This window comes from Neomonachus schauinslandi, chromosome 10 (assembly GCF_002201575.2).
Source record: "Neomonachus schauinslandi chromosome 10, ASM220157v2, whole genome shotgun sequence".
In the NCBI taxonomy this organism is placed as follows: Eukaryota; Metazoa; Chordata; class Mammalia; order Carnivora; family Phocidae; genus Neomonachus; species Neomonachus schauinslandi.
This window is the reverse complement of record NC_058412.1, coordinates 12,319,570-12,391,658: the sequence shown is the minus strand read 5'-3', so window position 1 is coordinate 12,391,658 and position 72,089 is coordinate 12,319,570. Positions and strand designations below refer to the sequence as shown.

The window sequence follows — 72,089 nt, the reverse complement described above, 5'->3', positions numbered from 1 at the left end:
CACTTCCCAGAAGGATTTCTTCCAATAGCACCTCCCTGTGCATCAACCTGCTAGGTCATATTTTACCACCTGACAGTGAACTATGGAGGCAAAGAAACTTCAAGCACAAATGTGTGATGCAGCTGCCCATGGAATGAAAACCAGGCAGAGACGAGGGGAAATCTTTTTTTTTTTTTTTTAATGTTATATTGTAATATAACAGAAATGGAAGAGATTTAATCCTCCAGCAATCGTTTTGCACATGACGTTTCCTGTGACATGCTCCGGAGACTAGTACGTGATCTGAGGTGCTTGGAGTATCTGGTGTTGCATTAGTGGGGGTGGGAGGGTTGGGGAGAGTGACTCAGGCGATAAGGAGATACTGCGGCGAAGGGGAGGCACGGAGAAGGGTGGGTCTCGGGGAGATGAGAAAGTTAAGTGGATAGTTTGGGGAAGAAAATGGATCTGTGGAGTATAGTAGGTGCAGAAATCTCAGATGACACTCGGGTTTCTGGCTCATACAATTAGTTGAATGATGATGCTTTTCACTGAACAATGGAGGGGAGGGATATTTGCAGAGGATATTAAAACCCAAACCCAAATTGCTGTGCTTTCAGGAAATTCACTTAGGTTTGCAGGCCTGGAGTTGAGGAGGAAGGTCCAGTTTGGGGCTAGGGATTGAGAAGTCTTCAGCATATGGGCAAAAATTGGGAGTCGGAGGGTGTCACCTGAGAGGGCGGGAAAGGAATGAAGAGAGACAACTGGAGACCGACATTTAAAGGTTCGATGGAGGGAAGTGGAAACGTGAGAAGGAACACTCAGGGAGAGGAGGGAGGAGCAGAGATCAGGGAGCAGAGTCAGGGAGGCGGGTTTGACCCAGAGCACATGCGCCAGGACTCAGCTCCTCCCTCAGAGGAGGGGGTGCCGTGTGCTTGTTGAGCTACTTACCTGAGAAGGAATTCTGGAAAAAGGAGATTTGTAATCCAAGAGAATGGACAGTGTTTAATCTAAATCATTGATGGTCTGGACAGCCCAAATTTTAAGTAACTTCTTGGTGTTTCCTTTCAGTTTCTAGACTGAACTGAGGCCATCCCAGAAAAGTTGAGGAACTACCCCACGAAAGGCTTTTCCAAGACTAATGCTTAGGTCCCCAGGCTGCTGGCTCTGCAAGGGGTCACTTCCCCTTTGAAATTAAGCAGAACTGGCCTGGGTGGGCTGAGACTGTCAGCCCTCCTTCTCGGTCAGGGGCAGACTGATCAACCTGTTTGCTCAGAACCATGTTCTTGATTTCACAAGTGAAAGGGGACAAATTCACTAATGACTTCCCAGCGGCGGGCTGGTCCAGAGCAAAGCCCCAGCTTGATTGTTTCCATATTCACGAACATTTGAAACTGGGCGGGGCGGGGGGGGGGGCATGTTGACTTCCGTTCCCTAAAAAAGAATCGGATTTTGCCCTCATTTCTTGGAGGCTTTTTGCTGCTTTAATATTGATGTTTATGGGGAAATTAGCTATGATGAGGTAATAGTCTATTTTAGAAAACTGAACTCAGATACTGAAAGGGCTCTTTTAAACCTGCATTTAATCGTTGCGTTCCATAATGGTCTCTTGGTTTTTTGTTGTTTTGTTGTTGTTCTTGTTGTTGTTGTTTTGAGAATTCCCACGGATTGTCTTATGACTGGACTCTAGTAGTTTGTATTCCACGGGAACCGCCAAGCCCTTTTGAGGGACATCGTGGTATTAATGATCGATGAGAATATTCAAGGCATTTTCCCAGTCGAATGCCATCACTTGTGGTGTTGAAACGTTTTGAAAACACATTTTAGCCATTAACTCATTTTTATTGTCAGATGAAAGTGCTTTAACAGACTCACTCTACTTCAGTTTTCCTCCTTCATCTCAGAATGAAATCATCTGTTGGATTCTTGGCAACCCGTTCGGCAACACAGTGGAGAACCTTACGGCTTCGTTACCGAAGTGGCAGATGGGGAAGGGCATTCCAGCCCAGCCCAGCTATCTGAAATCGCTAACCTGGCTTAGCAGATTCCGGCTCCTGGAATTTATAAGCTGAGCTACTTCATTCCGTTGGTGCATTTTGTTCCCCCGCCCCAAGCAAAACAGGTGCTTATCTTGTTTAGGCAAGGCACCTTTATTTCAGTTGAGAGGTATTTTTTTTTAAGCCACCTATTTTGTATCTAATGAATTACAGGCTGATGGTTAACTGGTTTTGCTTTTAATTCAAAGCAGTCAGGTCGTGTAAATGGTGTACCGGGGGGTTCTGCGGTGACCAGAGAAAGTGTCTGGGAGCCCTGTGAATAGCAGACTATCACAGCACAGACTATCTTTCCTCCTGGGACATCTCCGTGAAAGCTGCTGATGGTTCATGGGCGGCAAGCCAGAGGGGTTGTTTTGCTTTGCAGGGCAGTGTGGGGAGCCCACAAGCCTCTGGAGTCATGGGCAGCCCCTGCCATCCTGGTCCTTGTCATGATTTCTCCAGCTTTGAACCTTGTTGATCAGGTTGAAAGGTAGATTATCTTACTAGCCCTCCTAAATTCACAGACAGCCCCTAAAGCTGGAGCTGGTCTGCTTTTCTCTATTCTGCTGGGGGACATCTCGGGGTGCTGTTGTAGTTAGTAGGTCAGACTTCAGATAAAACTACGTAAGGCCCATAGCAGGATCCAGCTGGAGGCCCTGGCCTGAGAGCCGAGACCAGGCTCCCCTTGGAGCTCTGCTCCCGAGTCCAGGCAAGTAACTGACCAGGTTAGCAGTTCTGAGATTTTTTTAATTTCAATAAACCAGTAAAATTTCAAAACAAACTTTGGGGATTTAGGATGCAACTGTCACCTTTGCTTTGTAAAATAAATAAAAAACGCTGCTGCATAAACATGTTTGAATAGCTTTAGCTTTCTGCAAGCCTCATGACATAGCCTTTATTTTTCATGTTTTGCCCTAGACCAATGATGCTTTGGAACCACAGGGCAGAGCAGTTAAGGATTGCTTATTTTTTTTAGTGTTAACTGGGTGCTAGGCCCTGTGCTAAGTGCTGGGCATACAGTAAGGTATAAAAACAGCCCTGCCCAAGAAGACCAGACCTTGAGAGAGCTAAGGGAGAAAGCGTGTAATCACTCGCGGTCCAGGCTGATAGGCACCATGACATAGTCAACACAGCATGTTGGATGAACGGAGAGAGGTAGAGCTCACTCGAGGGACGGGATTTTGTTTTACCTGAGGTGGGGTCAAAGAGTAGGGAGGAGTCAGGGGGCTCCTTCTGAAGGCCCTGGTTTCCAAACTCATACTTCAAAGGGAATTCCAGGGAGGCACTTGCCAAAACTAGTGCTTAGAGGTCACATGGAATTGGATTCCAGACCCTGCTCTGCCACCTGTGGGCTTGAGAAGGTTTCTAAATCTTGAAGATTATTTCTTTATCTCTAAAATTGAGATAATAACTGTTCCTACCTCATATGGTTGTTGTAAAAATTAAAATGTGCTAATAAACGAGAAGCTCTCATCACTATGGCCTGCAAAGCATTAAAAAATGTTAGTTGTTATAATAATTGGAAGCAGAAGGAGAAGCATGTGCAAGGGCCCTGAGGCAATAAAGTGCAGGGCTCCTTTAGAGAAACACAGGGTGTGGGGGAAATGTAAGGTCCCTGGATAGGGAGGAAGACAGGGGACAGAGGAGATGAGCAGAGGCCAGAGGTCAGGTTCTGTGCTCAGTGCATGTATCTGAATGCATTCTATCCTGCAGGCACTGGGAAGCAGTGGAAGCCTATTAAGCAAGGAAGTAACATAATCAGATTTGTGCTTAGAGAGAGGGTGCTGCCAGTCGTATGGAGATGAATGGCAGGGTAACAAGACGAGTCAGGAAGATCGGTCTGGGGGTATTTGCTGGATGCAGGCAAGTTCTGCTGAGTGTGTCAGAATTAGGATAATCAAGGGAGGGGCAGAGAGAAGTGTGCGCAATTGTATGAACCATCCATGGGGATGTCCCTGTTAGGTTGCCGATTAGCACATTCTGGTGAGATCTTACGGACTTGGAGCAGAAACCCTCCAGTGGCAACAACACACTGCACTGTACTTTTTATGTCTTAAAGAATGGATTGGATGTCCCATTTACTTTTTGTGTTGGTGGAGGGAGCATGAGATCGAGAGGCAGGCTATCTCCATTCTGGTCCCTTCTTTGGCCCTAATGTGTTTTGGGTCCTTGAGCAAGTGCTTTTTTGTAAAAATAGAAGCTATAAAAAGATGATCCCAGTTCTAATATAGGATATATTGTGATGACATTTGGGACTCTGGATCAGGAAGTCCAGAATCCATCTGGAAGACTTAGGGAAAGACACTACACCTGACCTGTGAGTTCTGGTCTGTAAAATGGGTCCAATAATATCTTTTCTACATTTGACACATGCTGATGTTGAGGGTGAATGTGGCCAGACACCTTTCTGACAAAGGTGTGATATTATATGAATATATGTCATTGTTGTGTTTGTGATTGGTCTGTGGCTTGTCTGCTGTGCCGCAGAAGAATGTTAGGATCAACCAGGACTTCTTATGTCGCAAAATATTGATTTCTTTAAAAAAAAAGATTTTATTTATTTATTTGATAAATAAATAAAAGAGAGAGAGAGAGCAGCAGCAGAGGGAGAGGGAGAAGCAGGCTCCTCGCTGAGCAGTGAGTCTGATGTGGGGCTCAATCCCAGGACCCTGAGATCATGACCCGAGCCGAAGGCAGATGCTTAACCTACTGAGCCACCAGGTGCCACCAGTCACCCACGAAGTCTTTGATTTCTTAAAATCTTTGCACCAGGGGCAGGGATGTTAAGTATTTTAGATTCTGGAAGGTATTGGCTCATTCCAAGTGCTAACAAAACCCATCCCTTCTGATGGAGGCATTGGGCATTTGTCATCTTAGACCTTAAGGAAAAAAATATTAGAAGGTAAAACCCTGCAGGGCTACTGTTTTATCTATTTTTTTCCTCACCTTCTGTTCTTATTGATAAAGGTGATCTTGGCTTTGGAATTCTCCTTTCAAATAGTCTTAGCTACTAAAGAAATCTTCTGAGGGCCTATTCTCTAATCAAGAAAATTGGCGTTGGAATTCTGGTGGATGCAGGAAAAGGTCAGCATTCACAATAATGTCTGCACCCTGGGCCTGAGTCCTTTGTTATGTCTTACTTACAGTAAACAGATTAATTTCCTCACAAACTATGACCACATTTTTTAAAAGCAAGCTCAGATTGGTTTTATTTGGTTTTACACTCTGGGAATACAGCTAATGCTATTATTCAGTTTTTCCTTTCAAACAAAAACAGAGTTACAAATTATACACACACACACAGACACACACATACACACATGTGTATACACGTGTATGTGTGTGTCTGTGTGTGTGTGTCCTTTAATTTTCTCCTCTCTTTTGGAACTGGAAATGTTAGCAGAGAAATATTTTTTAAGAGTCTTTGTTTTCTACTGAGGAAGCTTAGAGCTAACTCCCATGGAAATCATTTTGCGCCCAGAGCCAAGAAAGTAGTCATAGAAAATACCACATGCACATCCCAAATTGTCGCCCATGGGAGATGAGGGCCTCCCTTGGCAGGGACATGTGGGCCTGTCTCTACAGTCATTGTTAACACTCCTACAGTGACTAGAGAAACGCCTTCATTCTAGACTACTTGGGAAAAAAATGAGAAAGGACCCATTTCAAAATTACATAGCAGTAAAAGAACCTTGAGGAATAAGCCCTCTGTATTTGGAAGACTTGACAAGTCACCCAGCTTGTGCCTTTTGCTCTCCTCTCATCCCTAAATCCCACCCCCTCCACCCCCCAGCTGGGGGGCTTCTCTTGGCCAGTCCAGATCCATAGGGTGCTTCATGCTCTCAGGATAGCTCATTTCTATTAAGCCAGCTTTTCTGGGACACTCCACCTGCCATGGTTTTCACGTCCCTCCCTATCTATGGCACTGAGCAGGGCTCATGTGAAACAGGCCACTTTGGAATGGAACAGAAACTGTGGACCCTCTTCAAAGAAGAGAGAGTGCATCCGTGTGATAGCAGGTTAGCCTGCATGCAGTTTCCACAGCTCATGGACTCCCAAAGTCCCCAGACAGAGGCCACCTAAGGGTCTGGAGCTCCAGGTCTCCTCCTGTGGGGAAGAGAGCATAGACTTCGGGGTCCCAGACTCTCAAAGTCAAAGATGATTTTATCTTTTATTCTCCTGCAGGGCTCAGAAAGATGCTTTCACCACCTGAACCTCTTTTTCTTCCAATAAACATGAAGATAATTATAGTGAACTCAAGGGTTGCTATGAGTTTTGAGTGAACTAAAATGTGTGAAAGCTCAAGCATAGCACCACGCACACAGTAGGCACTCAATAAACTGTGGATGTTCTTGTCCCTCTCGTGTATAGTAGTAATATAATAATAAGCTATAGGGGCGCCTGGGTGGCTCAGTCATTAAGCGTCTACCTCCGGCTCAGTTCATGATCCTGGGGTCCTGGCATCGAGCCCCACATCGGGCTCCCTGCTGGCAGGAAGCCTGCTTCTCGCTCTCCCACCCCCCCGCTTGTGTTCCCTCTCTTGCTGTCTCTCTCTCTGTCAAATAAATAAAATCTTTAAAAATAATAATAATAAGCTATAATTCTTCTGATTGGTTATTAATATGTACCAAGTACATACTGTTATTTTTACATTCAGTTAACATTTTTGGGCACTTACCATTTATCAGAAATGTGTTATATGCTTCCTGGGTGGATCACATTCTTAAGCCTGTTGCTATCTCCCTAAATAGAATATGCATCCCCTGAGTGCTGAGGCCATGCCTTCTGTCATTGCATACCCCACCCCCATGTGCCTTGTATAGTCAGGGTGTTCAATGAGTAATTGACTAAATCCCTCCAGTGGTTATTACAGGTGTCTTTTTTTTTTATTTTAAAAACAAAGTTGGGGGGGGAGGAAGGGGAGAAAGTTTCCACCAAACTGCTATCAGATTCCCTTGTCTTGGGATAGGAGTTTCCTTTTTCCTTTTATTTAGATAGGTCACTGTCATCAAGAGAATCAGTGTTGAGGAAGGCCAACACTGGAAGGAACCAAGTCTCCTGGGACTGAGTGGGCAATAATCCTAACTTCCTCTTCTTTAGATTGCTGGCAAATCTATACGTTACCCCTTTGTCTTTTGGCACTTCATTCTTTTTCTTTTTCTTTTTTTTTTAAGTTGACATTTTTTTTTACCTTTTTATTTATTTATTTATTTTTATTATTATGTTATGTTAATCACCATACATTACATCATTAGTTTTTGATGTAGTGTTCCATGATTCATTATTTGTGTATAACACCCAGTGCTCCATGCAGAACGTGCCCTCTTTAATACCCATCACCAGGCTAACCCATCCTCACTTCATTCTTTTTCAATGGAGATGTTTCATGAGTCACTTTGGCAGGGTTTTCTTCATTAGATATTTATGTTTTTCTTGGACTTTATGCTATATTTATGAAATCGGACACAATCATAGACACAATCATTTGGTTAAAATTTGCAGTTTTCAATGATTTTTCTAACATTTACTAAAAGAGTGACCTAGTTGTTCCTATTTTCAGAAGCATTTGTATATGCTTGGAATTTTTGTGTTAGAAATGGCTAATAATGTATACAGATTTATCTGAAGACCCCAACCTCTAATTATTACAAACTTGCATAAATATTGTTTTTCTGAAAATTTTGGTTTTTTATAAGGATTTATATTTTTTCAATCAGCTTCTATATTTAATTTTAATAATCCTAAATTTTCTGATCCTTAGAAAATGTATCTTTCTCCTAGGTATATTTTGAAGATAAAATAAGAAAAATATATCTAAAATACAGTATTTGGCACATAGAAAAATATCTTGCGGTGTTAACTATTAATGCCTTTAAATATTGACCTAGTGATAGTGAAAGTGATTTGCATAAAGAAACATGAATCTCACGAGACCAAGCATGAAAGATGAAGAGAAATGGAATTTATATAAGTCAGGGGATATTATACTTCTTTGATTCTCTGAATATCTTAAACCATAAAATGACTTGTAATGTTGAATAATTGTAGCTGATATTCGCATGGCATTTTACAGTATACACAATCTTTTCACGCCCATTTCATTTAGTCCTTGCAAGAACATCATGCAGAAGATATTATTATATGACCATTATGTAAGATGAGGAACCCAGGACTCACAGCTGAAATGAATTGCTCTAGAATAATGGGAGAATTGGATGGTGCTTTATATTTGTGCAGCTCTTTCAAATTTTCCTGGGTGATCTCCTTCATCTACTACTTACGGTGTACATCTTTTGAGAACACCAGTTGGCCATATTGTTATTTTGAGCTACTCTGTGCTTCAAATCCTCAAGACTATGTCTTAATCTTTTTCCATGAATCCTAGCTTACAATGCCATGGGAAAACAGGTCCAGCCAATAGCTAAGGCCAACGTGCCAAGAACCCAGTAGACCTTCGCTTTGGTAGAGAAGGGGTAGTCCTGGAAAATCCAGCCATGGAAGAAGACTGGTGCCTCTAAGAGCAAAGGGCCATCCAGAGTGGTAATTGATGAGAGCCACCTTCCAATGCTATCCTCTAAAAGCAAGAGACCTCCCAAGTAAAAGAGTCAAAGAGTGTATTTGCAGGGCCCACCCCTTAATAAGGTCTTACCCAACTTGATACACCTTTCCTTTCTCTTCATCCGATAGCCAAGACCTTGTTCTCTTCCCTTGCTGCACCTCTACCAGACTCTCCTCGCAGAAATAAATTCAGATCTCGCAACACTCAGGTGCACACTGTAGCTATAGCAAGTCCCAGGAAGGCTTCACTTCAAGATGATCTCCGAAGATGTCAAAGGAGTTGTGTGTGTGTGTGTGTTTAAAGTAAGCCTACACCTCACAATATAGACAACATACCCTTTGAGTAATAAACATGCTCTATACATTATTACTTGACCTCTTTTATGCCTGGAATCCCTCTTACCATCCTCTTTTGTGACTTCTATTTCTAGTATTTTAGTACTTCAGCATCTACATTTTTGGCTATACTTCTCTCCTTCAAAATGGTTCTCCTCCCCCTGTTGCATTACCGGGGAGAATTTTCCTGTCCCTGGAACTTATATAAACAACTTCTTTCCTTATAGAAACTGCCAAGAATCATCATCAGAATCACCATCATTTTAAGGGACTCAGGTTAAGGTCCTCCTAGGAGATGCAGAGCTCCTGCTGAGTTTCTGTATTTGTTCTGATAGAAGTTCCCACACCATAGGGGAGAATGGCAGGTAGCTGGCATCCCTTGGGACAGACCCAAATACAACGTGGAAACCAGAATTCCCGCTTTCTCAAGCACAGCCCCGGACTGCCTGCCAAGCTGTTCTGCCACTCATTCAGCTGCGAAACCACTTCTGTGCCCGTGGGAGCTGGGAGCCTTGGCTCCTCCTCAGATATGAATGACTTCCTCTGTCTACTCTTAGCCAGAGGAGATTTCTCTTTGTCTCAGCTGCCTCTTAGCTATGATCAATTTTTCCTTTTTCTTTTTAATCCAAAAAAACAAAAAACCCTCTACTTCTTCATCATAACCCATTTGTTTTTATTTTCTGGACACCAAATCTTGAAAGAGACCATTTTTTCTCCTTTGCTTTGGCCGGCAAAAGCTTAGGTCAAAATTGAACACTCATCTGCAGTAAACGTGAAGACCTTGAGGCCCAGATGTCCTATAATTCACGTGTTCCTTGCCTCTCTATCTTAATCTTCCTGTTCTACTTTTTTTTTTCTCTTCTCCCCGCTTTTGCTATGTAAGTATTTGCATTCTCTAATAGCGTATAATAACTTATCTTACGTTCTTTTATTGAACAAGATAAAATATTTTTTAAAAATCTTCATATGAATGAATTAAACCATCTCACTCGTAATGTGCTGCATAGAGATGTATTTTCTATGCAGTGAGGAGTTATTTGCAAAGACTGCAGAGTCACTGCCAGGAGGATATGGCTGGGGCGGTGGTGGAAACCCCACAGATGAAGGTCCCTTCCAAGTGGACTCTGGGGTCTCTTCTCAGTGACCGTCTGTGTGATGTTAACTCACTTTGAAGACCTGAAATCAGAATACACTTCCATGAATTCTTGGTGACCTTGAAGAGGAGCAAGAAGTATCAAATCTTTCTGTACTTATTCAAAGAGTGTATATGGAAATGCAGGTTCCACGGGATTGGACTTCACCCCTAATACTACATAATGTCCCAAAGTCATCATTCCAGACAGTTCCTTTTGGGTATATGAAACATCTAGAATACTGGGAGTTCCTTAATTGACCGCAGTTGATGTTAGAGTCATGTTGCAATGTTTGACCAGATCAGCCAGCCAGCTGAAATGACCTTTTGAACAGAGAGAATTCTGTAGCTGGCTGATATTTGAGTGTGTCTATCATTAATTTTAAAGGCTTGACATACTTTCTGCCCAGGTAGTCTGACAGTAAAATCACGTACAAGACAAAGTTTTAGGAAGGAGCTAAATCCATTCACGTCTCTTGTGACACATTAATAGCACAAAACAAGGAAAATCAAGAATATTTAACTTCCATTAAGGCATTTTATGTGAAAGTTGGGACTGCTACTAAACAGTGGAATCATCTTCCTACCAGAAACGTCTCTGGGTCTGAATTGGAATTGTTCATTAAGCTGGATACAGATTCTTTCCAAGAGACCCAGGAGGGTTTGTGAATATTGCCCAGTGGCAGGGATGGACTACACCAGTTCTAAGCTTTAATTTGGCAAATCTACCTCATACAGGGCTTTGCTCAAAAATATCTTAAATAGAAATGTGCATAAAGGCACAGGAAGAAGAGAAAAATGACAGAAAGAATAGGGAAGATTCTTTTGGAAGAGAGAAGCATGCTGTTTGCTGCCCAGTGCACGTGTGCGGGTGTGTATCTGTGTACACACCACACACACACACACACACACGTGTACGCACATGCCCAGATACATGTCCCAAGATGGCAGAAGTCTAAGATGTATCTTGTCCAACCTTCTGCCCAACACATAATTCATTTCTATAATATTTTTACAGGCTGATAGAGAACATTTCTACTTCAACACTGCCAGTTACAGGAAGCTCACTATTTCACAAAGCAAATCCCTCAATATTCAGACAACTGGAATGGTTAAATTTTTTTTTTCATGACATTGAATGAAGATCTTCTTCAGTTATTTCTTCAGTGACCCCAGCTCTCTTCCCTAGAGCTGCATACAACCTATTAACCCATCTTTCATAGGATAATCCTAAATAAGTATTTGAAGGCTGTTATAATCATGATAATGATGATGGTGGTAATTGTCATCATCATTATCCATACCAGTAGTACATAACATTTCTTGAGTACTTCCTGTAAGTGATTTGCAAAGCATTTCATATTTTGATCTCATTAATCCTCAGGACTCAATGAAATAGATACATTTCAAAAATACATTTTACAGATGAGAAGACTGAGGTTGGAGAGATTAAACAGCTTGTCCTGGCTAACAGAGGTAGCAGGACGCAAAACTAGGATTGAAATCAGGCTTCCCCAGGCTCTTTTCTAGCTTCACATTAGTGGTCTATTCCATGGATGATGTGTGCAGGTGTTTTCTCAGGGGAGGATTATGAGGACTAAAATATCACGTTCTGCATCCAGGGGAACTGCTGGCTACATACTGTCTCACACAAAGCACTCTCCGCTCCTCACATCTTTCATATAGTGGTATATTTTTAGGAATTCCTGTATCAGCATAAACACTGTCTGAAGCCCCATGCACAGAAAACTGCAGACCTGCGGTTTTCTTTTACTGGTCCAATGATTTTTCAAGTTGATCCTTTACAAACTGAGGTGTCTGAGTCACGAGGTAGAGAAATGCCTTCCAAAGAGCACAGCACCCAGCATCAAACTGTGGCTCCATGAATATGTGCCAAATGAATGAATGGACCAGTGGCCTCCTGAAAAAGATAGTTTAATGTCTAGAGCTGAGAGCAGTAGAAATTTTGCTGATTACCTAGTAAAACTATGTTTTCCCTATTCTTTTTTGTTAAGTTGGGATTGCAAATATATATCACATCTGTATTTCTCTGTTGGTTTGATCCCCTCATGCAATTACACTGTCATTTCTTTGAAAATAACTTTTTGGATTAATATCAATACTTTTTCATGTTTGCACTTCATGAAGTAGCCAATCTTGTTACCACTGAAATGTCAAATTACAAGAGTTTCTGACTTGCCAGGAAGTTGCACTTCTGGGAAATCTGGATTCCTGTATAGGCCATGAGGGGTCCCTTGGGCTCTAAGTCTGTGTTTTCTAAACTCTTTTCCTCAGAAATTTTAAGAAACTTTCCTTTCTGGACAGATATTTTAATAATATCCTCATTGTGCTTGTCCATTAACATGGTATGTTCCTACTATCAGTAGAAAGGAAACAAAGCAATGCTGAAGTATTAACTGTAAAGATTCAGGGAATTTGTGAAGGGGAGAAGGAAACAATGCAGAATATACCTAAGCTCTGCCTCCTATAACTAAAATACCTGACTTTTAGAATACCATCTTCTTTGGTTAATTGTCATTATAGTGAATGAGACACAAAACACAAGTGTATTTTCCAGAGACAGCTTGTGACATTCTTCTCACTGTCATACATTATATGGTTTAGACCAGATATCCCTAACTTTTAGAGAGCCAGAACCTCAGAGATATTTATCTGTCCCTGATTTAGGAAGAAGTTGCTAAGTTATTAGTCATCACCTGGTAGGGAGATGCTTTATATCTGCTCTTCAGATGCAATTAATGGGGGTCCAGTGTGATTTATGCAAGTTAGTAAAATAGGTCCAGCCCTTTAAGAAGTCTATTTTTTTTTCTTAGAAGAAGAAGAAGAAGCCGAAGTCTATTTTTCATCCTGTTAATTGTGTTTGGTTTTATGTTGCCTCTCCTAGGTTTGCTGGGATGGGAAACCTGCTCAAAGTCCTTACAAGGGAAATTGAAAACTATCCACACTTTTTCCTGGATTTTGAAAGTAAGTTCCAAAAATTAAAAGATAATGATGGGAACTTTTTTGCTTTCTTTATAGCTTGTTGATAGAGAAGTTATAAAGATTTTTTTTAATTTTATTATGTGATACTTAAATCCACATGTCACTATGCATTTCTTTCTGAGTCTTCAAAGATTATTTCATTTCTTTCTTTTCTATTATTTTTTTTAAAAATCTAATAGAAAATCTTTTTAATGTGTCCATGGTTTTCTTTGATTTTAGAACCACTTTCATCAATCATGATCATGTATTTTTCTTAATAAATTTTATGAAACACTATATCATATTCTAAAGAAAAATAGCACATGTAGTAAACATAGATTAACATAAAACAAATATCACTAGACATGAAAAAAATATCAAAACTAGAAAATAGGCTTATAGATTATTTTTAAGTCATCTCTGTCTGTTGTTTATGTTTTTGATTATATAAAACTATGTAAAACTTTTGAGATATACCCCTTTTATCTGAAGGTTATGTTTCTTTTATCAAAAACCTAATTTTTTTTTTCCTAAGGTAAAATGGCTTGTGAATTATGACTGAAAAAGTATTGGGTTTTTTTTCTTATCTTGTTTATTTTCTTGATTGAATATATTTGCAGATGAGTGACACATCTACAAATTTATCAACTAAGCTCATATTTCCACCTTTACTATTATGTTTCCCTTTTCCTAAATTACAATTCCACAAAAGCAAGCACATTAAATGTACTTTTTCCCCAGTATTTACCATTTGTTGCAAACTTTAACCTGTGTTAAACTTTAATTTTTCAAGTGTTTATGTATATTAAAAAATAAGTCAGAATTTCCTTACATATAGATTAAACTTGCTAACAGAGATTTTCTAGGTAAAGGCTAGAAGTCCCTTCAAAGATACAGTAAAGCAAAAGGTGACTGCTCGCTAGATATATATGTCTTTTCAGAATCTTCGGTAGGTCTCAGGTAGTTGCATAAAAAGGAAAAGTGACCCCAAAGCTCATTTTGCTGCTGCTGTTTGGATGGATTTGGTTGGGTAGGTTTGGGTTGGATTTGGTTGGGTAGGTTTGGTTGGATTTGGTTGGGTAGGTTTGGGTTGGATTTGGCTGGGTTTGGTAAGTGGTATAGGTGGGATCAATACCAGCTTGATATGACACATCAAAAAAATGTTGTTGTTTTTTTTTCCCGGTGTAACTTTTACAACTCCAATACACATATCTTTGTTGTGGCTGCTCTTGTTGTTAAAATGAAGATTTATTAATAACTTTTAAGAATTTTACAAGATAAATGACCTAATATCCCATCCCCCTAATCTTACTACTTGCATGTTTAGTTGATTCCTTCCACTTCTTGTCACGTGCATTTTACACTGTTGCATCCAGCATGTACAAAGTCCAAGACAGTGGTGAAGGTAAAATACTCCATTCACTCAAAACTTGTGTGTGTGTTGGGGGGGGCATATAAACACCTAGGGGAGTTAAATGCCTGCATTTAATTTTGAAGCTCTAAATTCCACATGCACCTGCACATCCTGCTCATAAATGCCTACCAGGTTCAGTGGCCCCATTTGTCCATTTAGCTGTTCTTGCATTCTTGGTTTTCCATGCTTTTACAAAGAGTAGTATTGAGTTCTTTGTCAAGACTAATTTGAAAAGCCTTCCAAGTGAGAAAATTACAATCTGCAGGGATTTAAAGCAGTGGTTTTCAACGGGTGTTCTCTGGAGTACCAGGCTTGGGGTTATGCCTCAGGGGGTCCCCGGCCCACTGCTGCAGAAGGACTGTCGCTCTTCCTCTCTCCTAAGACCCAGCACTCAAGTCTGCTCAATCTTGTACTTTGGGTAATTTCTTAATTTTTTTTTTTATTTTTAAAAAGGTCATGGTGGCTAAAAAGAACATTTAAATATCTTGAATTTTGATGGTTTATGGTACCAAAAACTCCATTTGTAGATATGCTATAGTATCTTCAACAAGGTTCCTTGTGGACTGGATTTTCATGCCTTGGGGCTCATTAGGTTTAGAGCACTAGTATGTAAGGAAAACATAAAACTATAAATTTACCCAAAAAATATGTGAACTGTTTATTTCCCCATCAACCCCTAGGAGAAGGTTAACATTATTTCAGTGAGACTCTGAAAAGATAAATAGCTGGGCTGACGTCACATAGGGAATGAGTGAGGACCTGAGATGGAGCACAAGTCTCTGGCTCTCCTCCTCAAGAGCCCATCACAAGCAGCTCTGAGGAGTGCGACAGCCATCATCCTATTCCTGACTAGAGAGCATCTTTGTTATCTGTGAACTAACACATCTCATGGAAAAAATGTTTTTTTCTTGATCCTGAAAATCCTCTTTCCTAAAGATGGTTTTCAAAAAAGAGTGGTGATGGACCAGAGGGTAGCAAAGGTAGGCTGTGGCCATGATTTCTCTGTGAGTCTGTAGATCTCAGCTCAGCACAATAGCAGTATGTGCATTATGGTTATGAACATCCACGTAAGCCAGGCAACATCAGGGAGACAGAGCTAAACAAGCACAGTCATTGGAGTCTCAGACTGCTGTGCAGGGTAATATAGGCACATTTTTCGAGACAAGATAAAAATAAGGGGCTTAAGACCACACTGTGGTCGGGGAGTAAAGAGGAAGAAAGAACATGCATCTAGTTTCAGGAAATGGAAGACAACAGAAGGAATTGGAGAGGTCTTCTAGCCAAAGGTGGCCTTTAGAGTGGGCTTTAAAGAATGGGTGATTTTTCTATAAGCATATAGGGAGAGGAGTTTTCCAACAGTGGAAATAGGGATAGGAATAGGAAGGGCGTGTTTGAAGACTAGCAAGAGCCCCAGTTTAGACAGAGCATCACGTTCTTGGTGAAAGGAAATGCGGGCAGAAATGGAAGGCTGGTTTGAGTTAGACCACAGCGGTTGCAGAAGCTCAGGGCTAGCGGTCCACAATTGCGGTTTGCCTTCAAAAAGAATAGCTGAACTCTCTGAGGGAAAACTCGAGAGCAGGCAAAAGCTTGGCATGTGGGAACCTTAGGTATGCTCATGCTTAACGGGAGGTTGATGAGTCAGAGGATCAGGAAAAGACACTACATTGTAGAGGAAAGAGAACATCTTACTAAACCCAGACTCCTGATGGCAGGGTCTGGGCCCCACTCAGGTTTGTAACCCAGCACTTCAACCCATGTTGAGCATGGAGCATGGATCACCAAACGAGCTTTAGTAACAGATGCTGGCCATGTGAAGGAATGGAATAGAACAGGCTGGATGGAGGCAGTCAGGAGAGCACAGACAGTAAAGAAGGAGGGACTGTAAATGGATTCACGTGCTGCAGAACGCTCCAGAGGGATAAGGCTTGGGAGGGGATGGGCGGAGTGGGCTGTGAGCTGCCCAACTACTGTAGCCAACTGGCAGAACAGATTCAAGACATATTTCTTTGCATATAGAGTCTGGACTGCAAAGAGTTAAGGAGAAAACAACGGAGGGAGGAAGGAAGGCCAAACAGCATGTAGCAACAGCTTAAATGAATTTGGCACCTCTACTTTGAGTGTTGAATATTCTTTTTGAAGTCGGTGATGGAATATAATTGAACTGGGTCAAATAGATATAATTAAGCTGGGTCAAAATATAAGACAAAATTAGATACATCTGTCCTAAGGTTTTCCAGTTGTGTAGATTTAATTTAAATTCTTGTCTGACCTTTGCAGGGAGTTCTACACTCTGTGCTCACATTTTTACACAACAGTTTAACATCTTTTTTATTGTTGTTGGGTTTTTCTTTTTTTATCCCACTACTTTTTTTTTCTTTTTCTGTCTCTATCTCCTTGTCATATTTCCATTTCCTTTTTGAAGGCTGGGAGACAGAGGGGGAATAAAATGCAACCTAATCTTGCCTGAGTGATGGTTTTGGGGACAGTGTACAGGAAGATGGATGCCTGAAGGTCTGTTGATGATTGTTTAATTGAATCTACCTGTTATGGCACCCAAAGTGGGCAGCATGCATTAGCCCTCCAGCAAAATAACTCCAGTGATTCCCAGACTGAAATGATCATTAGAAACATCTGGTGGATATAGTTTTTACATAGTTGTCTCAGCTTCTCCCCAAATTCTGATTCCGTGGCCTAGTTCCAGGAATCTGTTTTTGCCCACATTTCCCAGGTGGTTCTGATGATCAGCCAGTTTGGGAACCACATTTAACTAATGCATCCAAGTGAAGCATTAACCCACCCTAGGGTTTGGGACAGTGGAGCTGACCAAGCAAACTTTCGAGTTCCCAGATCCAGAGCTGAAGTCTCCGGAATTGGTCACAGAAGACTCCTTTTAGTTTTTGGTTCCCTATTTTTCCCTTGCCAGACAGGTGGTATAGAGTTAGCCATAAATCAGAACTCTGAGTCTATTATAGAGTGACATACGTCCTCAATCCTTCATACAGTATCCACTTTGGAGTAGAAGGTCTCCAAGACAGGCAGAAGTTCCAGTAGATTAAAATCTATGCAAGGGCACCTGGCTTCAGAGAAACTCTGTCTCAGCAAACAACTCCATCTATCAAAATGTTCCTCTGGGGTCTGAGTAGATATTTCTCCAAAGATAAACAAATGACCAGTAAGCACAGAAAAAAACATTCACTGTCATTAGCGAAGAGGGAAATGCAAGTCAAAACCACCATGAGATAGCACTTCACAATAAAAATAATAAAATGTGTTGATGAGGATGTGAAGAAATTGGAACCTTCCTACACTGCCAGTGGGAATGTAAAATGGTGCAGATGCTTTGGAAAACAGTTTGGCAGTTCCTCAGATGTTAAACATAAAGTTACCCTGTGACCCAATGATTCCACTCCTGGGTACATCCCAGGAGAAATGAAAACAAAGGTCCACACATAAACTGGTACATAAATATTCACAGTAGCATTATTCATAATAGCCAAAAGGAGGGAACAACACAAATGCCCATCAAGTCATGAATGGACACATAAAGTATGGTATATCCATTCACTTAAATATTATTGAGTGGTAAAAAGTCAAGTATTGATGGAGGGGTAACTTGAAATCATTCTGCTAAGTGAAAAAAAGCCAGCCACAAAAGAGCACATATTGTATAATTCCGTTTATGGGGAATGTCTAGATTAGGCAAATCTACAGAGATAGAAAGTTCATTAGTGGTCGTCTGGGCCTGAGGGTGTTGGGAAGAAATGGGGAGCAACTGCTAATGGGTACAAATTTTTTTGAGGGATAAGAAAATGTTTAAAAATTGATGATGGTGATGATTATACAACAATGGCAATATACTACATATCATTGAATACTTGGGATGGGTGAATTGTGTGGCATGTGAATTATATCACAATAAAGCCGTTACAAAAAAAAAAAAAGCTTCTTTTAGAAAATCTGATTTCTTGCTGCTGGTTAATTCTGAAGCCATTCCATCTACTCAAAATAGATAATTTTTCTTCTTTGCCTGACTAGTCCACTTTTTAAAATTTATTTTTATTGAGGCATAATTTACATGTGCTGAAATGGACAGGGCTTGAGTGTGTATTTCAATCAATTTTGACCAATGCCACACTCTGTCAAGACAGGATATTTCACTCCAGAGTTCCAGCATGCCTCTTCTCTGTCAATCCCCTGTCCCTGACCAACACCCAGAAACAACCTACTGGTCAGATCTGATTTGTATCTCAAAGATTAATTTAGCTAATCTATAGTCTTGAACTTCATATAAATGGAGTTATACAGTATATGTTTTTTTATCTTTTTCTCATTCAACATAATGTTTTTTGGATCCAGCCATGTTATTGCATGTATCATAGTGTGTTCCCTTTTTTGCTGAATACTTTTTTTTTTTAAAGATTTTATTTATTTATTTGACAGAGAGAGATACAGCGAGAGAGGGAACACAAGCGGGAGGGGAGGGAGAGGGAGAAGCAGGCTTCCCGTGGAGCAGTTCCCGCATGAACTTCCCTGCAGAGAGGACTTGGATGGCATCTTATGCTTCTAGCATTGCATCTCCAGTGTCCAGCATAGAGCTAGGCATGAAATATAGCTTAGGAACTCTGATTTTTTTTTGTACTGATGCTAATTCAGTAATTATATGCTCGATCCCAGCACTCCGGGATCATGACCTGAGCCAAAGGCAGATGCTTAACGACTGAGCCACCCAGGTGCCCCTTTGCTGAATACTCTTACTGTGGGACAGTTTTTGTATCCATTCTCCTGTTGATGATCACCTAGGCTACTTCCAGTTTTTGGCTACTATGAGTAAACATGCTGTGAACATTCTTGTAGAATCTTTTCGTGCATCCCTTCTCTTTTCTAAACACCAAAGAGTAGACTTGCTGAGTCAGTTATATGCAGCTTTTCAAGAAACTGTCAAATAGTTTTCCAAATGGGATGTACTATTTTCCATTTCTACCAGCAGTCTAGAGTGCTCAGGTGTAACACATCTTTTCCAAAACTTAACATTGTCAGTCTTTTTCCTTTCAGCTATTCTAGTGACTATGGGATGTTTTCTCCTTGTGGCTTTAATTTGCATTTCCATGATAACTGATAATGCTGGATGCTTTTGCACGTGCTTATTGAATATTCCCTTAGCATTTTTAGAATATATTATCCACTCAAGTCTTTTATGCATTCTTACTTGTAGGAGTTCCTTGTAGGTGTTCTGGATACCTGTCATTCACGAGATAATAGCTTGCAAATGTTTTGACTCACTCAGTGCCTTGCCTCTTTATTCCTTGTTTTTGCATGAACAGAAGTTTTAAATTTTGGTGAAGTGCAATTTATTATTGTTTTTCTTTTGTACTAAGTGCATGCTATCTCCTCTTTAAGAAATTATGGCCCACCCCAAGGTCCTGAAGACATTATACCGTTGCCTTCTGGAAGTTCTAGAAATTTAAGCTTCACATTAGACCAGTGACCAATCCTGAACTAATTTTTATTTATTTTATGAGCAATGTTTTTTTTTTTTTTATGCGCTATCAACTTGTTCTAGCACAGGTAGATTGCTTGAATGCCATTATCAGAAATCAGCTCAGTGTTATATGTTTGGGCTTCCTATTCTCCCCCATTGATTTATTGATCCTTTTCACCAAGTAATACCAAACTATGACAAATAATAAATCTTAAAGTCAAGAAGAGTAAGTCCTTCAAATTTTGTTTTTCTTTTTCAAGATTTTGTTGACTACTCCAGTTCCTTTACTTTTCAAATTAATTTTGTAATCTGCTTTCAATTGCTACAAAATCGCCTTGCTGGGATATTGATTATAATGATATAAAATCCAGAGTTCAGTTTGAGAATTGATATCTAAACAATATTGATTCTTCCTACCTATGAGTGTGGTATATCTTTCCATTTGTTTAGATATTCTTTGATTTCACTCAGCAGTGTTGTATAGTTTTTAGGGGTCTTGCACATCTTTTGCTAAATATATCATTAAGCATTTTATATTTTGACCATAACAGCTTTTTTATGCTTATTGTTTGAATGGCATATGTTTCCCCATCCTGTCTGTGCCTTTATCTTTACAGGGTATTTCTTGTAAACAACATGTAGTTGGCCCCAGCTTTTCCATCCAAGCTGATAATATCTACCTTTTAATTGGAGTCGTTAGCCCATTTACATTTAATTAATGTTTGTATCTGAGCCTATCTTGATGTTGATTTCTACTTGTTGTATTTGCCCTTTGTTTTTCTCTTAATGTCTTCATGCCTTTTGATTAAATATAATAATTTTGGTATTCTCTTTGATCTTTTCTGTCGGCTTTTTAGTTCTGCCTCTTCATGCTTATTGTAGAGATTACAGGATACATCTTCAACTTATTAGAATCGATCTTCAACATGTATTCTTCATTTCATGAAGAATTAAAGACTCTTGTCACAGATCCTTCCACTCTTGTGCTCTTGTATATTTTGCTTCTACATCTGCTAGAAACTCCCCATTGCAATGTGTGGTGGCCTTTTCCTTTACTTTAAACTCTCAGTGTGTGTGTGTGTGTGTAATTTAAATAGATATTTTCTATTTGTGGACATATTTGCTGGCTCTGGTGTCCCCCGTTGCTTCTTCACAACTAGGTGTCTTTGGTATCATTTCACTTCTGCATGAACTTCCCTGCAGAGAGGACTTGGATGGCATCTTATGCTTCTAGCATTGCATCTCCAGTGTCCAGCGCAGAGCTGGGCATGAAATATCAGCTTAGGAACTTTGATTTTTTTTTTTTTTTGTACTGATGCTAATTCAGTAATTATATGCAGTGCATCTCCTGCATTGTAGCATCAGGCAGGAGCAGCAGGAATGGGGATGGGGTCTTAGGGGGCAGAGAGGCACAGAGGGATGACATAGGGCACATCAATATTGGGGGGACATTAGGAGAACATGTTCTCTTCTTCCAAGAGTATATAACTGTATTGGGGAGAGACGCAAGCACGTTGAGCAGAGACAATAGTACACATAGTACAGAAGCCTAGAAGAGAATGGAGAGCAAGTGGCAGACTAGCCAGAAGAGAAAGTGCAGCTTCTAGAGTTAGGTCGAAGAAATGTTTCTTGACAGATAGTAACTGAGAAATGTTCTTCTTATAAGACAAATCCACCTTTATGAGCATGATAGGAATACCAAGAACAATAATAGTGGTCATGGGGTGGGGGTGGGGGCTAGTTAGGAAGGAAATTCTAAAGCCTCCAAGCCACTCATTATACTCCCAGAAAGGCTCTGGATATTGTGACCTATTAGGACTACAGCTTCCTACTTCTTGAAACGAGGAGGAGTGTCAGATGAGCCCCTCAGCTGGGATGATTTTCATGACACAGGCTACGTCCTGTCACTACTGAGCTTTTCTTTCTTTCCTTTTTTTTTTAAAATTAAGTTTTTTATTTTAATCCCAGTGTAGTTAACATACAGTGTTACGTTAGTTTCAGGTGTACAATATAGTGATACAACTCAGCTTTTCTTTCATCTCTCCCTTCTCTGGTACCCTCACTTCTGCTAAGGTTGTTCAGAGGAGGCTAGATAATCTTGGGAGAGGAAAGGGGGAAAATAAGAGATGTTTTCTGGTCACTTTACAGATGAAGCAAACAAACAAAAAAACAACAGAACAGAACATACCTGGAAAGCAATTAATACTTATGCCAACACGGAGATTCAGTCACAGCGAGTCATTAAATTTCCAGCACTTTCTCTCTCTCTCTCTCTTTTTTTTTTTTTTTTTAGATTTTATTTATTTATTTGACAGAGAGAAACACAGTGAGAGAGGAAACACAAGCAGGGGGAGTGGGAGAGGGAGAGGGAGAAGCAGGCTTCCCACTGAGCAGGGAGCCCGATGTGGGACTTGATCCCGGGACCCTGAGATCATGACCTGAGCGAAGGCAGACACTTAACCATCTGAGCCACCCAGGTGCCCCAAAGTCTATTTGGTGGCAGTGGGACCCGAGGCTCAAAACTCTCCGTCCTTGAAGTTCCCTCTTTCTCCCATAGCATCACCGGGATCCCACAGCATGGGGTTGAAATGGATGAGCCTTCCAGCAACCTCAGCCCTCCCTACTTTTTGCAGGCCCTCATTCACTCTTCCATAGGAAAGGGCTCTGGTGCTGGACGACTAATGTCCCTGTGCAAATAAATATGTCAGCCCAGTCACACATTTTCCAATGGACCTTTGCAATTTTATGTGGTTTCTGCAAGCAGCTAGTATTCTGCTATAAATCATTGCCAACTTTATATCCCCAAATGTTAATTACAGATAATTAGTTATGTTTCTTAGTCTTTCCTGAAGGGGGGGGGTAAGGAAGTGGTGGGGCAGAAGAGCTAGGGATTTAATTTATGGCTGTGGCAAATCCTCTTCAGTGTTTATACAACAGCTGCTGGGGTGTGAGAGAGCAGTATATCCTATTGGTGAAATGCCACGGCTTCCTTCAAAGCCAAACACATCTCCACATAAATGGTGTCTTCTGCTCACATTATCTTCCATTAATTTGTTTGATTCTCTGTCAGATTTTCCATACAGTTCTGAATAGGTTGTGAGGAGAAGGTATGTGTGTTCCCCGGCCCTTGTGAAGACACAGTGTGTCCTTGGCTGATTTACAAAGATAAGAACCCTTTGATTTGACAGCCCTACTCTGGTTTGAGCCCCGCTGCCTCTGCCCTGGGGTATGTTCACCAAAGATGTTCCTTCCTGACAAACAAAGCACTCAGCCACCTTCCTCTCCATCCGCCCGCCCGGTGGAATGCACGGCATTCTGCTTTCAGTAAACATCACAGGCCTCCACAGCAAAGCCTCCACCTGACCCCAGTGACACCAGAATCCTGACAGTTAATATCCACAGTCACTAGCAAGTTGAGCCAAAGGAGGGTAAATAGGGCCCCTGTAAACAAAATGAATACGGCCTCACTATCTTCCTTGATAAGAGGGTTATTTTTCCATTAAAAAATTCTAGGCACTTAGAATTCAGTGAGTTCTTGACAATGTATTCAAGGTCACAGTGCACATGATACATTTTCATACTTCGCACAACAGCAAATCCAGAACAGGGTTTTAAATCATCGCCTGGGGAATGGCCCTGAATAGGCTTGTTCCGGGGCCCCTTGGAGGATTGGTTTCTAAATTGCCTGTGTAAATCACAGGTGGGTTGTTTGCTTGTTGTTTTTTTTTTTAACAGCTTCATTGTTAGACAAGAGCAGCCCAGCTTGATGTAACCATTCTTCTCAATGGAGATAAAATCATTGACAATGATTACAATTTTAGAATGTGATTCTTAGAGGAAACATCACCGAGGGATTCACTGGCTACAACTGAAATAAGGCCTCATGTCCATCAGTAATACATCAGTAGTATTATTGGTGGGCATATGTATGTGTGTGTACCTTTGACTAAAGGTCAATCTTTGTGTGAAAAGTAGAAAAACAAAACCCATAATTCCGAGTTCCTGTTCCCTCAGCAGGTGCTTTAGAAGGTTGCCGATCAGTTAAATATCAGCGTACCTTTTCAGTCACTAATTTTTCAAGATGTTTCTCTTTGACATCTGAAGACACAATATATTTTTAAAAACATGGCTACCAACTGAATCTAAATACAGAGAAAACCAGAAGTAAAGACCCCAAAGCCTCTCAAAGAGATAGTCCAGAAAACAAATGATAACAGCCTTAGGATTGGGATAGTCAACATAGTTGGTGCAGTTTTTCACTCAACAAATATCCTAATAGTGTGTTAACCATAACGAAGAGACATTGAGGCTGTAGATGAATAATGGATGATTTAAAAACACAAGTATTAATGAAAGGGTGAATAGCCAATTTGATGGTAGATAAATATACATATATAAAAACAATAATAGTGAGAGAGGTTAACAGTATAGAAACTATTTGGAAGAGCCAGAGGAGAGGATCCAGAAGTAATAGGATCTTCATTTCTTTCACTGCTTCCCAACACCCACATCCTCTACCACCTGGTCAATGTCCTCATATGTTCATTGAGTCATGACATATTTATTGAGTGTCTCCAATGGGTAGGACATATGGAGGCACTGAGGATAAGAATATAGACTCTGTCTCCAAAAATCTTCCAATTCAAAGACAAGCAGAAAAATCATCATTAAGACGTAGTGTGAGAAGTAAATCATTCATCCAGGTATTTTATTCAGCAAATCTTTCCTGAGCATATACTATGTGCCAGGCATCATGGAGATTTAAGGTCACATGAAATAAAGCCAGAGTCCTGTGGCCTAATGGGTCAGATTCTCATTAATTAGTCTTGGCTGTCTGGTCACATGGCTGGGGGATCAAAGTAGAATGAATCATGAACTTCCATAGGGATATGAGCCAATGCCAAATTAGGATTACAGAGTCCTTTTTCTATTTGAAAAAAAACAAAGACAGATAGATTAGAGCTTCTCCCCAGTCAGCACTCTCCACCTTGCAAGTTGACCCCACATGTGACTTGAGTCCCTAGAAGGCAGGGACCATGCTGCCACCATCAAGGGCCTAGTCGATAGCTAGATGAAGAAGTGACTTCTGTTCCATGACAGGGGAAGAAGAAAAAAAAAAAAATAGGGCATCCAAGAAGACTAACAAATTATGGAAGAAAATGAGCCAACACGTTTCTAGTCGGGATGAAGAAGGAATGATGAATTGGACTTCTCCGACCCGATCCCACCCCTGCTAAATGGGGCCATATAAAAAACGTTTTTAATAAGACACCAGGACAACTGCCAAAAGAAACATTTTCTCAGAGAGGAAGGCTGGGACTGGGGGGTCCTGTTTCACAGATCACTGCAGTGCTGTGAGAGGGTTCCTGTAAGACGGAAGGGCTTCTCCACAGCCCCAACTCTGCCACCCCTGAGAGAGATGTGACACCACCCCCATGTCACTCATCCAGCTCTTTGTGGCCACATCAGTGTTGGGGTTGAGTCGTATCAGAGAGCGAAGCTTGCCCGTCTATGGCCAGTATCACTTTTAGGCCACTCTCTTGGAGATGATCTTCTTTTTGAAGCACTTAAGAAAGGGCTTTCGTTTTTAAAAACTGACTGAAACTTTTCTTCTTCTGTGTTAATCACTAGAAGAATGGGTTTTTGTGTTTGTCTGGTCCTCGTCTTCTAGCCACTTCATTTTAATTCTGTTTTGTCTAAAACTTCAAGTGGCAACTCGCTCAGATGGAGCCATTGTGACAGCCACCATCAGAAGGCTCCCTTTCCTGGTCTCTAAGTGTCTTCTTTACATACTACTTTATAATTACACTCAAAGAAGCTTACCCCCACACCCCCCAGAATTTGGTCACAGTCTGTTTGTCTTTTCTTCCTCTTCAAATAGCTCTCTCTCTAGGAAATGGCCTTTTTTAGCTTCCGATTTTTCAGTGCATTCGTCAAAGGAGGGAAAGGATTTGAGGGAATGAGCTTTTTCTTTTTCTTTGTTTTCTAGGACCTTCATGCTGCATTTTTGTCACACGTTCTCTTCCCGGACTTTCTTCTTATTCAGAAATTGCCCTGGAATTCTGTTCACTGAAATACCCTCCTCAGTTACAGGCTTCCTAACTTATGAGGTTTTAAAGGTTTCTGTTTAAGACACCCATATCACTTTGAGAGAAGTTTGGGGAACAGGAAAGGATAGGCTGTGAAGTCATTAATATCATGCGTAACAATGTACCTGAGAATTTTCCAGAAGCAGTGGGATAGTAGAAAAGGATAAAGGAGTAATCTAGCTTCCCAGGCTAGGTTCTGTACCATAACCTAGTAGGTCTCTGTCATGTTCCTCATGATGCACTCATGAGTGTTATACCCGACATAACTCTATCCTACCTTTTCATGAGTGGGGTCTGCTGAGAGAATTCACTATCTTAGGACTTGGATTTTTGAAAATGAATTTTTAGGAGGTGACATCTATCCCCCTTCTCCATTAGCAGTGCCTTGGTTTGGGATGGAGATTAATTTCCTTATTAGCCCAGGCATGTAACCTATTTTATAGGTACTGGGAGATAAAACCTAATCTTTACCACCATTTGACTTCCACCCACCAACTTCCACAAAATACTCATGGGGACAAGAATATATATTGGCTATAGGAATGCAATGTAAAAGTGGGAATTAAGAGCTAAGGAAATGCTTCTGTGGCTGTTAGAATATGTTCTTTATTTATGTAAACCTGAATGTGTCACTTATTCTTGTAGGTAGTGTTTATAGTCAAGATCAATGTTGAACAGTACAATTGTCTTTAAAATGAACCTCCTGTTGGGGGTGCCTGGCTGGCTCAGTCAGTAGAACATGCAAGTCCTGATCTTGGGGTCATCAGTTCAAGCCCCCACATTGGGTGTAGAGCTTACTAAAAATAAATAAATAAATAAATAGACAAAAAATAACCAAATAAATAAAATGAACCTCCTATACTTCTTTAGTTCACGTTCAGTGATAAATCTCAATGCTTTCTCCATGTCTTTGTGTTCCAGAAAGATACATCTCTGTCATGGCTCTGCAGGATTAATATTTTAAGCTTATTTGTTTCTATGGTAATATAAGGGGGACTGTTTTCCCACCTTTACTCAGATTCACAGATTTTTAGTCATAACAGAACTATTTAGTAGCTTCTCCTATTAAACGTGGCCCCCCAAAGACAATATTTATTCCTTCTATCACCCACTTAATCACTTGGCACATAATAGGTGTGCAAAAAGTATGCCCTACACAAATGAGTAAAGTGCCCGCAGTGATTCCAACGTGCTTGGTGTAATGTGTGCAGACAGATGGATGACTGGCTTGAACTGAGTCGTGGACAGAAGTTGTCTCAGGTTCCTTTCCTAGCAGCTTATAAAAATAAATAAATAAATAAATAAGAGTAAAGACCAAACCTGCAGGAATTAAACAGGACTGTCTAGCAGGTAGAACTGAATGCTGATCTTCCTTCCAAGCCATTTGTAAACATCATCCCTCTGTGTCTTTTTGTTTCCCTTCTGCTCAGATGCCCAGCCTACAGAAGGAGAGAGGGAAATATGGAACCAGATCAGCGCTGTCCTCCAGGATTCTGAGAGCATCCTCGCAGACCTGCAGGCTTACAAGGGCGCGGGGCCAGAGATCCGAGATGTATGCCAGTGATAACACTGAGCTGACAACACCCTCAGACGAGAAGGGAAACCCACACATGCACACACACCCAGCAAGATTAAGTAATAGCCCTAGTATTTCCTTGTGTACTAGGAAGAACAAGGAGGGTAATGTGGTTTTCACGAAGTATGAATGGCCCCTTTTATTCTAGTACATTAATCTGAGCACACGGCGCTGTAGACTGTGTAAAACATTAGCCATTCTCTTCTCAATCATACATTTGATAGCACAGGACTGACGTTTAAACAGTGATTCCTCAGCATATTACTTCATGTAAGGGAAACATACATTTAAAGTCTAGGACGACAGTTGAAATATAAGTCATGAGAAAAGAAAAAAAAAACAAAACTGTAAATCATGAGGTCTGGGTTTGCATGAATTTCTCAGCATTTTGTAATAATCTTGGCAGGTCCCACAGTATCACAAATACCAGCCGTAAACTAGGTTGCTCTAAGTAGCCTGCAGGTCTGCCATCTTGAAATGACTTTGAGCTTAAAAAAAGAAATCCCTGAAAAACAAAACAAAGAAGAAGATTGTCAGCGTGGCTTTTAAGACTTCATAATGCCTTAAAGGCAAGAAACTTCACACACCTTTTTTTGAAATAATTAGTTTTGTGGAAGCATCAACACATACACACACGTGCGCACATGAGCACATCTATACGCACTTACAGGCACACCCTACAGCCACTATCCCCATCTTTCTGGAAGAAAACTCCCAGACAAAACAACATTTCCAGGAATGTGACAGCCTCTTAAGAGGTGGTCTTTCTACTTAGGGATCGCCATTGATTTAGATATTGTAGGTCACAGAACAGAAGGCACGTAATACATATTATAGAGAAAGGAGGATGTCTACAGGATCTGCACTTCCTAATGAGCTCTGGCTCTACTTTAGTAGAATCAAAATGTGGTAGAGGAAGGCTGAATGGCTTCCAATAAGATTTGCAATTTTTTGCATCTAAAATAAGAGAAACAAGAGGACAGGATCTAATTGTAGGGTCATTTACATTATGTTCAAGGGCTAAAATCTCCATTCTAATTGTCTTGGAGGACAGTTCGGTGAACTGATGTCAGTTTATGAGCACAATAGTGAAGTCTATCAGGCATTGTATTTTCTTAAACTAAAATCCCTTCTCAATCTTAAGGCATTTTGATGTGGAGCTTATTGCTTCTTTTTAAACAGACAATTTTATCTTGATTTTGTAGGCGATTCAGAATCCCAACGACATTCAGCTTCAAGAAAAAGCTTGGAATGCAGTATGTCCTCTGGTTGTGAGGCTAAAGAGATTTTATGAATTTTCCATAAGGCTAGGTGAGTATGTGTTTGTAGTTTTCATCCCGCATATGAAGTTCTGTTACAGAGTTTGCTTAAGGAGCAGAAAGGGCTAGCTCAGTGCTTTGGGGAATGGCCCACATCCATCTGCAGTGTTTTAGGAGAGGCCATTTGTGGACAGAAACACCTGTCATTTTCATTTCTTTAAATTCATCTCAGAGTTCTCTGCCCTGCAGTTACCTGCACATTGAGCATGTCTCTACTGGTGGATGTCCTGTGGTCTTGTTCTCAGCTAACAGTTTTGTTGTGGGCTGATCACATTTCTAAATGACAGAGAAGTTGAAATGAACAGGTTACCTGCTAACCCCAAAATCTTGATTTGCTGGAGTCATGTGATAAATTTAATATAGTAAAATATGGGAAAAACAAACAATATTCTGCCCTTAAGCTTTAAAAACAACCTGTACGGGTACAGGATGGCTTTGCAGAAGCAAGAGTAAAGTCGAGTCTGGTTAACAATTGGCTCGATGTGACCACTTGTATGATCTAACCACTCCCCCAAGAGTAAAGCTGTCTGAGGTTTCATTAGTTAATACAGCTAGAACGAAGAAAGGGATAGTCATGTTTACTTTTGCTGTAAATGAATGTCACATTTTAAGAGTTAGAGAAATTGAAATACTTCACGGAATAATAGTCATGGTGTAGAGAGAACTTGAAGCTAAGACCCAAAGGGAATGGTTGAATGAACTAAAATAGTCTTTCAAGAAAAGAGAGCTTCTGGAGACTCTCAGTTAGCTTCTCCCTGTTTCCTCCTTCTCTGTTTCTTCAAAGTGTAAATCTAGACCCAGTGAACTGAAATCCTAAGGAGCCAGATTTTTAACAGAAGGACAAAGATCCACCTGTCAGAGCAGACCATGGTAGAACTGACTACCTCAGAAGGCAGTACATCCCCATAAATGGAAAAGGCAAGAGATGTCCTTGTAAAGATGCTATAAAAGACAATTAAGGACTGTAGCTCAGGTGCTAGCAGACTTGTCTGTAAAGAGCAGATAATAAATATTTTAGGCTTGTGGGCCATCCTGTCTTTGTTGCAGCCACCCAACACTTCCATTGTAGCATATTAGTAGCCAGAGTCAATACATTAAGGAATGGAAATAAAGTGGGGCTATGTGTTAATAAAACTTTATTTGTAAAAATTGACCGTGGGCCAGATTTGGCCTTTGTGCCATTGTTGGCCAACCCCCGCTGTAGAGGATTGATTAAATGAGTCAGTATTATTAGAAATATGTTGAAGGGAAAACGGGAGGGAATGTTTAGGGATAGACAAGAAGGAGTAATGAGACTGTTTCAAGGACAGTAATGGAGGTCGATATGGCAGTGGGTTGGCAGAAAAGTACCACACAGTCTCATGGACAGGATCCAAAAACTTGTGTCTGGTTTCCAAACAGTGGTCAGAGCTGGCACTATGGAACACTGAGAGTTGAGCAGAGCTCTGAGGGACATGGGCAAAACTGTGTGGCCCTGGGGGTCTTCCACAGGTAGGGGGGCAGCCTGTTCAGGCCTGATGGGCTCCTTCTCCTTTCTTCACATGTCGAACTGTACATGTCTATGGGAAAAGACATGGAGAAGAAAGACTCAAGCAGGTTATCTCTGAGAATGTCAACGGGGCCTAAGAACTGTGCTTCTAGAATGATCTCTGTGGGCTACCTCAGATATATATTTATCACTTTGACTTTCAGAGAAAGCTCTTCAGAGTTTATTAGAGTCTCTGACCTGTCCACCCTACACGCCAACCCAGCACCTGGAACGGGAGCAGGCCCTGGCAAAGGAGTTCGCGGAAATTCTCCATTTTACCCTGCGATTTGATGAGCTGAAGGTTAGACCACACACGCTAAGACAGTTTAACAGACTTGTCCTGAGGACCTACTGTGTGCCAGCACTCTGCTAATGCCGTGGGGCGGGGAATAGATGAGTACAATGTAGCTCCTTCCCTACAGAGACATAAAATGTGGTGAGAATTTGCCTTCCTTACAGTCAACGTGATGTAGGATGGCGGTTTGTGCATGGAAATTCAAAATCTGCCAAATTCGAGAAGAGGAAACCTTTTCAAAGTATCTGTGCTGATTGAGAACAAGTATTCTTTCCCTGCAATCTGGCTGATAGGAAAAGCAGGGCCTATATTAAAACAATGAGGCTCTGAGTATCTTTAACCAGAAGTTACTTTGATTATTGTATAACCAAGAGATGTCCTGGTATATTTACCGAGTCTAGAGTTTGGGCTCCTAATGCATATCCTCTCTGTGATGGGGAACGATGACCTTCTTTCTTCTCTTCTGAATTTCAGATGAGGAACCCAGCTATTCAGAACGACTTCAGCTACTACAGAAGGACAATAAGTCGCAACCGCATCAACAACATGCATGTGAGCCCCTGGGTCTCCTGGTCTGTACACCCATTCTCCACATCGTCCTTTGACTGCTGCATCAGGCAGGGCCCAGGGAAAACACAGCCTTCATCTGTAATTCCGTTTCCAGCAGACACTGTTTGGGGATTTTTGACCCTGTCTTTATCAATTGTGTCTTCTCTTCTTATTTTCATCAGCTAGACATTGAGAATGAAGTCAATAATGAGATGGCCAATCGAATGTCCCTCTTCTATGCAGAAGCCACGCCAATGCTGAAAACCCTTAGCAATGCCACCATGCACTTTGTCTCCGAAGTAAGTGAGGCTGAGCACTGAGGTGCTTTTTTTCTTAACTGCACAGGAAAGCTGCTAGCAGGGCTAATATACTTTTGTGTCTCCCATTTAGAACAAAACCCTGCCAATAGAGAACACGACAGACTGCCTCAGCACAATGACAAGTGTTTGTAAAGTCATGCTGGAAACGCCGTAAGTGAGATCAGAGGCAGATTCATGGTCTAGAGGTCACGCGGAGAGAGCTTGTTAATATGATGTTGTTGATGATGATGATATTGATGATGGTGGTGGTGGTGGTGGTGGTGGTGGTGGTGTTAACATTCGGGTCAGCACATTGACATTTACAGGTATATTATCTGAATTAATTTTATAAAGAACTCTGGGTGATAAATGTAATCAGCCCCATTGTATAGTTGAAGAACCTGAGGTTCAAACTGGTTAACCGACTTCCCAAAGGTTGAGTAGTTGTTAGACGGCAAAACCAGGACTCAAACCAAAGATGCTGTAGAAGATGGGGAAGGGCCAAATGGAAGGCTGCCTAAATGACTGGGTATTATTATTATTATTATTATTATTATTATTATAAGTATATTAGAGAAGAGATTTGGCAGAAGATTTAGAACGAAGAGCAGAAGGGGTAATATTGTTGCAAGAATGATAATGGATTATCAGACTTCAGTCCCTCTTCCCTTCTCTTTTTCTCCCTTCCCTACCCTTCCCTACCCTTCCCTTCTGACTCTGCCTCTCACAACAGTTTCGTTGTACTTAAACTAGCTGCTGGATTGTTGGAAGTGGCAAAGGTTGTTAATGGAGAGGCAGCGTGGTAATGAGGAAGTCCACGCCCAGAAGCCAGGGTTCCAGTTATCTGTTCAGCCACTTTTGTGCCTGTAGACAGGTGGTATGGCTTGCAGGGCCTTGTTTCCTTCTCCTATGAGTTTCCCATAATACCATCTATGCGGCAGAGGGCTTGGGAGGGCCAGAGACCTCAAAAGAGCCATATGAAATGTGATGCTCTGTTCAAATGTAATATGGTGTTAATTTCAAATATTTCACTTATACCAAAGTTAAGATTTATTCCAAGACAGAAATAGTAATCATCTTCATTGTGGGCCCAATTCATAATGAAATAGGTTAGTTAAGAAAGCCTCTAGAATTATCTTGAATTATCTGAATCATCAGGGACCCTGTCAAGGTAAGTGAACAAAATTCAAACTCCACAAATACTCCCAGCCCCAGTGAATGGCACATAATTTCTTTTACGTATCTTTGCCAATCCAATTCAATCTGCAGCCTGTGTCTTAACAAAGGAAGTTACTCTGACTGGAGACATGATAGCCGCTCTGTAGAAATGAGCCTGATTCTTTTTCTCCATAATGAAGCCATTATTCTCTATAATCTTGGACAGCCAGAGGGTCCTGCTATAAAATATTCAAGATTGATGGGTGGAGGGAGTGATGTACGTGACGAGCTGGCCCGCCGAAGGGCAGAAGAGAAGAGAATTTACTGCCCTCTAATTTACCTTATTTTCACACTGAAGTGCTGGTTGGATAGATTCAAGGAGAATTATCATCATGGGCTTCTTTAAGAGCATATTACCCTGGTTGTTGCAGGTCCGGGATTGTTCTTAAGATGATTGGAGGAGTCTAAAGTGGACAGAAATGGACGTGCTCCAGCAAGGAAGTTAACGCGGCTGCCATTTCTTCTCTCTTCCAGGGAGTACAGGAGTAGGTTCACAAGTGAAGAAACGCTGATGTTCTGCATGAGGGTGATGGTGGGGGTCATCATTCTCTATGACCACGTTCACCCCGTGGGAGCATTCTGCAAGACATCCAAGATTGATGTAAGAATAGTGATGAACTCTGCTTTCCAAATAAGAGCTCTCGTGAATGGTGCCAGACAGACCTTGATTTTCTCTCTCTCGCTCGCTCTCGCTCTCTCGCTCTCGCTCTCGCTCTCTCTCTCCTCCCTCCACTACTCAGAGGTGGGGATCTCTCCAAGATGCAAGCCCCACCCCATGGCAGCTATCCTCGTAGCAAGAAGTCCAATCTTTTTCATGTGCTTACAAGCAAAACATCCAATCAAAAACCATAGCAGGAGCTCAGAGACACTAATCCCCTCAGCCTGCAGAGAAGCTGAGCAGATGTGAATAGTCACTTAGTTGCAAACTGCCCCTTCAGTTTGGGTACCCAATGTGCCATATGAATATATAGATATTGATATGTCATATGTGTCTTAAAGTAAACAGCATTGGGAGATACTGGATTACGAGATTGTGATATGGTCAAATTTCAAACAACATTCCAACTTCCTCTCCTACCAACCCCACTGGTGGCTCTACCTGATGTCACTGAGATATGCTTGAGCCCCATTCCCTGCCCAGAGGACCCTCCCTTCTTTCTGATGGGTGGATTCCTTTAAACCATTCCACAAATGTCACCTCATTCAGGAACACATCTCCTGTACCCTGCATGGTCAGGACCTCCCTTCTCTGCTGGCTCCCAGAGCACTTACCATTTTGGATTTTCTGATTCCCTCACAGACTCCAAGTTTGTTTGTAAGGGCAGAGACTATGATCTGTATACCCAACATCTGCTCTACCGCCTAACACCATACACGACATAGAGCATGATGCTCAATAGATACTCCATAGTGTTTTTGCCGAATGAATGAATATAAGTGGAAAACTCATGATTTTGGTGTGCAAGAGACTTCTGTTGATTGTAGCATAAAGGACATCTCCTCTTAGTCCTCATCTGCAGCATCATCCCCATAGTGTATCCTGTGTGTTAATATAAAGCCTTTTAAGAGCACAATAGGCCCCTTTGGGATTCACTCTTTCTGACTGTGCTAAGTTTGGGGGGCACACCCTGTTCTCACTCATCTGCCCAGAAAAGCCTCTCTGATACTTTAGTGCTGTGCAGACAGAAAGTCTTCATGCCCAGAGGGACCACAAGTAGGAAGAGCGTTAAGGAAATTTATCAATTAAAGTGGAATTAGACTACTTATTTTGAAGGTCTGGCTTCCTAACACAGCTAGGCATGGTTCTTCATAGAGCCTTTATTATTATTTTTTATTTTTTAGTATGATTTTGTTATTTTCTGTCTACCAAGAAAAAAAGTATTTAGTATAAAAGAATTAGGAAAACGTAAGAAATCAAAATACAGAAAATTGAATGTATCTTTCTATAGTAACCTTACCATAGGCGATGACCATGGTCAATATGGCAGCATATCTACCTCCCTTCCTTTTATATGGATGTTTGTGTATATGCACGTGTGTGTGTGTGTGTGTGTGTGTTTACATAACAGATCAGCACCCTACTATAATTGTATTTTATTTGCATCACAGTATATCATGGAATTATTTTTGTACCAATGAACATTTTTACTATATTCTTTGTGAGGCTTTAACATTCTTATACTATGGATCAAATATAAGTAACTCTAATAACTCCATGAACATCATTTGAATGTGGATTGAGTTTATTGTTTGGTACCCACAGGACATTCTCATTGACCAGAGCCACTTGTTAACTTGTCACAGAGTCAACAATTAAAAACACACTGGGGACAACTATGGCTTGTATCCCTAACATTCTAAAAGCTTGTCCTTGCTGGTCATTTACTGAGTCTTTCTGTTGAGGCCATAATCATTATATAATGTTAAATCTAACCACTCATAGTCTTCATGAAATCTATTTGTTCCTCAGTCTCACTAGGAAAAGCTTGTTCATACTGAAGTGTGCATGTTTCTCTTAGAAAGTTTCAGGCTTACCGAATACAACACGTATTCAAGATGGGCCATTTCCTTTGACACCATAAAGGGGCGCCTTCAGATACCAGTCTGCTTCTAAGCCAGCAGTTATAGGCACTGGGTTTATATATCCTTTAAGTGTCATCAGCTGTGAAAAAACAAATATTGATTTGTGAAGCCCTGAGATGTGTGTCATTCGTAATATGCACTTACAAAGAACACACCCTGGAAACCCAGATGAGGGAGAAGCTTATTCTGCTTCAAGAAGAGACAGAGGGTGATGATGGAGGTGGATCTTGGAGAAGGGCTAGGATTTTCCCAAGTGGACAGAGGGGAGCGGGGGAGCCCTGGAGCAGTGAATTGTCAGAGCCACGTCACTGAGGCCCAGAAGGGTTGGGTCATTGAGAGAAGAGATGCCATTCTTGGGTGCCAGAAAGCCAGGCTCTCTGTGTTCCTGAGAGAATGTGGGCACTTATCAGAGAACCTTGGGGGTCTCTTCTACCACTAGACCATGAGCTCCACCGGGAAAGGGACCAAATCTCTACATCCCTGGGCTGGAGCCCATTCTTGGAAGTGAGCAGGCTCAGGATGGCACACACCTGGCATGTTTTAGGCTCTGCCTATCCTGCCTATCCAGCACCTCTGATGGACCATGACCTTCTTTCTTGATGAGCCTATAATGTGACCCTCAAATGACTCTCAACCCTGTGCTTCTGGCTACCTCCATCAATCTACCAGGGTCTATCAGGCCATAAGATAAAACTTCCTACACACCAGAAGTATACCCACAGAAAATATTTGAAAGAGACCATTATAAAAGAGGTCCTTGGTCTATCCAAATTCAATACAGAGCATGAACATCTGAGTTTAAAATGAGCGATTGTATTTTTTGCGGGAAGATACTTCTTTGTCAAAAAAAAAATTCTAGGATATGCATAATATAATGTGATCTATGTAAACCTAGTTTTCATAGACTTCCCAAATTATGAATAAATTATATTCCAAGGGCACAAAAAACTAAGAAACTTACCCAGGTTCATGCGGGTACTAAATAAGCAAGGATGGAGGAAACCAAAGCTGTCTACCCCCAAGTGGTTCATATTCTTTTTTCAAAAAAAGATTTTACTTGTTTATTTGACAGAGACACAGGGAGAGAGGGAACACAAGCAGAGGGAGAGGGAGAAGGCACCCCGCTGAGCAGGGAGCCCGATGTGGGGCTTGATCCCAGGACCTTGAGATCCTGACCCTGAGCTGAAGGCAGACGCTTAATGACTGAGCCACCCAGGTGCCCCAGTGATTCAAATTCTTAACCTCTGTCCTTCACCAGTCCCCTCTTAGGGAGCCAAGATAATTCAGGCACTAAAATCTCCAAGTTCTCCAAGATCTTCTGATAAATGCCAGCATGCTATTAGAAGCACAAAGAGGTGGTGGTTACTTCTACCTGATGAAGGTAACGAGGTGTGCAGAGGCCTCCTGGTTTTGGTGATCTTTAGCTCTGTCCTAAAAAAAAAAAAAAAAAAAAAAAAAAAACTGCCAGTCAAATAGCTAAAGGAGGAATATAGCATCCTGGAAAGAGGGATGGCATAAAATCATTGGGTTTGTAATTCATGCAGTCAGTGTCCACTGAGCAGCTACTGGGGGTGGGAGGTGGGGGATGGGGGTAGCCCTACGCTTGGCTCTGGAGCACAAGACAAGATCACAGTCTCAAGTCTTTGGCCCCAAATGGCAGACACATGAAATGTTCAACGGCAGTAGAGTATGAAAAGTGATACACAGCTTCTAGAAGTGCCCCGAAGAGCAACTCACTAACATGAAGGAGTAGGAAGGTCTGTTGGTCATTTCTGTATTTGATTTCTCTGGGCAGAAATAACACGATCTGATTAGGCACCGATGGTAGTATGAACGGATACTATCATGGACACAGTTGCTAGGCTATTAACAAAATGTTGTGCTTTCTCCTCCCAGATGAAAGGCTGCATAAAGGTTTTGAAGGAACAGGCCCCGGACAGTGTGGAGGGGCTACTGAATGCCCTCAGGTAAGCCTCAGCCCTGCGACCCTTCAGAGAGACTTCAAACTTAGATGCTGTTGGGGACCAGGCCCTAGAGCACCAGGCTTAACCCCGTGCATGTCTTCACACATTTAATCCTCCCAACAACCAGTTGAAGTCAGCACCATTTTTATCAGATGGAAGAAACTGAGATGTAGGGAAATGAAATAACTTGCCCAACGTCACACAGCACAGGACAGAGCTAGAACATGTCCCTGGGTCTGGGTGACCCCACAGGCCGTGGGCCTGACTCCAGGCTGCACTGCCTTGTGGTCAGTGGAGACTCATCAGAAGAAGCTTCCTGAGTCTCACTTGCCCCTTCACCTGCTGTATGTGAAAATTGTGGGTGGCTTTTGAAAACTCTCATGCTCAGGCTCCAACCCGACCGAATGAATTAGAGTCTCCAGGGTGGGGACACAGGCATCCACTCTGTGTTTGTTCTAAAGCTTCCTGGGTGACGTGCTCTACCCTGCCGGAGGCCCAAGTATTTGGAAGCTATGGCTCATTTCAGCTTCTCACCGCTAACAACTGATGCCCAGGCAGCCTCTCTTCCAAGGATACACGTGCTTAATACACTCCAGAGAAGGGATTCTTATTTTTCAGCCGTGACACATGTACAGGAATTTGTTAAGTCATACTACCACGTAAATCATTCCACTGCTGGATTGCAATCTGGAAGGTTTATGGTCCTTGCTCTCTTATTCATCTTTGATTTTCCCGAGTCCCACTCACTGTTGTGCATGCAGTAAGTGTTCAATAAGTGTAAGTGGACTGGATCAATAATCTTCTATCTGTGTACAATGCTCATGTCTTATACTCCATTCCCGAGTATGTTGTCTCATTTAATTATCACAACTCAAGAGAGGGAAGGTGATCTATTATCCCCATTTAAAAAATGAAGAAACAGCCACACATTTAATGAATAAAACTGAGGTTGATGCTGTTTTGTGGAGCTGCTAGGTCATCATTCTTCAGAACAGATGTAGCATTAACAGAGTAGCCTTCCAGATTCCGTGCGTGAACCAAGCTTTTCTCCATTGGTGCCCATTTCCCAGCAGGCTGGCTTCCCATACGCAGTAAGACTCTGGTGCCTGAATTTTTTTTTTTTAACTTTCCAGCCTCATTTAATTGAGCAAGGCTTTGTGAAGAGCAGGGCACTGGGCTGAGCAGTGAGTCCCATCTGAGTGTTGGCATCTGTGGTTTCTTATAGGTATTGTGGTGAATGGCTTTTGGGGCAGACAGACTTGGGTCCAAATCAGAAGCCACAGATCCCTCACGAATCACACCCGTTGGCAGATTTGTGGTCTGAAATGGGTCATTTCACCTCTCTGATTCTCAGTTTCACCTGTAAAATGGAGGCGGGAACCTCTTCCGCAAAGAGTTAGTGTGGGTGAAATGAGGACTTACACGAGTGTCCAGGACCTGGCAAGGTTTGATGACATGATAATTCCCCTTTCCTTCCTTTCATACACGGTGCCTGAGCCAGGTTCATGGTGAGGCTGCAGACTGCGCTGCTCCTTATTTTGGTTTGTTTGCCTGCCTTTGCGCCCCCTTGTGGTGGCAATGAGCATAAGCCTCCCCAGGAAAGTAGAAAACCATCGGCGTTGAAGTTTTGGGGGAATGTCGGGATGCAGATCCACATTCTGAAATTTGTAACTCAGCAGGGGGAGCCTAGATGGTTGAGATGCTGCACTCCTTCACGTGAGGTTGACCTCCCCGGAAAATGTGATGGCTTCTGTCTCCTCTGTATATTTATTTGATTAGATTAAAGGTCTACTTGTTGAATAACCACACTACAAAATTCCTTTAGGAAAGAGAATCAAATACTAAATCCATCCGAGAATACACTGGGCATGAAGTGTGGTTATTTGTGTAAGGAACGAGCCCGAGTTTGATTTCTAGATAGCCATTGTGTCTCTCAAGGTAAAGAAGGGCTGAGAGTCATCATGGAGTTTTGGCAGAGCACTGCTTACACGCTGACCCCCATTGCTCTCTCTCCATCCAGGTTCACTACCAAGCACTTGAATGATGAATCAACTTCCAAACAGATTCGAGCAATGCTTCAGTAGGAGCTCTGCTCAAAGAAGAGGATCTATGTACTGACCTCAGAAGATGTATATGTTTACATAATTTAATACAGATTGATGTTAATACTTGTGTATTTACATAACCGTTTCCTTCTTGTCACTGAAATATATGGACTTTAACTTGTATCTTGACTGACTCAACCCAGCAGAGCATAAATTGACTTGAGAGCCTAACCTTTGATGTCTGAAACAAAACCCTCTTCTCCAAAGCCAAAATTTGGAGATGTTGATCTTTACTACTGGAGTCCTTTAACTACACCTGTAACAATCCAAAATTCCCAATAGTTTGTGGTAGCGTTTTAATTCTAGATGTGTAATCTCTCTGGGAAGTTTACTTATAGAAACACGAAGTATTTGATTTCCTGTGCCGGCTTGGCTACAAGAAACACAACCGTTATCCTGACAGAGGGAGAGAGGAATCCAAGAAAAGAAAAATGCATGTGAAGACACAAACTCAAGTATTTGGAATTCAGCACGCCCCTCACCTCTCTTCCCTCAGACTGCAAACCACATGTGCAGCTTTTTTGTTTGCACGTTATTTTATTTAGTGACATATTCCCCTTCTCTCTGGATTTATATCCCTCTAATGTTCCCTTTTGATTCTGCAAGAGGAAAATCACCTGCGCTTGAATCCATTTGTAAGAAAGAAGTGAGAATAGATAGATGTGCTGTCATAGCTGAGCTGTGAAGGTGGTTGTCTTGGAAGTGGGGGACAGGCTGGGAGGAAGGACACACAGGCAACGGGACAGTCCTCTCTCCACTTCAACCCTCTGGCTTTGGGTAATTTTACTGACACTCCAGGTATCTGTGGGGTCCTGGGTGCCCAGCAGCCCTCCTGAAATGGGCCCTGCCCTTTGTGGGCTGATCATGTGGTGACAGAGGTCTCGGGTACTTCACTAATTTCCAGAAAACTGGGGACTCCAGAGGGGGGAAATGCTACATTTTCCAGTTCCCTAGTATTTAAAAGGTAGCTCCTCCCTGACCACATGGCTAGCTTGCTGCAATGTGTACAACTTTGGTCTGAGTACATGGATTTAGTCCTAGCCTTATTGATCCACTATGTGGTCTTTGGAAATGCACTTAAGCTCTTTGTGTCTCACTTTCTTCATCTATAAAATGGGCAATTAGAACAGACGATCTCCAAGAGCCCTACAAGGCAACGAGCCAATAAAATGGCTGACTCTTACATGCTTCCTTAGGAAATAGAGTCCAGGAATCATCACCCCACCTTGTCTTGAAGATAGGACCAGGCCTAGAGTCATTCTGTCTGCAGATCGGAGCTTATAATGGAACCTTAAAATTCTCCTATTCCAACGTCCAGTGGAGAAATGTGACGAGGGTGAAGTCAAACAGGATCAACCCCCATGTAGGACTGGAGCCCAGGATCCCTCACTCTTGACTCTTTCTCTCTTCACCATGTGGCCTATGCATACATACTATGGGATGAGATTGGACACTTTTAAGTCAATCTTCAGTCTGGCTTATTTTATTACTTGCCTATTTCTGACAGAAGGAAAGGGTTGCCCAGTGATTGATAATCCCAGAAGTTGGGCCTGGGTACATTAGGGTGTCATTCACCATGTCCCAAGGAACGAGCCGTCAGACACAATTGATTTCCAGACTTTCGTATCCAGCTGGCATTCTCTCGAGTCCTCCAAGAAAGGGGAAAGATACTTTTGTTTTGTTTTATTTTTAACAACAGCAACAAAAAATCCAGTCAAGTGACAGAACAGATTCTCTGGTTTATATCTAAATGTCAGTCAACAGAGAGAAAAAGTCCCTTTTCCTTAGAACTTTTCAAGCTGAACAAGTACAGCTCCTTGGATTGGGGCGGGGGGGTGGTTCCTCTCATCAGGACAGGAATGCACTTAGATGGCCTTCATGGCCTTTTCAAACCTAGGGATTTTAACACCTTGGAAGAAGCCAGGAAATGGGGTAACAACGGGTGAGAAAATTCATTGACTGTTCAGCTTAAGAAATGTTCTATTTGACAGCCTCACGTCATCTTTGGGCAGCAACTGTCAAGACAAGAATTATAGAGGCACTCAATATTTATCATCATTGGGTCCATTTGTTCCCTTTATTGGGTGAGGAGCTTAAGTCTTGGAGAGAGGAAAGGACTTGCAGAGGAAATCGTTGAGCACATTTATAATTTTTAATTAGACTTTTATCAAATGGGACCAAACATACAGGAGGCGCTGCTGGCCTGCCCCAATATAGCCAGGCCACCTTGTTTCAAAGCTAATATCCACCTGTCCATGGATTTTCAAAAGCCCAGTTACCTCTGATGATCAGGAGGACAAGTTAATTGAATGTCTGTGATCACTAACAGGTAATGGATATTGGGTCCACTCCTGAGCTACTGTGGGAGACAAATTCTTTTAACAGACTGTCCTCCAGGCATCAGGAGTCCATGAAAAGTCATGTTTTCTTTTCCTGTGTGCGCTGCATGTGTTTAAGACCCGTGGGTGGTTTGGGGGAAAGTGCTAGCCACAGTACCCATGTCGATGTTAACTATATTTCATATTTGATGTTTCATAGTTTTCAAATAAACAGTGTTTTCCATTACTCAGATATTTATTTGGGGGCAGACAACAGGTGAAAATTACATTTCTCAGATTCGCTGCTACTTTGGCACCATGACTTTGTTCTCAGAAGTTTTTCATGCATCACTAAGAGCTGCTAATGAAAGCAAGTGGCAGTGAGTGTTTTGAATTGTGGTAGCCCATTAGGGCTGGAGTATTTATTAACAACCAGAAGGAAAGTCTTGATAGTAATCTCTTAATTGTTAGTTAACTCATGCTTCATCATTTGCTTCTAGTCATCATCATTGTATCAAGACATTAATGGTAAACTGAGGTTTTTGATACATCATCACATTTAAGTTACAAAAAAGTAATAATCATGCTTCCTCAAAAGAAAAACAAAGCCTACCCAATCTTGGAATCCAATTGTACAAGTAGAATTCAGAGAATTCTCATTCAGTCTTGTATCCAAACAGCTACAAATTTTTCTAGACATTAATAATAAACAGTGGAATTTTATCTTAAAGACATTTTGGAACCTAACTTCCCCATTACATCTATAAAAGCTGTTGCATACACAAAGCTGTTTTAAAGTTGTCATATGTTGTTTGCTAAAGTCATTGTAATTTTTTTTTTGCCTGCTTTGCCTCTTTTTGTACAGAAGTTTTGAGTGTGAAATGAAAATTAAAGTTTGTTACATATATTTAAAAATATACCTCTATTTTATATGATGTTCAGTGCTGAGTGGGTGATGAGCACATGATCATAGGTATTTGCTAAACATCGATATTTGCTAAACACCCTCTCTGGGGACCAGCAAATCACACCATCTGCCTTCCACCTCTCTTTATATACAACATAAAATACGCAAAATATTCTGCTCTTGGTACCAGCTATATTTTATTAATTGCAGCATAGATTTTTCATTATTTAAAAAGGTATAGAATAGGGGCACCTGGGTGGCTCAGTCGTTGAGCGTCTGCCTTCGGCTCAGGTCATGATCCCAGGTTCCTGGGATCGAGCCCCGCATCGGGCTCCCTGCTCGGCGGGAAGCCTGCTTCTCCCTCTCCCACTCCCCGTGCTTGTGTTCCCTCTCTCGCTGTGTCTCTCTCTGTCAAATAAATAAATAAAATCTTTAAAAAAATAAAAAAAATAAAAAGGTATAGAATAAAAAGAGGCATGATTGATATCTAGAGATGCATGAGACCTACTTGTCCAAGGATGCTAAGGAACATGCATTCTATCTTTTGAGTGTAGTAGCCCTTTATGGATTCAACAAAGTCAGCCATTAACTTATTCTATATATGTACATTTTTCAGTCAACTTAAGCTTTAAAGCAATTCTTTTAAAAATTGAATATTGAAATTGTCTTAGAGTATCCTTGCATATTTTAAGCTTTTCACCTGAGACCTAATTGTGTGTGCTATCAATGGGTCAGAGTCCCCAAAAGAGAGCTTCTCTATACAAAAGACAAAGGTACAATAATTATATCTATTTGAGACTCAAAGGGAAATGAGTAGGAATGGGAAATTTTCTGTAAATTGACACATTGATAAATTATAAATGGACACAAACTGGAAGGACAGAGAAGAGAAGGGACCAAGAGAGGAAGAGAAAGACCCTAGTTAAATGAGTGTTGAAAGTCAAGAGACATGAAAAAATGAGTGTATGTGTGGTTGTCAAGAGGAATACAGCTAGTGAGGAATACCCTTCATGCCAGCCAAAAAGTTGGTTGTTAATCGGGGCTCTCTGGAAGGATGGAGATGAGGAGTTTAGCTGGCCACATTCATGAAACCTGGTGAACAGTGAATATATGTAATCTGTATTCAAACTGACTTCATACTCCGGGGTATCATTGAGTAGATAGAATTTCTAGGCAAACATTTGCTGCTTGAAACGTCTGTACTATATTTAGTCATCACAACTTAAGTGATTAAATAATACTAAATAATATGTACTTATACTTTTTATATAATTTACTTGTACTATCCATATTCATTAATACATTATTCCATCCAATGCCAAAATCCTGGTCTCTAATCGTAAAAACAAAACAAAAAACGAAGAAACAAAGCCTTGCTGATCACACCCTCATATACCTTTTATACAGTGATAAAGAGAGGTCTTGACTGTTCTATCTCTTCAGCTCAAAGACTACAAAGAAGGGAGTTTTTCTGCTCTGGTCACATCAAGTTACAAATTCCATAAAAATACCTTTTGAAATTGTGGTAAGTAGGATTTTAGATAAATCTCAGAATTTTTTGTAGAGTCATTTAAGTTGCGAGATCTTGTAAACTCATTTGAGAAAGTCTTTTCCCTATGAAATCTTCCTGTTTTCCCCACAAATTGCATATTTCTAGTTTCTTCTCTCTGCCTGCACTTACTGTTCATTTTTTCATTGTCCTTGTTTGCCCCATGACAGGCTTTGTTTCAAGTCAGGAGTTATATTTTATTAGCCATTCTTACAATGTTGTGACTTGAGGACCAGTGGTTTTAAAAGGCTCCTTCCACATTGAAAAAGCCTGTCTCCAGAAAATATTAAAAGAACTTGGAGGAAATTATAAAATTATTTTCTTCAAAATGTCAATATGTATGATTTTCCTTCCTTTGGTGTAAGAGAAATAATGCAATAATATATATACCCTGTGGGGAAAGGTATAAAGGTGATAGTGTTATATGTGAATGCGGGTGGGGAAGCTAAAAGTATAGGGAGCTCTAGGCTGAACCAGGTGAATATTAACTACCTTCGTGTGCCATGGGCATTTCCACTCCTATGATATAGTCATTAATGCACCCCCTCTTCTTCCTTGCCTATCTGAAGTTTACCTAGACATCAAGGCCTGGGTCATACTCTACCTCTTCCAGAAGCTTTTCCTAACCACCCCAATTCATGCTAATCTTCCCTGTTCTTGGTCTCTAATGCATTTAATTTATTTGATGCTAAATATAGGGCATGGAACAGCACTTTATATGTTTGTTTCTTACAGTAGATGTGAAGTCTGTAAGGGAAGAGAATGTGTCCCTTATAGGGTCAAGCTCAATGTAAGCCGACAGCCAATGGAAGCTGCCTGCAAAGGGGAAACTTCAGGGTTCTGACACCCGAATGCACTGAAATGAAACCTGGAGAATTAATTTCTATAACTCACAACTATCCACAGTAACAAAGTATCTGCTCCCTTGGCTGGTCAACTTTTTCCTGGAGGAAATACTTACCTACCTGCCAGGATATTTTTAACATCTGTGGACACAGCTTGCAGCTTGCAGCTGATATGCCAGGAATCCAGCTGAGAAATCAGGCTGTTGTCTTGATCAAAAGTCAGAGTCAGTTAGTCCTGGCAAGGGCAGGCATACTATCAGATGAAGTCTAACTTGGTCTGGGGCAAGGCTGCTTCAGAGAACTGAGCTTGAGGCAAAGGCAAAAGGGCAATAAAAGCCAGTTTCCAGTAACTAGACAAATCAATTCAGCACCTTGGATAGCAATCTAGGCATGTTGTCCTAACAGTCCATAGCCATTTATCCTGGAATCTGTAAGTCCTATTACTTGGTTCCACTTTGTCTCTAAAACTCTGATTATCAAAGATAATATGTTCATTAGAAAATTTAAGTTGCTAAGTAGCTGGGAAAGCATTTTTCTATGTCCTGAGACTTCTGAATATCACATAAGATGGGCAGAAAATAGTTTTGGAAAGGTGCCAGTATCATCTTGGGTTTTCATATTCATAGTTTTAGACTCAAGCTAAACTCATAAGAATGACTCTTCTTTCTTCTTTACCCTAACTCCTTCAGCTAATCATTAAGTCCTAACAAATATCTTTTCTAAAGAGGTCTCAAAATCAACTTCTCCCAGTTCATTTTGCTTTATTTCCTCTATGCTTCACCATTTTTTCTTAGAAGACCATCCAGCCCTTACTCTTCCTCCTGCCCACTCTCTATACAGCCAACACCATCTTCCTGTGACATATATCTGAGCATGCCTGTGTCATACGATTGCCTTTAGCAAGTTTCCTGAAATATGTTCCCAGAGATGTTAATTGATGTTCCATCAAAAAAAAATTTTTTTCAGCTTTCAAGTTCTTTTGAAACAAGGTTAAACATTATTTTTTAAAAAAATTTTATTTATTTATTTGAGAGAGAGAGCACGAGCAGGGTGAGTGGCAGAGGGAGAGGGAGAAGCAGACTCCCCCCTGAGCAGGGAGCCTGATGTAGGGCTCGATCCTGGGACTCCAGGATCATGACCTGAGCCAAAGGTAGATGCTTAAGCAACTGAGCCAACCAGGCACCCCAAACACATTATTTTTTAATACCAAATTTTTTTATTCATTGTACATCTCCACAGGAAGGTAGAGCATATTCTGCATGGAAATCAGCTTGTTGATTTCTACACACACACACACACACACACACACACACACACACACACTAGCTTGTTGGAATTTTATTAAGATTTCCTTGAATCTACATATCAATTTGAGAAGAATGGACATCTTAACAATATTGAGTCTTCTGATCTGTGAATATAGTAAATCTCCCCCATTTGTTTAGGACTTCTTTGATTTCATAAGATTTTTTACATAAACTATCTGTGAGTAAAGATAGCTTTACTTTTTCTTTCTCAATATGAATCCTATTTATTTCTTCTCCTTTCCCTATTACACCAACTAACCTCTGGCACAATGTTGAACAAAAGTAGTAAGAATGGACATTCCTACCTAGTTCCTGATCTTAAGGGGAAGCATCTAGTCTTTCATCATTATAAGTGTTGTTAGTTTTAGGCTATACGTAGATGTGATTTATCAGATTGAGACTCTCTCTCTTATTTTGCTGAGAACTTTTATCAAAAACACATGTTGGACAAAAACATTAATTCAAGGGATATGTGCACCCTATGTTTATAGCAGCATTATTTACAATAGCCAAATTATGGAAGTAGCTTGTGTCCATTGACTGATGAATGGATAAAGAAGATGTGGTATATATATAGAATGGAATATTACTCAGCCATAAAAATGATTAAATCTTGCCATTTTCAATGACATGGATTGGGCTAGAAAATATAATGCTAAACAAATAAGTTAGAGAAAAACAAATACCATATGATTTCAGTCTTATGTGCAATTTAAGTAACAAAACAAGCCAAGGGAAAGAGAGAGAGAGAAACCAAGAAACAGACTTTTAACTATACAGAACAAACTGGTGGTTACCAGAGGGGAGGTGGGTAGGGGGATGGGTGAAATAGATGGGGATTAAGGAGTGCACCTGTAGGGATGAGCCCCAGGTGATGTGTGGAATTGTTGAATCACTATATGGTACAACAGAAACTAATATAACACTGTGTGTTAGCTATACTGGAATTTAAATCAATCAATCACACAACAAAAGTACTAGACTCTCAGAAATATAGCATCTACAACATACAACATATAGTAAATTTAGGTGACATGCAGAGAATCAGGGAACATTTATCTGTACAATAGAAACATATCCATAAATATCAGTGATGATAAAATTAGCAGACAAAAACTTTTAAAAAGCTATTATTAATATCTTTAAGGAGTTAAAAAAGAATACATGTTGGATTTTGGCAAATGCTTTCTCTGAATCTATTAAGATAATCACATCTTTTTTTTTTTTTAGTCTATTAATATGGTGAATTATATTGATTTTTGAATGTTAAGCCAACTTTGCATTGCTGAGATAAACTCTACTTATTCATGATTTTTTGTCCTTTTTACACATTTTTTATTTGACTTTTTAAAACTTTGTTGAGAATTTTCGCACCTATGTTCATAGGGATATTAGCTTTTAGTTTCCTTTTCTTGTAATGATTTCACGTGATTTTAGTATCAGAATAATTCTGGCTTCATAGAATGTGTTAGGAAAGTCTTTCCTCCTCTTCAATTTTTGGAAGAATTTGGACAGAATTCACCCTTCACTAAACTCCTTGACCTAATTCTTTCCCAGTCTTCTTGTATTAACTTAAAGATCACTTCCTTTTGAAGCCCCATCTCCAATCCTTAGATTTTTGCATCTTCCCTAGATATATGTTGCCATAACCCACTATATTTCTTCTTTCATAACACATATTATATTTATAATTGCTTTATTACCATTAAGTTTTTGGCCAGCTATAAGCTTCATCAAGTCAAAGTCCTTCTCCATCTTGCTCACCATTCTATCACAATTGCCTAGTAATACATAGCCCATAGTAGACCTAGACAACTTCCTTGTTAAGTAAATTAATTTTTTAACCAAATGCTCATTTAAGTATCTAATAAGAAGATTATATTTTTTTCCTGTGAGGTAAAATGTGGTCAAGAATAATATTGACAAATTTCTTAATATTGTACCATCCTTAAATACTGGGATAAATTCTACGTAGTCATACTGTATACTTTTTTATAATGTAGTATCATAAATAGCTGGCTTCTCTTTGGTTTAGTTTTATTTAGTATTTTTCTAAATAATAACAGCAATATTAGGGATATCACTAGTGATTTTAGTCTGTTTTGTGTGTACATGTATAAGTATGGACGTACATGATCCTTATTATAGAATTTATGCTAGCTTCTTTAAAAGAATCAGATTTACTTATTTTTTCTATCAACTCTAGAATTAAAAAATATGTAAAGACATATGTGTTGTTTGAAGACCTGAAACAAATTACTTAAGAGACTATTTCAACTGATATTTATAGGGTGGCATTCTCAGTCAGTATTACTGATTTCTTCCATATTTGGGAGCCTTGTTCATGTACTATTTACATTTCTTTTGATTTTAGTAGTTTATATATTCACAGAAAGTGATATATTTTATCCATATTTAAAATTATTTAACAAAAACTTTTATAAATTATTCATTGTTTCACTATTTTCTCTTTATCTGTAGTTACATATACTTCCTTGGAACTAGCATTTTTGAGTTTGTGTTTCTTCCTTTTTTGCCTTGATTAGAAAAACACATGCTTGGGGCACCTGGGTGGCTCAGTTGGTTGAGCGACTGCCTTCGGCTCAGGTCATGATCCCGGGGTCCCGGGATCGAGTCCCGCATCGGGCTCCCTGCTCGGCAGGGAGTCTGCTTCTCCCTCTGACCCTCCTCCCTCTCATGCTGTCTCTCATTCTCGCTCTCAAATAAATAAAAAAAAAAAAAGAAAAAAGAAAAACACATGCTTTATTTATTGTATGCATGTATGTGTGTGCTGTAAGAACTAGCTGTTGAGTGGCAGTGCATGGCTTAAAAGAGGGAGGTGAGCTCAAATTCAGACAGCAGCCTGGGTTTCCATTCAGGTCCCATGACTTACTAAATGTGTAATCTTGGGCAACTTTGTGCCTCAGTTTTACCATCTGTGAAATGATACTAATTATTAAAAAATAACAAGGGGCCTTGCATATGGTAACAGATCAGTAATTGTTAGTTACAACTATTAATGTCTACTGCAGTAATTTTTATCTTCATTATTTCCTGCTTTCCTGGTGAAACTTTTTTATCTTCGTTCACTAAATTTTAAATTTATATTTTATAATGGTCTCATGTGGAACACTTAGTGTTTTTTTTCTTTGTGCATGGAAAAACTCAGGAAATGGATTTTTCTGTGGCAACACCTTAGCTGCTTCTCGTTATTGTTTTTACTAAGCTGTTTTATACTCTGGGTATAATTTTCAATCCATTAAATGTTATTTAGGAGTGATCTTCAATATCCAAGTAGTTGAGGATTTTGTTGGGTTTTGTACTCTAATTTTGTCATTAATATTAGTATTATTGTATCATGATCAGAATGTTTAATCTCTGCTACTGGTACCGTTTTGGAATTCATCAATGTTTTCTTTATAGCCTAATCTTGGTTCAAATTCCTCCCCAAAACACAGCCCAATACCAGGACTTAAACACAGGCAGTTTATTGAGGAGATGAACCAGACAGAAGGAACAAGGGAACAGAGAGAAGGAAACAAGAAAAGAGGGGCACCTAACACCAGATGCCTTGTTGAACAAGTTACATTATGTGGCAACTGGGGTCCAGTCCTCTCAAAACCCTCTAAGAAACTGCACAGGAAACTTCTAAGTATTCTGTTATTGAAGGGCTGGATGCTGGAGCATTCATTCACAGTTTCCCTGCCTCTATTAGTTGAGCTTTATCCCTGAGCGGTACCTGTACATGAGTTGAGCAAGCTTCCTTGACTTCAGAGAAAGTGAGAAACAAAAATGTGAGGAGAGAGAGTTCCACCCCTGAGCAGACCACTGGCAACGTGCATGAGAACTGTGCACCTATCATAGTCAGCTGTCTCTGACATCACGGGGTAGACCTACGGGGTCAGGTGTGGGGACCCATATTGTATATTACTCACAAAATCATCTCCATTTGTAAAGTGTGCTAACAATAAGGGTATATTTTGAGGTATGGTCTCCAGTCTTGGCTTCTAAATTTGCATAAAGAAGAAGCTCAATACTTCACAAGGCAGACGATACTATTTAATGATATATGAGAGTATTACCATTCCAAAAGAAATAGAGATACAGCTCTATATCATCTTCTGACTTAACAAATGGTAAATAATTGCTCATATGTATTTGATGAAGATTTTCTTTATGTTAAACTGGAACTTGAAGAGTAAATAATTCCCTAGTACTCATTAAGAATAGATAGAATAGATACATTCTAAAGTCATTAGCATTAGTAATTTCCTGAAAATGTATTTTTTCTTATTATTACAAATAGTAACACAAACCTTATAGAGTGACTTCTTATTAAGTAAAATAAGAAATATTTGTAATATTATATGAAAGGAGAGGAAAACTCGATTGCCTCTCCTTAATTAAGAGACTTGTAATTTTTTATTTGATTTCAATATAAGTTGTTATTGCACCCTATAATACTTCTAAAAAACCATTCCCAAAGGATTTTGGATAGTCCCATAATATGATAAAGTCAGCATAAAATTAATTGTGGCAAGTAAAGAACATATACTTACAAAAACAGAAAGAAGAGCTAAGTAGGGTATATAAAGAACAGCTAAAAATATTTAGGACAGATGATGGATTAACACTGCTACTGGTAATTGGGGATCTTATGTAACATAAGATGTTACAGATGGTAGGAATTACAGATATGAAAGGTCTCACTCTGACAGACTTTGCCAGTGTTTTTAATAAATGTTCCATTCTAGCCTTAGACTGAGTTGGGTTGTTTGAGAAGCAGCCATGCATGGCATGTTGACTTAAACTACCTGTTATTAACTCATTTTGTAGCCTCAAGATAGCTAGACTGTACCTATAGAATTATAGTTTCCCTTACCGAATTTTTTTCAGAGGGTTGTCAAATCAGCATCTCTGAATTCCTGAGGTGATAGGCAAGATCATTGACCCAGGGATAAAGGGAGGAAATTCTATGTGAAAACCTTTTTCATCTCTTCTCTGAACTAATTTTTTTTTCATTTTTCAGTTACCAAATTACTTATACTGAGTATAAGACCATGTACTAATTGCCAAAAACATAATTATGAAAGTCAGAGAATTCACATTCTAATGAAGGGAAGCATAAAAAATATGATTCCATTCGGTAATTACTATAGTAGAAATAAATACAAAATCACATCATAAGAAGAACATGGGAAATCTAACCTAGCCTGGTCAGCTTGAGGGAACGTCAAGGAGGTCATCCTGGTTATAGCAGCTAGCTGAACTTTGAGGACTGGAGGGAGACCTCCAAGGGGACAAGGACAAGAGGGTGATTCTATCAGATAGAATTGACAGCATGTGGCAAGAGAACATGACGCCATCGGGGAATTCATGTGGCTGGAGTATATAGGTTTTTTCTTCTGGGGGTATAAAAGGTGAGAGTTCAATGGGAGGTGAGGCTGAACAAGAAGGCAGAAATATATGAGGGTGATAGGAAGATATGGAAAGATTTTAAACTGTGAACTGACATGGCTGAAATTATGCCTTCCAGAGATTTATTTTGATGACTCTATGGGAGGATGACTTGGAAAATACGAACTGAAGAGAGGGAATGGGAGATGGACCAGTAATTAGTAATGAGGATACAAATAAGTATAAATGCTTACAGATAGCACTTACCAGGAGGTAAACCTAGAAGGTGAATTATGCATATTAACCTTTCTATGTGATCCCTACTATTTTAAAACCCCAATTTTTACAGAGAAGAAAACTGAGGCACAAAGATATCAAGTAAATGCTCCAAGCTCTCAGAGCTGTAATTAGCAGGTCCAGAATTCTAAACCAGGCAGCTGAGCTCCAGAACTCATGCTCTCAATCACTGTGCTTTATTTAGCAAGGTGAATTTTCATGGGCACTCGATACAAGTAGGCCACGTGTTAAGCACTCAGTGTAGCTTCCTCCAGTTACTCTTCACAACAATGGCGCTGGTAGGTAATAGTTTTAAACATGTTTGCCTAAAAAAATCCCTTTGCTTAAACAAAAGCTTGCCTAGAATACCAGCAGGTGAAACACAGACAAGCAGAGCTGGCTGAAGTGGCAGGGATGATGGATCTGGATACCTACCTGTTCAATGCCCAATATCCATGGAACACTGAAGACCAAAGATATTGAACTCCACATTTTAGAAACTACTTGTCCAGAAGTTATGGGAGCTTCCCAGGAGCTCTGAGGTTCTAATTCCCTATAGAACGAGAAGATAAGTGATGTGAAGATGGCATTATGAGAGTCATCTCCCTAGGGCCCATGATGTATAAACTGAGGCTAGAAACATAGGTCATATTTTGAATAGGAGTGTCTGCACAGCTAAAATGTACAAAGGTTTAAAGGTCACAGTGTCCCCCAGTAAGCCAGGCTCGGTGACAAATCACCTGGTGTCAATGGGAAGTGAGGAACTGGGTCACATCACTGCTCTCCAAACCACCAGTTCTCCATGGCTCCCATTACACATTTCCTGGGGTTCTCCTCAACGTGCTAGTTTTTGGCAGCTGTTATGGCCTTAAGAAACCTCAAAGTTGAATCTCAGGGCTTGGGGACTCCACAGCCTAGGGACTGATACGTCACAGAGTAAGGGAAATGACAGCTTCAGGAAGTGGTAATGAGATATGAATGGAGGGTCCAGGAATGAAGACTTCAATCAATCTCTGATCATTCAAAGACTGGATCTAGGATAACTCTGGAGGTATAAACAACTATCACCTCAAAGGACAGATTTGTGTAGAGGGACAAAGGAATCCTTTACCAAGTGGATCTGGCCACACTGGCTGGTTCACATAACACACATCACAGTGCTGGAATCCTGCCTACTGTTGGGGTCCTGAGGCTGGCCCACTTTCCTGCAGAAGGCAGGGTTAATTAATTCCTCTCAGCAAGCCCTGGGCTGGGGCTTGAATCGGTTAATGAAATTTCTAAACTCGCTTTGCAATCTATGAAGGATGATTGCCATGCGGTAGCGGAAGAGACAGACATCCAATCGTCCTCATTCTTTCACGCCTGGCTCAACCTAACACAGTCTTTGGCATCTACGCTGGGCAATTCATCCAAACATGTCAGATAATATCTATAAAGCCCCCATTACAGCAATACCCTTCTAGAAGATATATTTTGTCCTTAGTAAAAGGCAAGTGCTTCTGGCACTGGGTGTTTCTTCCTCTGAGTGTCCAATGTGTGCTGGAGGAGATGATTACTGTGCATGCAGAAAGGTTTACTGAGTTCCATCCCTTGTCTTGGATCCTTCCAGCTCTGACATTTGATACTATGCATGTCCTATCAGACTATAGTGAGGGCACTGAATGAACAGATGAACAAAACAAAGACAGAATGTTATTTTTTCTTGACTATTTTTATTTTCAGGGTTTCATTTGTAAACTACAGAGCTTACCATATTTATTTAACTTAATCTATCAGAATGACACTTACTTCATTAAATTAAGAAATTTTAATTAACTAATGAAGATTTCATTGTCTACTCTTTTATGTTCATATTAGGGTAGGTCATTTTGATGACAATTTTTATAGCTATAATTAAATATTTCTAATAGATTTAGTTAAATTTGCAAATAATAAGGCATATTTCATCTTTATTTTATTATTCATGACAGATCCAATTTAGCCTTGTGGCAGTCTCCCAGCTCCTGGGGTCTTCTCTTATTTCTTTTCACAAGTGTCTGCTTTACTTAAGAAAAAAGCACCAAGTCCTGATAATATCAGGGTTGTAAGGTCCATGCAATTCAGAGTTGGGCCCATGAACAAAGGAAGTGTCTCTTTCTCTGCTGTGGTATGTGGAGTAAGCCTAACCCCACGTGACCAGCACACATATTTATCTCATGGCTTAATCAGCATAAATCCAGAAAGTGGCAGATTGGCATGCATTCCCTGGGTTCTAGGCCATTCTGAAATGCCCTTTTATGACATTCCTAGAAGGGAGTCATTCTGCCGATGTCTGCACAACCCAGGGTTGGGGAGCTTATATCTCTAAAGGGACACTGGTCAATTAACTATTTAAAATGGATTTTTAATGTGTTCTTTACATTCAGCTAAAAAAGAGGATTGTAGTTCTTTTAATGGCACCTTTGACTCAGCAACCCCTACCAATGCTTAGAAGCCTAAAGTGACACAGGGTTATGAACATCAGAGTCTGGGAGACAGAACGAGTAGGGCGTATTGACTTTTCGTTCCCTGCTGATCCATACATGGATTGTCCCTTCTGAGACAACCTGGCACCCCTATTCCTAGCTTACTGATTTCCAGAACTTCAAATAGGACACTTTGTGTGGACCGAATGAAAGGACATAAGGACTAGAATCCTAAACTTTCAGAGCTTGAAGGGTTGCCCACTGCAAGTTCCTCACCATTTAGGTAGGAAGGCAAGTTTACCAAGGGGAAGTGACTTGCCCAAGGGCTGAGCCCTTTTTTTTTGTACCAGAATCCCTGGTCAAGATACTATGGTATCTTGTCAAAGTGCTATTACTGTGATTATAAGCCATTTGGATCTGGAAAAAATGCACCACAGCCCTGTATACAGGCTGAAGATGCTGAGGCCGTAGATCACACTTCATACATGGGAGTCAGTGCCCTGTTGGGACCTTGAGTTTTCCTAAGCATCTGTGGGACATTTGTCAGGCTCCACAGATCTCATGACCCTGATCTGGGGCCATACTTTCCCCTCTTGATCTAAAAGCCTCCCTCTCTCTTTCACCTATCCCGCTCTGTTGCCATGGCCTCCTCACACCGAGGCATCTGTCTAGCTCCAAAGAAAGCCCTTCCCTTCCAAGGAAATAGTTTCTGACTCCTCCAGCCCAGTCCTCTGAGGACCACAGTTCTGGCTGTTTATGCTGCTTATTTTCCTACTCTTCCAAGGTGGCTGCCTTTCCAAGAGATGGCTTTTGATTCACTTTTCACATGGTTTCCTCCCCAGCAGAGTTATCGTCTTTTGGAGGGTAGAGGTGAGGCTTGAAATTCTCTGTATTTCCTCACTCTATAAATTCCATGGCTCCTGCTGGCTCACCGTTCCCAAGTAAGCTCTGAGAGCCATGGCTGGATATAGGAGTTAGCATGTGATCTGGAATATTTAGTAATATCAATACATTTGGCCCGATCTATTGTTATATTCCACCCTCCTTGGTCTAACATCCATAAAATCCATCCCCATTCATGTTCCTGGGTTTCTGCTTATATAGAAACACAATTTAAATCCTTTTTGGTTTAAACTGTCTCCCCCGGGGCTTTAGCATATATCTGTATGGCTAGAGCATGTGGAGATGTGCCCCCCAGCTATGGGTCCAGTGGCAACAGGCATGGCTGTGGTGGATTGTGAGGAAAATGAGCATCCACTATTAAGGCATGGGATAGGAATAACCTACCCCCGGTAGGGTTATGATGAGGTTTTCAGGTAAAGGAAGGCTAGTCTAGAAGATGTTAATTCAGTGGCAAAGGGACCCCCGAGTCACTTGGAGGCTCAAGATTGCCAGTTTCATCTGGGTTCAACCAGATATTCTCACTCCACATTTTAGTAGTCTAGTATTTCCCCCCAAATGTCCTAACTGTCACATAAGAAACCTGGTTAGACTCTGAATTCAACTGTCATTGTAATCCAGCAGCTGACACAATAAATTTTTGGTTGATTTTTCATATGTCAGCCTTGTGGCTACAAGAAATAACAGCACATTTTAGGGCCTTCTTGATCCTCAGTATACTTGAGCTGATAGTGAAAGGACTAGACTGTCATTTTCTTTGTGTAATTGCTCAGTTGTGCTCCGAAGAATCCTCCCACACCACAGTTCCTATAGTTATCCTCACCATCATAATGACCATGTGCAGGAGCCACTGGGGCCCCCAAGACATGCCTTCAGTTGGCACTTTACCACGTTCAACCACAGGTGATAGCTTGACTAACCAGGATGCTGCTGCACGCCATAGACTACCAGCATCTGATATCCCATTAGCAAAAACAAAAACCCAGCACTACATTCAAGTTTGAAGACCCAGCCAAACCAATCCTTAGATCCCATCTTTGTGGTCTGTCTCCTGAGACCCTCCCACCACAATTCTGTAGTAGTTAAGGTACAATCAGGAGGCAGAATGCATACACTTATTTGAACAGAGAAAAGTTTAACACAAGGAATTACTAACTATAACAACAGTTATAGTTAATCTGTAAAGGAGTAATGAGTAATCCTAAAGAATTCCCTAACGTTGACAGAGAGCAACTATGGGGCAAATAAACTGGAAAGTCAGAGGGCTTTCTCCAAGGATAGGATTCACCTCCTTGGAGAAGGTGCGCTTTGTACCCTGTGGACAGCAGGGAGGTTCGGGGGGTTGTCACGGGTCAGAGCTGAAGCAGAGACACCAGGCTGAGGGTGGTGGGCATGGAACTGGGGCTGAATGTGGCAAACAGGAAATAGCCCTCCTAGGTTCAGGGAGGCTGAGACAGATGGGCAGGGCCCCACAGCCAGAACTGGCAAGAAGGAAATGCCCTTCTGGGGCACTCGCGGACCCAATATGGAAGGCGAGAAACCATGGGCTTGACTGGCAGGCTGGAAGCCTACAGTGATGCAGGCAAGCAGGCAAGGCTGGGAAGCTGGCCTCTGGAGAGTCTGAGACCCACTGCCCTTAGAGGTGGTACTGAAAGTCAAAGGGAAATTGTCCACAGGGGTGCCACCACAACCTGATAGGGGGGAGCACCAGCAGATGTCCCTAAATGTGATGCTGGCAGCAGAATGGTAGGAGGACCAAGCAGCTCACCAGAATGGAGAGAGGCCCCCTTCTTCTTGACCTGTCCCTTCAGCGCCCTCTACTGGAAAAGCTAAACATTGCAGGAGCTGACAAAGGGAAACTATTTACCGGGTCCTTCGTTATCACAGAGCAAGGAATGAAAGGTGAATTTGGAGCTAAGAAGCAATATTTGACACAGTAGCATCAATTATTATTATAATAATTAACATTATACATACTCTTTACATTTTGTCAAATCATCTTTCTATTTATTACCTTATTTCACCCCTCCCATTATTAATTCCCTTTGAGGGATGACGAAATTGAGGTTCAAAGATCTTGACCCATCCCGAGTACCACAGCCAGTAACAGTAAAATTGGAATTCTAATGAGATTTTTGGATGGCCACTTTCATTCTTCCTACCAAACCCATTGCCTTCCTCCCAGGGGAGCTAGAAAGAAAATTCATTGATCAGTAAACCAATATTTATTGAACACCCACCACATGCCAGGCACTGAGGCAGGTACTAGGTATGCAGAAGAGATAAAAGAGACATGGCCTATCCTATCATGGTGCTTATAGTCTAGAGCCAACTTTATCTTAAAAGATAAATATAAATAATAATATTTTATGTTTTGCAGGGCCGAGAAACAAAATCAAGGATATTATATAGGTGTTTACATAGCCATTAACAATGTAAAAATCATTTTTACTCAGGCTGTAATAAGCTGTTTATTACAGTGATAGTTTGTTGATCTGTGGTCTTCATAAGGGGATAGATAAAAAGAATAAACGCATGTGTGAATGCAAAGTATAAGAAGGGCACAAAGGAAAAGAAATGGCTCTGTGAGAGAAGAAAGGAGACATAGGGAGAGATTAATTAAGACAGAGGATCAGGAAGGTTGTATCTGAGGAAGGACACTGGGACCAAGGTCTAAAAGGTGAGATGTTAACTGGGCAGAGTGGAGGGCAGAACATTCTGGGCAGAGGCAATAGCCCTTGGGAGGAGGGGAGAGCCTGGCGCATTCAAGAAGTAGTCAAACCACCACCACCACCACACACACACACACACACACACACAAAGCAGTGGAACTGGAACTCCGAGAGGGAAAAGGACAGGAACATGGAGATGAAAGAGGAAGTTGGGGCCAGGTCATCAGATCTTCCATCAGGGGCTTGTGAAGAGGGGAGCCGGGAGGCAGTCATGCCTGGGAACAATCCGAAGTCAAAGGGAAGGAGGAAGAGGGAGGAGAGAGCAGATGCAAGGGCAGAGCCTGATTCAGTGACCGCGGGGACCTCACAACCTCACAGCCTTGTCCATGAAATGCTGTTATGCGTGTCAGGCTTCAGGGAAGGCCCGTCTCTCGAACCCCCCAACCCTCAGCAGCACACATTCCTTTCAGGTCTGTACTTTGATGCATTCACAGAGAATTCAAACCATCTTTCGATTTCATAATTCAAGCTGTTGCTCTAGGCCTGACCAAAAGGGCAGGAAAGCAGCCTGGCCATCTGCCCCCGCCCCGAAGAAGCTGGGCAGTCAGGATACAGGAGCAGAGGTGAAGAGTCAGGAGACCTGGGTCTCCATTCCGGCTGAGCCAGGATATCACATTTCACTTTCGGATCAGGGTTCTGATCTAAGTGGTCACAGAGACCCGATCACATCATGGTTAAGAGCACAGACTCTGGTATCAGACACTCGAGGTTCAAATCAAGCTTCTATCATCTTCTGACGACCTAACTGTGGTCATGATACTGACCTATCTGAGCCTCGTTCAGCTCCCTCATCTTCAGGATGGGGACCATTCTCGTTATCTACCTGGTAGGATGGCTGTGAGTAGTAGGTGGGTGTGTGAAGGCTTATGACAGTGCATAGCACATCGACAGCACTCAGGAAATACTTGTGCTGCGAGCTGCTCATTCACTGGATCCTTCCATCACTGTATAATATGGGCAGGACAGAAATAATCGTTATCCCACATCATAGACGATGGACTTGAGACCCAAGGAAGTTGAGTCTCTTGCCTAAGGTCATGTGCTAGAGCTGGTTCTCAGGCTCACACGTTCTGAGCTCCATAGCTCGGTGTAGTTACCTTGAGCAAGTCATTGCAGTCTTATGGACCTCAGTTTACCCAATAGTGAGATAATAGGAGTAGAGGGAGATTAGTTATCTCTAAGTTTTTTTCCCTGACCTGACCATCCACACACCTATAATCCAATCTGGGGATTTCGCCGACTTAGAACTGGCAGGTTCTGCTCGCGTGCTGCTGGTGGTTTGCTTCCGGGGGTGTCTGACAAGGTTGTGCCTGGCCGTCGAAGCCCCGAGGCTTCCCAGGCCCCCATCAGCTGCCAGGCCCTGTTCCATGCTCTGAAAGTTCCCTTGTCACATAAAATTCTCCTTCTGACACAGTTTCCCTTTAGAAAGAAAGTAAATCATAACTCTTCACTTAAGCATTTCTGCTTCTAGTCAGACCTGCTTTAGCCTGACGTTGAAAAAGAGTATATTTGGTTGGATCACATTTCAACTCAGTCTAATAGATATTTGCTTAAGGGGGAAAAAGGTTGAAGAAAAAAGGGAAATGTCAAAACGGAATAATAAAATGGTCTATAAACAGAAGCAGGTTTTCTGCGATACGTTACCCCAATAAACCTGATAATAGTTCCCAAATGCACTGTCCTGGTTTGATGCCAGGCTGGGCGGGGATGGGGGGGCGGGTTATTTTTAATTTTACTGTAGCCAAACCATGACCTCATCCCGAAGGCATTCTCTCCCACGGAAGAGCTGTATCGAGTTATTTGTCGGCTGAAATTCATTTGAATGTGGACTCATCGGAAACATGTGTGGCCACAGAAGCAGCCAAGAGGGAAATCTGGGGAAAAAATAGGATTTTCAAGGAAACCCTCCCCTTTGTTTTAATGAAACAGGCTGGTCCTTGCAGGGCCTGGGGGCTTTGATAGCGTCAGCCCTGAGCCTGCTGCTCCCCGTGACCGCTTGGTGCCCTCAGCAGCGGAGCAGACCCCCCCTCCCAGCAGTAAAAAGCAGCCCTCACCGGCCACCCCTGGGGGCAGGCCCTGGGCAGCCACCCTGTGAGCTGGACTCGGGCCTCCGAGGGTAGGCACCTTGGCCAATGCTCACACCTAATGATGGCCATGAATAATAAGGATGCCCGCTCTTTACCTAACACCCAATATGGGCATTGTGCTAAGCACTTGGCATGCATCGTCTCTCATCCTCACAACAAATGTATGAGGTATGATTCGTCCCCATTTCATGGATAAAAAAACTGAGGCCTGGGGAAGTTAACTCCCTCACGGCACCCGGTTATTTCGTGACTTAATCAAATTTCAAGTGCAAGCCTGTTTTATCTTAAGCTTGGGGTCTGGCCACCATGCTTCTGTGAGAGATTTGGAGATGAAAGATGCTTTCAGACAGGAAGATCAGGCAAGGCTTCATGGAGAGGTGGCATTTGAGTAAGTGGGGAGCACAGGTAGGATTTAAACGGGGGGAGATACACACCAGACAGAATAAAAGTCAAGAAGCGGGGGCATCAGGGAAATGGAACTGAATCCTGGAAGGAGGCAAGGAACTTGCTGGATGACTCCCACAAGAAAACAGTGGGAAAATCGATGGGAAATGTCTTGTGAGCCTGTATCAGGGGGAGCACCTGGTTTTCAGATGCCTAGGTAGGCTTGACCTGGAAGGGGATGGAGAGCCATTGACACGAGCTCTCATCTGGGAAGGGGTAGCATGGGAAACTGGGGAGGGAGGTCACGCAAGACAGTCAATGGAGCAGAGCTCACGAGATGGGAAAGGAGGAAGGGAAGAGTAATCTAGAGGATTTAGGATGTTACATGAGGGGAGGAGGAGAGAACAATCCAAAATGAATCCCACGTCTCTGGGAAGAGTGATGGGGATGGGGGTGGAGGGTGAACGGGATCATTCACAGAAATAGGTGTGAGTTTGTGGGTAAAATGAGAGAACCTTGCTTTGGAACATGTAAAGCTTAAATTATGTTGTTTGTCTCCCCGGCTCCCACATGAAAGGACCCAGTCACGTTCCTCTATGTTTCTCCCAGGCTCCTAGCACAAGCCTCAGCATGTAGAATGTACTCAGTGAAAGACACAGAACTGACAGATTGGTATAATCACCCCCATGTCCCCCTCATTCCCCACCCTATGTTCCCCACCCCACATTCCCCACAGCCTAACAGATTTCACCCACCAACAGAGCTGGGTTTGGCCACACTCAGGATCCAGATTATGCATGCAGTAGAAGCACCACGTCAGCAGCTAAAACCAGTTTCTAAATGCAGAAAGAACCCGAGGAGCGGCTTTCTGAAAACGTTACATGGCCGCCTTTGGGGTGGGACGAGATCTGACCTTAGCACAGGAGCCTGCCTTTTGCCACCCTCGGTATAGAGATGGATCCATCTACCAACAAGCCTTTATGACCAAGATTTCAAAGAACCAGAAAGAAAAGGCTCCTCCGAGCAGATGGGACATAGAATCAGTGGCTTTGGTTTTCAATCAAGCTCTTTCCTGTACAAAGCAATCTTGTAGGAAATTGATTATTCTACTGCCTTCTCAGAAATGGAGACTCTGATATTGAAGAGAATGGTTTCCTGTAAGACAAAAGAACAATGGTCTAGGTGTCTGGGAGTATCATAATTTTTTTTCTAGTGCCTTATAAACAGTCTTCATAAATAGTGCATGTATCACAGAAAGCTGGTAAAATGGAAGATAATGTACACCATAATGTCCCAGTTGGCAGAGGCTTCTCATTCCATGTGATTCTCTGCCTGTGTCTCATATGTGTTGGTCATGTCATTTGGTTCTTTTCTCTAGGGCCATTTTTACGCCTACAACCCTACACAAGAACAAGGGCTTGTAAGGACAGACCTGTTTGGGCAGGGTCTCTGTCTTTAATTTCTGAGAAGGGATGCTCCAGGTGGGGTCTCTGTTTTTGAGAAGACATCATTATAAGCCACCTGACATGGTATTTTCAAACATTAACCAGGTATAATGAAGCAGTACAATAAACCTCAAGGTACCCATCACTTGAGTTCAACAACTATCAACATTTTCCCATTCTTGCTTCATCTGGGACTCCCACCCACTTTTACTTTGTATGTTTCCACCCAAACTGTGATCAGATTGTGCCAAGCAGCGTGCTTCAGCAAAATCTCAGCGGAATCCCAGGGGCTCGGCTGCTGCGGGATTATGAGAGCTTGACAGCGAATGGCATATTTATCTCTGCTCTCCAGGGCTTGTGCAGGACCTAGTGTGTCATTGACACTCAAAGAATGGCCTGGTGACCTCTTACTAGATGTGTAAGATTATGAAAACATCCTTTGATCTCTCCAGCCCCATATTTCTCATCTGCAAAGCAGGAATGAGAAAAATCTGTCGACAGAGTGATGATGAGCATGAAATCGGGTGATGTATGCGAAGCCCATGGTCAGCTCAGTAGGGCTGCTCCCTCTGCCTACTCAGTCACTCCCCAGCTGCAGGAGCCCCGATGGGCCCACGTCACAGGAATCAAAATGCGCAGGTAGAAAGGGAAAGGCAATGAAAGGTAAATGAGGAATAAGGAAAAAGGAAGTTAAGAGAAAGAAAAAACGAAAAGCAATGTGGAGTTAACAGAAGGGGTGCAAGAAGGGAGAGAGAGTCCTCCCAAGCACGTGGACGCCCAGCTTCGTGACACAGCTACTCATGGAGGGATGGTGCATGCCAGACGACATCCTCTGTGTCTCCAGCTGAAAGCAAGCCAAAGTGCTTGGCACTATTTGCCCCCAGGCAATGTCCCTTGTTTCCACCATCCCCCATGCCAGCCGTCTGGGGTCCTTCTGTCCCTTCCTCATGGTCCGTGCAGGGCCTGCTTCCTAGAGAGTGTCTGGAGAAGGCACCATAACTGGGGTGTGAAGGGCAGTGAGCCCTGAAGTGTCCAGGGAGGGGGGCATGGATTCCCTTCCATCTGGTCTGTATAGGGTCCGGACACGGACAATGAGAACATGGTGGGATGGGAGCTACGGCAGAGCTTAGCCAGGCGACACAGACAGTGAAGACAGTGAAGAGTGGCTAACATACTTGCAGAGAAGACTTCTCCAGGAGAGGGGGCGGTTATGCATTGTCTTAAGTGGTGAGTAAATGTTTACCCAGTAAAGAGAGCAGGAGGAGGATCTACTTTCAAAAGAGGTCAAACTCCTATATTTGATTAGCCCATAGGTTAACCTACACTTTCAAACATGGAGAAGGTTTTTCTTTTTAATTATATGGTATCACCCCCATTTGCAGATAAACACCACCGACCTCATAGTCCTTGCCTCACTGTCCACTCTAGCCTTGGGCAACCCAAGGAGTTGTCCCCATTTTACAGATTAAACAACTGAGCTTTCGGAGGCTGTCTCGTCGCCTTGACACACTGCAGCTTCCAATGTTCCAGCTCACTGATGGTCTATGAACCCCTCTCCTACCCCGCCCCCAATGCAACCTCTGGAACCTTCACGTGGCACTTCGGCCCTGAGTAGAATCAACTGTGACCTTGTCACCCATTCCTCCGGCCTGCCAGTTCCTCCACAGTGGGAATCATTCATCTCTAGATCCCCTGCCACCAGCCCAGGGTCTAGCAAAGAGTTGGTGTAAACAAATGTTTGTTGAATTTAAAGTAACTGAACCTCAACTTAAGGACACAGAACGAAACTGCAGCCGTCACCAGATGGTCTGCGTTCTGCTGGCAAACACTTACATGTGAAGAGCACCCAACTATGTGGTCTGGTTTGTGCATATTCCATCCAGATGTTTGGCTTCAGGTAGAAGCAGACTAGGAAATCCTTAATGAACAGACTAGTGTTTCTTACCATGTCGAACGTCCAGACCGCCCTGTTGTCTCCTATGCTGGGGCGGGTAGAATTCAGCATTCTTGAATGGGCTGTGCAGCCAAGTGCCCTGGACAAGGATGCAAGCAACGAGGGGAGGGGAGGGACAGCGGAGACGGCGCACAGCCCCCGCGCAGGAGTGACTGCTCTGTTGGAGGGGGAGCAAGGAGCCATGGGGTGTGAGGAAGCAGCCAGAAAACTAAGTAGGAGTGGGTCCAGCAGAGGAAGATCCGGCAGCTTTATAAGTCATAGTAAGGATTTGTTTCCACTTCGAGTGAAGTGGTGAGTCATTGCTGAGTTTTGAGCAAGGAGCGACTTATTAGAAATGGCATTTTAAAAAGAATCCTCTGACTTCTTTGCTGAGACTAGCCTGTGAGGTGAGCAGGAGAAAAGAAGGAATTTAAGAGGATTTAGGAGGCCCCTGCAGTGGTGGTGATGGAGACTAGGGTAGACATGGTGGATTGCTGAAAAATGGTGGATCCCAGAATGTATTCTGCCTTCTGCTTCCGGATTGTCTGTCCTTTGACTCCAAGCAAGTGCCCACTCAAGAATGCTGTCATATGCCTGTAACTGCATGTTCATTCAAAGAACGAATGAATGAATGAACGAACGAATTATCTGGAGGATCTCGATGCTGGTTCTGAAAGACATACTCCCAGACATCTCACTTCATCCTTAACTTGCCATTTTGAGGGACATAGAAACTAAAAGAACAGAAACTGTGAGTGATGCCCCTAGCTGTGGTGTGGGACAAAACGACCTGTTTTTGAAGAAGAAGGAGAAGAGGAGGAGGAGAAAAAGAAGAAGAAGAGAGAGCTGGTAGATTTCATATTCTGGTGCTTTTTCCAATTCATACAAAAGGAATTAGCAGAGGGGATCAGAATGGGAATTCTGACCCCCTGGATGGAATTAAGAGAGAATTAAGTTCTTACCTGAAAGGAATGCGGATAGGAGGGTGGGATCTGGAAGTCTGGCTGATGGGCACAGAAACCACCAGAACGAGACTCCGATGTGGTCAGGCTCCATCTGGAGGACCTGGGCAGGCATGGCGTTCTCACAGGTAGGGGGCTTAGGGGTGAATCTCAGGAAAGCCCACCCAGGTTAGCTCGGCATCTCCTGGGCTCCTCGGTCTGTCCCCTCTGCCTCCCTCCCTCTGGTGCAGGGTAAAGCAGTCTTTTTCCTCCCTCACTCAGCCCACTTCGTGGGTATGGGTACTTCATCCAGTACAGAGCACAGAGGGGCTCTGTTCACACTGTCTGCTTTGAACCTCACAGCACCCCAGTGAGGCAGGGGTTGGTATCTTCATTTCACAAAAGACACGCAAGTCTCGAGTTTGGAAGTGATACAGACAGGACCGTGGAGCGAGTTAAAGAGACACAACCTGCCTGTCACACCAGAGCCTCAAAAGTATCTGGACCTCCAAGCAGGGCCAGCAGACTCATCTGGAGGAGGGACTAATCTGGGGACTTGGGTTGTTGGGTGTGAGAATGATGTAATGGAAAGATCCAAGTGCCAAACCACTCAGCCACCGGGGTACCACTGCTAAGGAGTTATCCCTTGCCACAACAACCCTGTAGAAAGCAGGTGGTGGGCTCTTTCTCTTGCTTCCCTTTCTGAAGACTATGAGCTAGATTCATTGTAACAAGCCATTTTGATGGCTATAAGACTTCTGGAACAATGGCTCTTAACCTTGGCTATACAATGAGAATCACCTGGGCGACCTGAAAAAAAAAAGATGCTGGATTTTTCTGAGCCTGAGTAAAACGATGATTACAATGCCTTTCTCTCCAGGGTTCTTGGGATAACTAAAATGTTAATTAGTATGCAAAGCACCTAGTATGGAACTTGGCATATAGTTTACAATCAATAAGAGGTATCCATTATTACATTATTAATTCGAACATACTTCTATCCTTCACTTTGCACGAAGGTAATTAAATGGTAGAAGGATGGTGATCATGATAATTATAATAACGATGATAAGAACAAACCCCTATTAAGGACAGGTGTGCTGGACATTGTATAAATATAACCCCTCATATTTACTTGGCCCTTTATAATTATCTAAGCGGCTTTATCTTCATCAAAAAACAAAACAAACAAAACAAAGTTCCTAGAGTACGTATAATAAATACAAAGTAGATGAAGTATGTATTATAAATGAAGCATCAAGAGGGTCTAATGATTTATCTAAGAGCATAGAGAAAGTAAATGTTGATTTTAGTCATATTAAGTAAATTGAATCCCACTCTAGGTCCTATAATTCAAAGTTGTCTTGTAGAAAATGTTTGTGATATTTCCATCCCCTTTATATCAACATTTTAAACATTTAAGAACACTTGAATTTTCTTAAATAAGGCTCACCTCGTCCTGCTTTCATCCAACTTCTCTACTTTTAGAATAAGATGTGATGTTGAAGACACTGTTGGGGATCTCAGCACGTCTGGTTTTTGGGTCTTCCCCCATGCTCCAGGAAGTTCCGTTATTGACTCCAGACTCCGGTAAATCCCCAGAGCTCAGGCCTTTCACATATCTGTGGTAGGGAGAGACAAAGAGCCTGCTTCCCAGGCTGGGTTCTGTTTATACTTCCTTGATCAGGGATAATGATTTGTTTACAGGAGACATTCTGTCTTCATTAAACTCATTTCTGGACAATCAATAGAGGGACGAAGATGACAGGGCACATGTGTATTTGAAATTCACCCATCCTGACTTGCTCAAGAGGGACCAAGGCTCAGCCAAGACTTTCTGATACTGACACCAAGGATCAAGACATCAAGTGTTCTACTTGAATCAAGGGAAGATGACCCTTCCCCAAAGGAGCATGAATATAGGCTCAATAAATGATTCTGTTAATTATTCTTTGATTCCTGGTACCCCTAGGCCCTGCCTATCATATCACATATATGGTGCAGTCTGATTTTCCATCCCCATTAAAAAATCATATTTGAAGATGTTTAATAAACAGACCAGTGACATTTACGCAATTAGGTGGTTATCTTTGCCCGCACAACATAGAGAAGGGTCCACCAGCCTTACCTGGCTGATATGCTTTATAAATGTCAAGGCTCGTGCTTTAATCTGAGATTGAGATCAGAACAAAAGAACTTACACTTGTCTTACCTTTTAAAAAGTGGAATATTTTTAATTAGCTAAATATAATGTTTTTAAAAGCCTCTTATTTCTGCAGATACTTTTCAATGGAAAGTTACAAAAAATAAGTATAGTGTGGTTCATTTATGAATAATCACTAGTTCTCACTCACTTCTTTCCTTCACTCTACTTTCCTTCTTCAAGTTCATGTGCAGTTCAACCTTCTCATTTGCCTTCGATCTCTTTATTGTCCACCTTGTGCATAGGCTCAACCCTTGTTCTGATGCCAGTCTGCAAAACAACGCCGTTGTTGTTTAAAAAAAATAAAATAAAAAGGATTTTTGTGAGTGATGGATGACCTAGCATTGAGTGAGCATCCTGAAGCTGCCCTCAACCCACCTGGGCATAGTCTCCAGGTAACTCACAGTCTAGAAGACCCCAAAGATTGTTGGCTGTGACTGCTATGGGTAGTCATTTTTGGCTGAGCAATCATCTTAACTTTGGACCAAAGGGGTTATCCCCCAGGGAACCTCTAATATGCTTCTTTAGATCTGGAAATTAATGAAGGCCTTGTCCATGTATTGGCAGCCAGGACTAAGAGACCCCTGTGCCCAGGGAAAATCAGACAGGAGCAATGCCAACGTGGGTTTCATACCTAAAGGAAGGCACCTTGAGTGTTCGATCCAAGCTCCAGGCTTAAGTTTAGATCCTAAAATTGCAGTGGACAATGCTGGCATCAAGCAACAAGGGCCAAGGAACAAAGACATTTATTAGCTTCTGGAAACTGGAGATGACACTCTGGTTTGAAGAAGGGTGGCTAAGATCATGGGAGTGGTAAGATATAGAGTCAGGATTTAATTTCAGTCCTTCTGACACCAAACCTGAGTCCTTTTCCTCTTGCCATGATCTATGGTCAAAAGGCAAGGGGGTGTTGGGTGTGAGTTGAGCTGGGTTCTTGCTGAGCCAGTGCCCAGAGGTCTCAGCTTCTCTGAAGTCATACTAAAATGTCACTGTTGCATCCACAGAAAGAGTCAGAAAGCAGTCTCAATCTGCAAGGGTCAACAAACCTTCTTAGCACTTCATTCCTGGCCAGGAGAGACAACAGGAATGAATATCTTCTTGTTACAAGACCTGGATCCTAGTTCTGGCTCCACGACCAACCAAATGACCCTGAGCAAGACATCTCAACCATCTGGGCCCCAGCATCTTGTTTACAAATTAGCAATATTGATTTATACCCTATGTATTTTTCAGTGCTAATATATTTATAAGATAGTATCTGGAGAGATCAATGTTGAATCAAAGAGGCTTCATGATACGTGTACATGTGGTCTTTGTTCTAATTCCACTTTTGTCAAGAGCTCTGTGTGGGCAAAGGAGCATCATCTTCCCTCCCTCGGCCCCAGTCTTTCTGACTGTATAATGAAGGGGGTGATCCAAGTGTCTTTTGGGGACTCATTTAGCTTTGATAGCTTATGACCCTTAGTCTCTGCCAAGACCCAGCACATTTTGCCTGTTTACCCCCGGAGATGTGAGCAACCCAGCAAAGAAGAGATTGGACAAGTTCCCCTGTAGACCTGTCAGTGCGCAGAGAAGGAAGGGTCAGGTCACGTTCATTGGGACACCCCACTGTGCTGACTCGGGTGTGACTCAGGGCACCATGTTGGTCTACCTGATCAGCCAGTGTCATGTAAGCCCACCAGAGGCCACAGACTTTGGGCATCAGAGAGCAGAAACAGGCCAGTTGACTCCAACATACCATCACCAGAGTTTGGGGAGGATGGGTGTCCTTTAAATAGTATTGGCAGTAAAAATACGAGATGTCCAATTGGCTGCAAGTATGAGTCATCCTTGAGACAGCCAAATATCCCCACCAGAAAGAATAATACTGGGGAAAAATAAAAACACCAGTTTTAGGATTAAGCAGACCTGGCTTTGAGCACCAGCTCTCCCACACACTAGTTGTGTGACCTTGTGCGGAACTCTCAGTCTGGCTGCCTTGCAACCGCCCATCTGCTGTGACAAGGTGTCTGGGGAGCGGAGCGCATCATTTGTTTATTTGTTTGTTTATCCTGGTGAGGAGAACAGCAGGAAAGCTCTGGATGGCCCAGGACATCTTCTCTGCTCAGTCAGCCAAGCAGCTGCCCTTGGTTAGGTAAAAATTAGGTAAGTTGTTGCCCACTGCTTTGGGAGGAGAAAGGAGTGGTGGGACTTTTTCTGGCCTTGTGCAACAAAGCTAGTGCCTTCCAATACCCTTGGTTAGTAGAGTAGATGCACGGGAACGCAGGTGGCAAGGACCCTTCTGGGAAAAGGATGGGATCTTAACTCCTCTTTTGAGATTTTTCTGTTATTGGCTCTTCTCTGGAAGAATGAGAAAGCACCTATCCAGTCCACTGGCAGGAAGGGAGAGGCATCTGGGCAAGCCAGGCTCAAAGCTAGGTGAGGGAAAGGTGAGATCTTGGCTAAGGATGGATAGAAGTCCCTGCAGATCCAGCTTTGGTGGCCCGGGAGATGGCATTTATTTTCAGTGCCTGAGTGTGTGAGTAGAAATTACGTGAGCTGTAACCTGGGGAGCACTGGGGGCCGGGGCAGGACAGAGGCCAGTAAGGGCACCATAGGAACAGTGGCCAGAGACTCATCAGGGTGTCCAGGACCAATAGGGACTGCAGTCCACTCTGATACCTACCATACTCCAGCTCTTTCTTCATCTGGCCTTTGTTAGCAGGACCGATCCCTTCAGTCCAACTAAGACCTAAAGATCCTTCATATGCTGGGGAACAAGTGGAGGTGGGGTGGGTAGGGGTTGGCCTTGAAAGGGGATGGAAAACTCCCTGCTAAGCTGGGTAAATGGGGCTTGGAAGATTGACTAGGAAAATTAGGACTACTGGACTCTATCCATTCCCAAGCTGATGAGATAGCTCCTCTCAGTCACAGGTATGATGGGGTTAGCCCAGCGTGCCGGTAAAAGGGTGGCAGAAGAATCTGCCACCTAGGTCTGGCAGAGCGCCTGGCACGTGGGAGATCCTCAGCCAGAGTCTATGGCAGTAAGCCCCTGGAGTGACTACCGATGCCAGGAAGGGGTTAGAGTGCTATCACCTCAACAGTGCTTCCACAAGACTCTTACAAGCATTGTGTTGGGGTAGGAGTAAGGTAGGCGGGGCAGAGAATGAAAGAAAGAAGTCTGGGAGGTCCGGGTCGGTCGTAGGGACCAAGACGCACACCAAGGCCATGGCTCCGAGGAAGGACAGATGACGGTGGCTACCTCAGTTAGGCCCTTGGGTTGTAAGAAGCAAACTCACTGCTTCCCCAAAGAGATGGAGTTTACGCCAAGATGACGGGAGAGAGAGTAGGGCGAGCCTGCACAAATGGCAGGCCCCACAGTTCCCCGGGGGGGCCTGGGCTATGCTGTGCATCACAACCAACCTGCCCTCTCAGGGGAGGGGACAAAGACGCTCTCTCAAGTTGTGCACCTGCTCTTGGCAACCACGGGCGTATTGTCGGGATACCTTTGAGAATAAGGTGGGGATGCCAGAGGCGCTCAAGGACAGCCAGGATGTGGCCTCGGGGAGACGGCGTGGACTCCAGGCTGCTCTGGGAAGGTCACCACACATGCCACTTGGCAGCAGGGCTTCGTCTGTCTCTGCTTCTGCTCCTTCTTCTGCTGAAAGCCGATCACTTCGCCGCCCCCCCATCCCCTGCCCTGTATATCCTTTCTCTGCCTCATTCCTCTGCTTACTCATCCATGTGTCAATCCTTCTGCTATTTAGAGACAGCCTTCGTGTTCTCCTGGGTCTTCTCTTTTCCAGACCAGACCCCCCCCCCCCCATCCTTCTTCCTGATGCAGAGTATCCTCAGGATGCCCCCCTCCATCAGGGCCTCAGCCGGCCTTGTGCTTTCAGACCACCCGAGAATCCTCGGCGGCAAGCCCCCCCTCCCGGGAGAGGAGACCCGAGCAACGGCAGGCAGTGACCTCAGTCTCGGCTCACCCATGACTGCAACTCTGAGAAAACATCTCTGGCTCTTTGTGCCTCGATTTTCTCAGCTGTAAAATGGAGATAATGACAGGCTGCCGGCCTCAAAGCCAGGGTCTAAAGGAGGTTTGCCTCCGGCGGGAAGACTATGGAGCTCGGCATGTGTGGGAATGGTAACTTCATATATTTATGAAGCTAGCTCTCTTTTTGCAGAGGGCCTTTCTTCTTGATCCTCACGTGACTCACAACATCTGATTTCCCTGCTTGGAGTGAATTTTGACTTAGAAACCTTCCCATGGTAGACAGTTGCATCCCTGGGAGCAGGGACGAAGGAAGATCTGGGGGTGATCCCTAAGGGTGAAGGACTCTGTTCAGTCTCAGAGGGGTTACATGGCTTGGCCAAGATCACACAGGAAGTATCTGACAGAGGACAAAAAAACAGGCAAGATAAGCTTTCCCATGGACCTAGATGTCAAGAGAAACTGCCCTCCCCCAGGGAGCGCAGCAAAGGGGCTCAACCCACAGGTGTGGGGCTCAAAAGCACCTGGCTTTGATTCTAGGTTCTCCCTCACCATGCTGTGCCCTTTGGGACAAGTTACTTAACCTCTCAGAGCCTCAGTTTCCCTCCTTGCCTGCCAGTGGCTGTTGAATTGATCAAACATGATCCGGGAGTACGATGGCACCACATGATCAGAGAGCTCATAGGGTTGGGTGTGCGCGTCACCTCTCCACGGATGCCGGAAACCATGTGGCGGAGAGGCGACTTACCCAAGCCCAAGAGGTGACCCAGGGGATGCTCGCCCAGCCCTCTTCCCCCTTTCTGGCGCCACGCCGGCGACCCGGACGGCCCCTAGATGGTGCTGGTGCACCGGGCAGCGCCGCGGCGCGCCCCGCCTGCAGCCGCGCTCGGCGGCTGCCGCAGACGGTGGGCCGGGACAAAGGAAGGCCCGGCGGGGGCGCGGCGCGCGGGCGGCCCGCGGGGACCCCTGCAATGCGGAGCTCTCGCAGCCCCCGCAGCGGGGAGCCGCTGCCG

The 72,089-nt window shown here is 42.3% G+C and overlaps 1 protein-coding gene across 1 annotated transcript; it reads left to right on the top strand.

Annotated features, from left to right (window-relative positions):
* Window positions 1–12,953: 12,953 nt before the first annotated feature.
* On the top strand, window positions 12,954–39,840 carry CYRIA (CYFIP related Rac1 interactor A). The gene is made up of 10 exons (XM_021697686.2): window positions 12,954–13,023; window positions 27,433–27,554; window positions 28,784–28,889; window positions 30,590–30,726; window positions 31,195–31,272; window positions 31,452–31,568; window positions 31,660–31,739; window positions 33,261–33,387; window positions 37,266–37,336; window positions 39,354–39,840. The coding sequence occupies exons 1-10, from the start codon at window positions 12,954–12,956 to the stop codon at window positions 39,415–39,417; spliced, it is 972 nt and encodes a 323-aa protein (XP_021553361.2). The 3' UTR covers window positions 39,418–39,840.
* Window positions 39,841–72,089: the final 32,249 nt, after the last annotated feature.

What these genes read in the sequence shown, in the direction of transcription:
- CYRIA (XM_021697686.2), top strand. Translation starts at nt 12,954, where the DNA reads ATGGGAAACCTGCTCAAAGTCCTTACAAGGGAAATTGAAAACTATCCA. An exon ending in CTTTTTCCTGGATTTTGAAA is followed by an intron (nt 13,024 to 27,432) that starts GTAAGTTCCAAA and finishes CCTTCTGCTCAG; the next exon opens with ATGCCCAGCCTACAGAAGGA. An exon ending in AAAGTCATGCTGGAAACGCC is followed by an intron (nt 31,740 to 33,260) that starts GTAAGTGAGATC and finishes TCTCTCTTCCAG; the next exon opens with GGAGTACAGGAGTAGGTTCA.